We start from the raw sequence: 72,089 nt of genomic DNA on the forward strand, positions 1-72,089 counted from the left end.
CATTGTTTTATTTCTGACTCAGAGGGAGGAATGACTCACAAATACCACTTTACCACTTAGTCTTTCATTGAAGGTCTTATGGCCAAGACCAGGTCAAGTGCGAGGCAGCTTGGAGGAAAGAGAGCAGATGAGCTCATGGCCCACAACAGAATGACTGCAGATGCTCAGGAAAGAAAGACTTTGACAGCTGGGGTGTTCGTGACTTGAAAGCAAAACAAAACTTCTGGCTAATTGGGAACCAGGATAATGCCTAAAAAGAAAGCAATACGCCTTGGTTAACCACTGAAGCTCCCAAGCCTTGTCCCATCTGCTAGCAAGTGGTGACCAGCCATGGTAGTCAAGAACCACAAATGATTCTGATGATAAACATGTACTATCATCACTGGCCTACTCAGCTATTAGAGGCTACAAGTCCAGGAAACCGAGCAGCTGTCCCTAGCCTGCGTGAATGCGCAGATGTTGGTAGGTAGAAGTGGGACCGTGGAAAACATGAAGCTTGTACAAGCAGAAGGCTCAGGTTAAACCAGAATCTCAGCTCTTCTCTTCTAGAGAACCCTGGTTATTTTGTGGGTTAAGCATTGGGCTGCTAATCACAAGGTCAGCAGTTCAAACCCACCAAGTGCTCTGTGGGAGAATAATGAGGCTTTCTGTTCCCATAAAAATGTACAGACTTGGAAACCCAAAGGAGCAGTTCTACCATTTCCTTTATAGGGTGACTAGGAGTCCAAATGGACTCAATAGTAGTGGGTTGTCCTTGCCTGCTTCTCTTATGGCAAAACCCAATGTGGTGTAGTAGAGCTTGTGGAGCCCAACAACCTGTAGTCAAGCCCATAGCTTTCAGTGGGTATGACCTTGAACAAGGTGTTTTATTTCTTTTGGTCTCAGTCCCCACATCTGTAAAACAGGGATAACTAGACTTGTTTCCCAGGACTGTTGTAAGGACTAAATTAACATGTGTATGCAAGACACCTAGGGGAATGTACAGTGTACAGAATGTGTTCAATGCAGGCTCCTCCATCATGAAAACTGGACCATTCCTCCACTCTGGTCTTCTCAGCTATCAGTAAGCACAGACTGAATGCAATGATATGAATTAGAATTGGTCTTCCCTGCTCAGGTCATAACTTCCCCTGAAGCTCTCTCCTTTTACTTTAGGAATTTTGCCTTCCTTTCTTGAGCCACTGCCATTTCCGAGAATTCTTTCATGAAAGTTCTGCCTTGGATAGAGTGTCTCTAAATGCTGTTGCAAGCAATTGCTTCCACAAGGAGATTTGGCACAATGTTCTATTTACTTAGCTCTTGTCGTACACAGAATAATTCCAGTGCATACACTTCATGCTCTTCAAGAGCATATACCAGACTGGTATACATTCTCAATTAGAGAGATAAATGCTTGATAAGAACATAAAAGAAGGATTTGTGACAATACATTTTTTTTTTCTTTTCTAATTTGCTTAGATGGGGGGGAGTGTTCATAAGAAAATTTCTCTTGATAATTTTTTTAAATCTAGGTTGATAGAATTGTTAGCCAATGGCTACAAATAGCAAAAGCCTACATAACTCATTCAAATCCTTAAATATCTACTTGATTTTGTCATTAACCAGTTATACGTTAACTTCATTTTCTCCTAGTAAAGACTGCAACTTTCAAGAAAGGAGAGAAAGCTCTGAAGCCCACTCCAGGTGTAAAACATTGGTAGACATTGAAAGATATTCCTAGAGGAACTTGCTTTTTGAACAGGAATCCAAACCCATGCTGAAGAAAGATGTGAGGTGGAATCTGGACATCGGCCATGTGAGATTTGAGAAGAAGGAAGTGACAACACAACCTTCCCCTTACCCCTTCTTGGAGAGTAAGATCTGTTCTCCTGTTTAGCATTTGCTTCTTGACCCACACCAAACATCTCTTTTTGTGGCTTTAATGAGCAATTTAGGGAAAGAAGAATGAAGAAAGGGCCCCAGTATTACTGCGTGCTATGAGCAGCTTACTTCTATAAAAACGAGGATGGTAAAGCTAGCGAGGAGTCCACCCAGTGCCCGTTCTCCCCCTATTTAATAGAGAGAAGCATCCTTTGCCTCCAGCCACAGAGACACGCTGTGAGCCCCCTTGCACCTCGATGTGGCCTTATTATGACTTAGCTCTGCCAGTGAGATGAAGACAGAAGAGCCAGATGGCAACTCCTAGGAACCAAATGAAGAAGCAGTGCAGGGGTACCCTTTGACAGTTCTTCTCCACCCCCTTCTCCTTCCCATTGCTGAAACACAGACATCAGTGTCATGGATCCTAGGGCATGGGTCACACATGGTGGAACCACACATAGAAGCGAGTCTGGCTTCCCCACCCAATGAGCACCATGCCATCCCTGGACTATCTATCTACTTATGCTTTTACAAGAAAGCTAAATGAACTTCCATCTTGTCCAAGCCCCTATTTTAGGTTTCCTATGAGGAGCTCTGGTAGCGTAGTGGTTATGAATCGGGCTACTAACCTCAGGGTCAGCAGTTCGAAACTACCAGCTGTTCCGCGAGAGAAAATGAGGCTTTCTGCTCCTGTAAAGATTTACAGCCTCGGAAACCCTGCACAGGGTCGCTATGAGTTGGAACAGACTCCACGGCACATAACAACAATAATTACTCATGACCTAATCACTAATGCAATAGAAGAAGTTAGGTTCTCAATCAACTGACCTATCAGTTGCTCTCAAGTCCATTCTGACTCATGGAAGTCCCATACGTGTCAGAGTACAACTGTGCTTCATAGAGTTTTCAACAGCTGATGTCTCCAAAGATTGCCAGACGTTTCTTCTGAGGCACTTCTGAGTGAATCTTTAAACTGAGATTCCCAACCCAGTGGCTGAACACATTAACCATTTGTATCACCCAGGGCCTCCTAGGTTCTCAAACTAATCATCAGAAGCCTATGTATTGTCCCAAGGGCTCTCAGTGTGAGCCAGCTTAGCTAAAGAATTGACATGTTTATCACTGTTCTTTAGATAAATGCATTCAGAGTGCCAAACAATTTCCTAAAGCAAGGTTGTAAAATAAAACCTATTTCTAAGTTAAACAGATCTTGCACACAACAAACCCACAAATGCACAGACATAATGTGTGTTTTATAATATAGATACAATTTTCACTGAGACCGCGGCTATCTAGGCAGAAAGACTTCTTCCCAGCATTCCATATCTGGGTAAATTCCAAGAGTCAATTGCCGTTTTCATGTTGTCAAAGAGTAGAAAGTGACTCACTGTATCTATCAAGGGCTTAAGTGCCCCTGATTTATTTACCTATCTGCATTCAGTTAAGAAAAGTACCGTTATTTTCATTCATTTATAGATGTCATTTCGGGAATACCAGTGTTTTACTGTATGTTGTTCACTTCCTCTCGAACAGAGAGGGGTGTTTACAGAGCCCTTACCTATAATTAGCGTCACTCCATGGAACAAGGCACTGCTGTTACATACTTGACACAGAACAAATTCAGAGCAAATTGCATTGACACAGGACTTGAGTCACGGATTCTCCAGAAAGTAGCCTAGCTAGTGTGATTACAGTGGTCCTGAAGCTCCGGGAAGCCATATCAGGGGTGACATGCAGCAACAGTCCAGAGCTCCAAGAGACTTTCCTCTGTGATGTTTCCAGTTAATTAGTCCTAGATTTTTCAACAGCCTCATGTCATAAGCATGTGGCATGTGGTCAATTCTGATTAGCTGTATTCTGGCAGACTTCAAAGGACATGTTAGTCAGTGGCCATTGGCTTGGGGATTCTATCCATGGGGACACCATCAGTCGTGTTTAAGTGATGAGGGTGGGGGAGGGGAAACTAGTTTTATGGGTACATATTTCATTAGAATTCCAATAAAAGTGTCGTGTGTGTATGTGTGTGTGAGAGAGAAAGAAATATAGAGAAATATAGCATGCCCTACTGCTGAGTTTAATTTTTCTTTTAGGACACTTTATTATTACCATAAATTGCTTTAAGGAAAAAGTATGTTGTAAGTAATATTTTTCGCCAACCATAAAGCCTTATTAAAATTTCAAGGTACTTTAAAAAAAAAGAGAAAGAAAAAACTTGTCACCATCCTCCCTAATATTGCTTTTGGTCCCTCAGATCTACACATAGGCCAAATGGACTTTGTTCCCAACCTCAAACCAAAGGTCCACAGGAGAAATTGAGCCATAAGTAAAGGAATTCACCAGACCTTCTTTGTGCTGTCTGCAGCAAATATTCCACATCATGTTTATTCCCTGTACCAGACAGGAAGTATCCCTGGTCAGTGCTGTGGTTAATTGCTCCCTGCTGACAGAAAGGTTGGTGGTTAGAACCCACCAGCCACTCTGCAAGAGGAAGAGGTGGCAGTCTGCTTCCATAAAGATGAAAAAACCCACTGCCATCATAGTGGCCCTGTAGGACAGCGTGGAAATGCCCATAGAGTTGCCAAGGTTGTACATTTTACCCAGAACAGCTGGTAACTTTAAAACTGTCAACCTTTTGTCTAGCAGCCGGTACTTAAACACTGTATCAACACCGATTTCTTCATAAAGGTGACAGCCTTGGGAACTCTATGAGGTCCTTCCACCCTGCCCTGTAGAGTCACGATAAATCACAATGGACATGATAGCAGCAGGTTGGTTTTTATTGTTTTTACCAGAGGGAGAGGAAGCATCACAAAGCCCTGTCTTCCAATTTACTAGTTCAATATTCTTTCCATAGAAACTTCTACCACTCGTCTATTAGTTTGCTGTACTGTGGTGGCTTGTGTGTTGCTGTGATGCTGAAATCTATGCTACCTGTATTTTAAATGACAGCAGGACCACTCATGGTGGGCAGGTTTCAGAGAAGCTTACAGACTAAGACAGACTAGAAAGAAGGAGAGGTGGACTACTTCTGAATTTTTAGCCATGGAAAACCTTATGGATAGCAGTGGAACATTGTCAGCTATATCTATAGTGCCAAAAGGTGAAAACACATATAGCAACAAAATAATGTCAGATACTGTGCTAGATGAGGATCCTCTTAGGTTGGAAGGCACTCAAAATTTGACTGGGGAAGAGCTGTCTCCTCAAAGTAGAGTTAATCATAATGACAAGAAGGGGTAAAGCTCTCAGAACCTTCATTCGCTGATGGGACACAACTCAAAATGAGGAGAAACAACTGCATATATCCATGAATAATCAAAACATGAATTATATGAAATATGAATCTAGGGAAATTAGAAGTTATCCAAAATGACATGGAATGCATAAACATCAATATCCTAGGCATTAGTGAGCTAAAATGAACTGATATTTGCCATTCTGAATTTGACAGTCATATGCTTGTTATGCCGGGAACAATAAATTCAAGAGAAATGGTATTACATTCATCATCAAAAAGAACATTTAAAGATTTATCTTACAGTACAATACAATCTGTGATAGGATAATATTCATATGCCTACTGTGGCACTGTAAGATCAACACTGGACTTCGAGCCACAAGGCCAGAAGTTCAAACACACCAGCTGCTGCTCGGAAGCCCTATACAGGGTCCCTATGAGTCAGAACTGACTTGACAGCACTTAACAACACCACAAGGAAGATCAGTCAATACCACTATTATTCAAATTTACAAATCAACCACTAGAATCAGAGGTTAGAAGACAGAATTCTACCAACTTCTTCAGTTTGAAATTGATCAAGCATGCAATCAAGAAGTATTGATAATTACTGGTGATCAGAATGCAAAACTTGGAGACAAAAAGGAAGGACCCATATTTGGGAAATATGACCTTCATGATAGAAATGCTGCTGGAGACTACATGATAGAATTTTGCAAGACCATATGACTTCTTCATTGCAAATACCTTTTTCAGACAACATAAAAGGCAACAATACACATGGACCTGACCAGATGGAACACACAGAAATCAAATTGACTACCTCTGTGGAAAGACACGGTGGAAACGCTCCTTATCATCAGCCAAAACAAGGCCAGGGGAAGACTGGAAGAGACCATCAACTGCTCACATGCAAGTTCAGGCTGAAGCTGAAGAAAGTTAAAACAAACTCAGGCACAAGAATCAAAATATAACCTTAATTATATCTCATCTGGATTTAGAGACCATATCAAGAACAGATTTGATACATTATATTCTAAAGACGAAAGATCAGCAGAGTTGTGGGATGACATCAAGCATATCACACATGAAAAAAGCTAAAGGACATTATAAAACAGAAGAGAAACACAAAATGGATATCAGAAGAGACTCTGAAATGTTGTCTTGAGAATAAAGAAGCTAAAGCTAATGGAAGAAGTGAGGAAGTAAAAGAGCTGAATAGAAAATGTCAAAAAGCAGACAAAGTCAAGCATTATAATGAAATGTGCAAAGACCTGGAGTTAGAAAGCCTAAAGGGAAGAACACATCAAGCATCTCCCAAGGTGAAAAAACTGAAGAAAAAATTCAAATTTCAACTTGCAAGTCCTGGTGTGATGTGGTGCTATAGGATAAGCACTGGACTACTAATCATAAGGTTGGTGGTTCAAATTCATCAGCCACTCCTTGGAAATCCTATACAGAGTCTCTATAAGTCAGAACAGACTTGACAGCACTTAAAAGCAATAACCATGGGCAAAATGTTGAATGATGCAGAAAGCATCAAAAGGAGATGGAAGGAAAAAAAAAAAAAAGAAGAAGATGGAAGGTATACAGAATTACTGTACACAAAATAAGGAACAGTACATGTTCAACCATTTTAAGAGGTAGCATATGACCAAGAACCAATAACACTGAAGGAAGAAGCCCCAGCCGCACTGAAGATATTGATTAAAGAAAAAAAAAATCTCCAGGAACTGGCCAAATACACATTGAATTCTTTCAACAAACTGGTGCAGCACTGTAAGCACTTACTCATCTATGCCATGAAATGTGCAACATAGCTGTCTGGTCAACTGATTGTAAGAGGTCCATATTTGTACCCATTCTAAAGAAAGGTGGCCAAACGGAATGTAAGATTCATCAGACAATATAATTAAAATCATGTGCAAGTAAAATTTTGCTCAAGATAATCCAAGAATGGTTGCAACAGTACATCAACAAGGAACTGCCAGAAATTCAAGCTGGATTCAGAAGAGAACATGGAATTTGGGATACCAATGGTGATATCAGATGGATCTTGGCTGGAAGCAGAGAATACCAGAAAGATATTTACTTGTGCTTTATACAAAGGTTTTCAACTGTGTAGATCGTGATAAACTATGTATAGGTATTCTAAACACTCAAGTACGCGCATGAGAAACCTATACACAGAATAAGAGGCAGTTGTTAGAACAGAACAAGGGGATACTGAATGGTTTAAAATCAAGGAGGGTGTGTGCAGAGTTGTATTCTTCCACCACATGTATGCTGAGCAAATAATCAGAGAAGCTGGATTATATTAAGAACATTGTATCAGGATTGGAGGAAGACACATCGACAACTTGCGATACGAAGATCATACCACCATGCTTGCTGAAAATGAGGAGGACTTAAATACTTATTAATGAAGAGCAAAGACCACAGCCTTTGGTATGGATTGCACCTCAATGTAAAGAAAACAAAAGTCCTCACCACTGGATCAATAAACAATATCCATATAAATTGAGAAAAGATTGAAGTTCTCAAAGACTTCATTTTGCTCAGATCAGTCATCAACACTCATAGAGCAGCAGTCAAGAAATCAAAGGACATTAGGCAAATCAGCTGCACAAGACCTCTGTAAAGTGTTCAAGAGCAAAGATGTCAGTTTGAGGACTAAGGTGCACCTGATCCAAGCCATGGATGATGGTATTTTTCAATCACCTCATATAAGTGTGAAAGTTGGACTGTAGAATAATTGATGCATTTGAATTATAGTGTTGGAAAAGAATATTGAAAGTACAATGGTCTGCCAGAAGAACAAACAAATTGGTCTTAGAAGAGTTACAGCCAGAATTCTCCTTAGAAGCAAGGATGGTGAGAGTTTTACTTTCCATACTTTGGACATATCACCAGGAGAGATTAGTCCCTGGAAATCTTACCATTTTTGCTATCCTGTTGAGTATAACATGAGCTAACTCAGAAGCAGGAAGGAGGATCTCACTGCCATGAATAAAGAAGAGCCAGGAAGGAGTGTGTCCTTTGGACACTGAGATCCACATTGAAACTTCTAGATTCAGGAGACAAAGCTGTGATGCCAGAGAAGCTGCAGAGGAGCAGCAACAGCAGAACCAAGAGCCAGAGCACAAGACAAAGTGGTGGGTTTCCAGCCCACAGAGCAAGGAAAGCAGAGGTTCACTTGTGGAGTGGCATGCCTCCAGGCACTTGATTGAGGGGCTAGGTTTGCTAACCCACAGAATTAGAGCCAAGCACCTTTAAGGTGATTCTGATAGGGGAGTGGAGTGCCTTTGCGGTATGTATCAGCAGCCCTAAAAGATCTTTGCAATAATGCCCAAGTAGGGCAGAGGTCAAGGGGTCCATGTCTGAAACACCAAGGAACAAGAGAGGTCTGCTTGTGGACATACCTGGAAGAGAGCCATCTTGATTAAAGAGCTATATCACAAACATTTTGTATCCTGTTAACATCCCTAATACACCCCATAACTGTGAGTATTGTATGTGAGTTCTGTGTGGCCATTGTAATGAATTGTAGAACGCTGCTGAAAGTGTTATGGGATCGACAGTTGGTGTCAGAATTGGTAAAGAAAGAGGGTGGAGGCATGTACTACTCAGACTCATAGGAATTGCCCTTGGGTTGATGCTGATGAGCTTGATTCTCCTCCCGCACCTTGTCAAGTTAGAGGCAATCAGAAGCCATCTCCACACCATTTTTACAGCTTACCAACCCTGGAGTGGCCCAACTTTCAGACTTCTAATTGTAACAAGCTAAATTCATTTCTGTACCATTCAAGTCATTTTTAGCTGTGGTGGGGGGGTGGGTTCTAAAACTTGTAACTGAAAAGAGGTCTACCTCTGAAGATTGTAAGAATTCAAAGAATTAATGCAGATAAAATGCTCAGTGTAGGACCAAGTTCAGAGAAAGTCCTTAGTCAATGCTTTCAAACATCGTTGTCAACCTAGGAGTTGACTCTTCCAGGTCAGTGAAGAAAGACTGTCCCCAATGTGGCACCAATTGGTTCAGATAATGGTGAAATACACATTTCTTGAAGGAACTTAGTTTGGGAGAAACTCAATAATTTCCATCATTACCCAACACATTGCCAAATACTCACTCTATGAAGCCGATGAACTTATGAATACAATATACAGCAAGCTGAGCAATTCTATGCCTGACAAATGATACCACAATTTTAAACCTCAAATCATGTCTATTTGTTTAAAATAAATTTTTTAAGTAAACTAAAATCAGACACTTCAAAATTGGCAATTTATAACTAGTTGCATGTGGTTGCCATGAATAGCCCAGTTTCCTAAACTGCTTGATTTATTTGGAGGATGTTAATTTACATTTGTCCCTTTCACTCATCACAATCCCTTTATTACCAAACTTTATTACTGAGAACTATAAATTCCTCCAAAGCATATGGACCACATAACTTTCTTGGATACCTAATTAACAAGAATTTTTTTTCCTTAACTGTAATTATAACAAAATATGGTACATTTAGCTTAATTTTCAATTTAATGCTTGAAGGTGCATAGGAAATTTAGCTTCATGGACCAGAGTTGAGGAAAGCTCCATGTATACACTCAGTGTTAAAAAGTGGGTCTGGGAAACAGATGTTCGCCAAAGCAAAAGAGAGACGAGGATAACAAAAAAGTGTATATGAAATGATATCAATGATTAAAGTCCAGGATGTAGTTCATGTTCATTAATAGAAGGGGAGAAAGAAATAGGGAAGGGAAATATCCAAGTTATCAAAGAACATAAAAGACACCCCGTTCCTGGCACAGGCAACCTGCCTTCCCCCTCCCTGCATATAAGCATCCTTGTTCCTCCATTAAGCAGCCCAGAGTGTGGACTTACAACCATGGGCTTGAGGTGATGGAGATGGGGCAACTAGTTCCTATGCATGGAAAGTAGCATGGATCGCTATAGAAAACCTAGTGTGATCCTAGGATTGATTTTATAGGAGATATTGATTTTATAGAAGATATTCATAAGGGTGATAGCTGTTCCAGAAAATCATATAATACCAAAAGATCAAAAATGCCTTTTTGATAGGTAGATGTTCAGCTCCTGCTTCTCCTTTTCATCTCAGTCAGTTACCACAGCTAGCTCTGAATTTGTCTGAGCAGAGATATGTAGAATCCACCTTCTATCGTTACATAAAGATTCCTGATGGAAATGCATGAAACTCATTGTATAAATGATACTTAGAAAGAGATCAAAATCCATGGTACCTGGTGTACTCAATGTACTAACTGACATGAAGTCCAAGTCAAGTTGGTTCAAGCAAAAAGAGGAAATGCCTTAGTTCACAATTGTGGTGGGTGGGATTTTGCCTTCCTTGCAGGGGTTTAGGGTTCAGTTACTGACCATGCACCACTTGTGCAGTACCACCCATTTGTCAGTGGAGGTGTCTGTAGAGCCTCCTAACATCAGGAGGAAAGACCTGGCCAATGTACTTCCAAAAACCAGCTAGTAAAAACCCCATGGATCACAACAGTCTGATCCACAGCTGACCATGGTGATAATGCAGGATTTGGCAGCATTTTGTCCATCTGTGCTGGGTCACCATGAGTGGAGGGTTAACTCAACAGCTTCTTAAAACATTGACATTAATTCACATAATTAGAAAGTCCAGAGATAAAAAAAAAAAAAAAAAAAAAAAAAAACGAGCTTCAGTTAGGGCTGGATCCAGTGCACACAGGATCTAGCAGCTCAAAATGATCTGGCTTCTCTCCATTTCAACAATCTTCCTTCTGCCATGTTGGTTTTATCCTGAAGCTCCTCCCAGGACGCCCTCTTCCCCCTGCCTCACTCCTGAAGCTCCTCCCAGGACGCCTTCTTCCCCCTGCCTCACTCCTGAAGCTCAAGACTCTCCCTAGCCAATATGACCACATATTGAATGTCTGGGCTCCATATTTACAGCTTCATGCTATGCAATCTACTAGATTCCATGAGAAGACAAAGGATGCTGCTTTTTTCAAAGGATTTATCCCAGCTCAATGACTATTACTGGATTAAGTTCCTCTCCCTGAACTAATTACCATAACCCGAGGAAAGACATAGTAATTGGCTTAAATCAATTAGTACTCTCCCATGAAGTTTTAAGGAGGATAAAATTCCACTCACACCACCTGAGAAGAATGAAGAAGGGCGGCTTTCCCAGAGATCATTTGAACTTGTTTATTGTTGTGAAGTGCTGCCAAGTCGGTTCCGACTCATAGAGGCCACGTGTAGGGTTTCCGAGGAGCAGCTGGTAGGTTTGAACTGCCAACCTTGTGGTTAGCAGTCTAGTGTTTACATACTATCAATTACCAAGGAGGAGAAGCAATCTGTGCTGGGCAGCAAGCAATAACAACAGCTCTTCTCTGCAGTTCAGGAGTCCTGGTGCAGTGCTATAGGATAGGCTAACAGAAAGTTAGCAGTTCAAAGCCACCAGCAACCCTATACAGGGCTACTATGAGCCAGCACCAATTTGATGGTACTTAACAACAATAACTCAGAAACTCAAGGAACCCTGCTAGTGCCGTGGGTTAAACATTGGGCTGCTAATAATAAGATCAGTAGTTTGAATTCACTAGCTTCTCCTCAGGAGAAACATGAGGCGTTCTGCTCCCATAAAGGTTTATAGCCTTAGAAATCCTACACAGGGCCGCTATGAGTCAGAACTGACTTGATGACACACGGCAACAACACTCAGTAGCTCACCCTCAACAGGTGACTGATTACTTTCCAAATTAGAAATATCATAGCATGGGACTCTTTAGAGAACATCCGATGAGTAAATATTGATTTATTTTTAGGATACAGAAGTAGACATAGAGATGTAGAACTGATTTTCATGTCCAGTAGTTTGGTTTTTGTGTTTCAACACTGAATTAGCAAATACCAAATCAGCCTTGTTGGACCGCAACTGGGATTGTACACACTGGGCAACTCAAAATGTTTGCCACTTTCTGTATGTGCACATCCACGAATGGCCGGAAGTGCACCACAAGTATTGATTTGGAGTTTACAAATAAATTTCTGCAAGTAGGTAAATTCACAAGTACGGAATCCACAAATAATGAGATTCAGTTGTAGTTAGAGATATGAACAGGAACATAATTCCTTAGTATACACCTTAGCTCCTTTCCCCTTTTGACTCTGCAGAGAAAATTGATCATATTGACCTGCATCCCACATGCTATAATAGAATGCCTTGTTGCTGTTGTTAAGTGCCGTCGAGTCAGTTCCAACCCGTAGCGACCCTGTACAGGGTTTCCGAGGCTAAAATCTTTATGGGAGCAGAAAGCCTCATCTTTCTCCCGCGGAGCAGCTGGTAGTTTCGAACTGCCGACCGTGCGGTTTGCAGCCTGATTCGTAACCACTACGCTACCAGAGCTCCCCATAGAGAAACCTCACAGTGTTAACCTGCCTTGCCAATCACCCTCTACAGAACACCCATTGTAGGATTAAGGCCAGCTAATCCACCTGTAAATAAAATAAGAATTGATTCTTTGGGTGGGCATTAGGACACAGGGAACAAAATGCATGGCTGTCTCTCAAGTAACTAGCCCAATGCGTACTGGGAATTGTTGGAGGTGAACTTAAAAAAAATTTGAATGATCAAATGAGGAATATCAAGAAGTAACGAAATGAAAAAGGAATAATCACCTTGGTCACATCTCAAGGGACCTCTGGCATCCATTCATGCCTGATTAAACATGCGATTTGGCAGGTGGCCAGTCACACTGACGTGGGCTTTTTTTTTTTAATCTGAAATTTGTCCCACTGTGCAAGAGAGAAGGAGCCCTGGGGGCAGAATGGGTTAGGGTTTTTCAAATTCACCAGCTCCTCCAATGGGAGAAAGAAGAGGCTGTCTGTTCCCGTAAAAATTTAGTCTTGAAAACTTGATGAAGCAGTTCTACTCTGAGTCAGCATTAACTAGATGGTTGTTATTGTTAAGTGCCGTCGAGTCGGTTCCAACCCATAGCGACTAGATGGTAGTGGAGCTTTTTTGCATGAAAGTTTGAACTCAATTTATTCATTTGGTTCATGGAGCATAGGGACTGGAAGCAAGAGTAAAATTATAAAATTATTATTGGGCCTCCTCCAAGTATCAACATCAACCACTCATCATTTTCCTACACCTCAAAAGGACACTGGACTGGATAGGGGTAAGGTTGAATGAGAATTTAGAACAGCAAAGCCGTAAACACACTTACATTTTAAGTGTGGATTCCAATATGCTGCTAATTTGATTTGAAAATTAGGAAAAGCTAAGATTGAAAGACTGTGCATCTATCTAAACTGCTTCAGATGAAGGAGATGAAGAAACAAAAATTGGGACTAGTTAGGGTTGGTAGGTTGGTTGGCTATGCTTCATGGAGTCAGTTCCGACTCATAGTGACCCTGTGTAGGGTTTCCGAAGCTGTAAACCTTTACGGTAGTAGAAAGCCTCATCTTTCTCCCACAGAGTGGCTGGTAGTTTTGAACTGCTGACCTTAAAATTAGCAGCCTAACTCATAACCACTATGCTCCCAAAACATCTTTAGGCACTTTTCCTCTTTTCTCTAAGTCTTACACCTAAGGTTCTAATTGTTGTCAGAATACCCTGTTGAGAGTTCTTCTAGCCTCAAAAATCACACAAAGAATGAAACCGCCGTTCTCTGCCTAGTGGTCGCTGCTATGTGGTGGAATGTCTTCACATAAGTTAGTCACAGAGCCTGGACCTACAAACGAACAAGGCCTAGTGCAATTGCCTTGCTAAGTCTGCACCTGGCAACGTTTGTCTGTGGAATTCAGTTTCCTCCCCAGCACGTCTTCTCCCAGCACTAATACTATTATTTAAGAAACAAGAATAAGAGCTAGGCCAAAGTCAGGGTTGGTTATACCATAAATAGCCTCGTGTTTGAAGCAAGTTATGCAGCTGCCTGGTGAGGCAGGCCCAAAAGGCTGACACACACGGTCACCTTATGTATGGCCCAGTTGGAGAGCGTTCTGTGCAGGGAATGTGACTTTTGGCATAACTTGGGTTTGTACCTGGACTGGCTTGAATTGCTGTCTCATTGCCAGGAAACCTAGTAGACCTTTGGGAACCCTTTAGGAAAAAGTCCGTATATTTCATATGACTTGAGAATGGAAAGATGGATTCTGTCAGCAAGCTCTTTCTGCAGCCAGGTTGTGCTTAAGATGAGCATATTGGGAATTTGGATTACAAAAAGTCTTTTCATAGATCTCATTTAATAATAGCTAATAACAATAATTATAACTTCCCTATATTTGTTCTAGAATCTCTGGTGGCACTGTGGGTTAGGCACTGGGTTGCTAGCCACAAGGTCAGCAGTTCAAACCTATCAACCATGGGAAAAGAAAAGGCTGTATGTTCTAGGAAACAGTTTAGGTCAGAATCAATTCAATGGCAGTGACTTTGGTTTAGTTGTATGTGTTACACAATATGCTGAAGATTTCAAATATATTTTCTCTAATTCTCTCCATTACTATGCAAGGGGGTGTGTAATTGTGTGTATCCTTCTTTTAAAAATAAAGAAGCGATGTTTTAAATCAAAAAACTTAAAATTTAAAAAGTTTTTGCTGAGTCAATTCTGACTCGTGGTGATTTCAGACTAGAAGAATGCGCCATAGGGGTTTCAGTGGCTGGTTTTTCAGAAGTAAAACACCAGGTCTTTCTTTCAAGGTGCCTCTGGGTGGACTCAAACTGCCAACCCTTCAGTTAACAGCTGATTACATTTGTACCACCCAGAGACTCTAGCAGGTGCTTAGAGAAGTAAGTGTGGTGGGGTGGCGCTGTGGCTTAAGGCTCTGGACTGCAAGGTCAATTTGAACTGCAAGGTCAGAGATTCAAGCTCACCAGCTGCTCCTCAGAAACCCAATACCAGCTCACTATGAGTTGGAACTGACTCGACAGCACTTAACAGTAATGTGGTCAGAGTCCTGGTGTGGCACTGTAGGATAAGCCCTGGGCTGCTAACCTCAAGGTTGACGATTCAAACCCACCAGTCAGTCACTCCTTGGAAACACTATACAGGGTAGCTATGAGTCGAAATTGACTTGACAGAACTTAACAACAACAACAGCGTGGTGGGGAGGAGATGTAACTCCAGAGTCCAGGTTTCCCTTGCTATGTCCCTATGTCTCCTGACATGTCCTGCTCCCACACATGGGAGAATAACTGGTGCTTCTGTGTGCACCAGATATGTGGGAATATTCAAAGTAACAGGACTCTAGTTTCAGCATCTGAAAGCAGCCCATACCCAACCTACCAGCAGCATTCCTTCACTCTCACCCAGGAAGGCATTCGTACAGCTTCTGTGGTGGCCAGAACACAGATCCCAGGAGATGCATTTAGAACCAGGTGGAAGGTTTGCAACACGGCAGTCCCTCAAATTTAGCACACACACAGCTCAGGATAGAAGGTTATACTAACAAATGGTTTGAATTATAGGGAATTCAAATGCTCTCCCCTTCCTTGCAGAGAGTCAGTCCAATTATGAAATAACCCCATTTTTAAAGTGTGTTGTCCATATGGCCCTACAGACAAGTCTTCACGAACAACAGACTCTAACGGCCTGCCTCACCATTTCACACAGTCACACCCCCTCATGTGTAGTTGGGCACACAGTCTCTGAAAGGATTCCAAAGTGAAACTGAAGCGATTGAATTGAAATTTCAAGCTTTTGAGAAACCTAGACAGTCTGAAGTGGGGTGGGGATAGAAAACCTTCTTTAGAGAAGAAACAACAGCTGTTTAATGAAACTTTAAGAATTATAAAAATCCCATAATTTGCCAAGATGAGACAAATGTTGTGACACATTAAATGCTAAAATTGAAACATGCTCTAATGTAAGTTCCTGACTGCTTACTCATTTCATTTTTTAAAGGGGAAAGGGTGTTTTTTGTGGGGTGGAGGGCAGAAGAATCTTCTATTCTTGGACTGAATCTATACAAATTTCTCTCCTTTCTACTCCTCTCCCAAGTAGTATTAAATTTAAAACTACTTTGCACTGCACAGAAGGGGCAAATTTGTAAACAAACAAATACTGTTTGCACTGGCCTTAGGACACAAAATGGTTAGATTAACACACTGGAAATCTCACAATCAAAGAACATTCAGTTAGGTCTAAGGGACAAAATCACATCAACACCTTGAGAAGTACATCTTACAATGAAATTGCCTGTTTGCACATGATGAATGGATTTGATTGTTGAAACATTTGTTTAGGCACTGCAAACCCCAGGGCCATCATGCAGATTTGCTACACTGGACAGGAAGGGCCACACCATACAGATCTATGTTGTTGTTGTTGTTGTTGTTAAGTGCATTCGAGTCGTTTCCGACCCATAACGACCCTGTATAGGGTTTCCAAGGAGCAGCTGGTGAGCTTGAACCACCAACCTTGCAGTTTAAACGACTTTGCAGTCCGGTGCATTAACCCACAGTGCCACACCAGGACTCCCCATATATCTATAGGACTCCTATATCTCCCCAGATGTGTCTTCCTGGGCTTCCCACATCTGGGTTTATTGGTCCCCTAACCTCTGTAGTCCAGACTAAGACTGACTAAGAAGAAAAGCCTAGTTATTTCCTTCTGAAAATCGACCAATGAAAGCCCAGGAGACCATAGCATCCAATTCAGTTATACATGGGGTCGCTCTGAATCAGGGGCCAACCGAAGCAGCTAACAGCAGTAATCTGTAGTACACTGAGTCATCATTGCCTTCCCCCTTCCTTCGTCCCACGTCACAGTCCAGAGCAATACGATTCTGATAGAGGAAGTATGTAAGTAGTCATGACCAGATCCTTCCCATTCTTTCCTACTCCTTCCTGTGCCCTTGTCTCCCTCTACATAAAGCCATTGAGGCAATCCTAACTCATGGCAACCCAACAGGACAGAGTGAACAGAGAGGAAAGCCTAGTCTTCCTCAGGGTTGCTAAGAGGTGTAAACTACTGATTTTACAGTTAGCAGCCCAAACCAATGCTCTGCCTGCTGTGCTACCAAAGCCCTTGAAGGCCAATTCTGCTTTATGTCTTATCAATGATGGCCATGGGGCACTTGTGTCCATCAAGGGGTAGTTTCCCGTGGTGAATGCTGGGAAGTGCTCCCCTGGTCCCTTTTCAGGACAGAAGAACTTCTCGCCCAGCTGCTCAGAGTGCTGCCAGAGATATCTCTTAGCTGTGAGCCATCTTTGGAAACTGCTTCTCCCGGAGAAAGGTACCTGGTCAAAATTCCTTCTTCTTCCAGCACATTTAAAGATGGACCGATGTGGGGTAGACAGACCTGGACCTTTCCAGCCTCCAATACAGAACCATTCTGGAGTTTCTCCTACTTGCTAAGCACCACCACTGGACTGGCTAAGGTCTTCTGCCTCTGCCCAATGTTGCTTTCTGCTTCTCCTTTCCCCAGGTGTTGGTCTTAAAAGCATACTAGAATAAACCTTCTGTGTGTTGGTTTGTTTCTCAGGATTGACTTCCCAGAGAACCCAACTCATGACACTTAACGGTCCTTCCAGAGCCCCTTTCTCATAATGTGGAGTTTATATCTGAATTTTGAGCATAATCAGAGACCCCATTCTATCCCATCCCATCCCTTTAGGTTTACAAGTAGAATTACACTTCTCCTTGAACCCCCATGCCAAGGTAAAAAAACAAACCTCTGATACACAACTAAGTCCCCATTACTGCCAACCAGCCCCTGGGGGAAACTTGTCCCTGAAGCCATCACATTTGTTTGGACCGCACCACCTCCACTCACACCCTGAATGATAGCTGAGGTTCTGCAAGGACTCGTGCCTGCAGCTTGTCCGCATCTGCCATTAGAAGTCCCTACCCTTCTGTGAGATGATCCCATTATTTCCTCTTGAGCTCCAGCACTGAGAATTTGCCAGAACCAAGAAAGGATATTGCCAACTCTCTGGCCCCTAGAATTTCCATTGTGTCTGGTTCAACTGGGCTGAGTCTGCAATAAGCAGGTCTCCACCTCCCTCCCTTGGCACCTCTCTGCACCCCAGGTCAGCTCTGCCCTCACATGATTGGGACATAATTGGGACCAAAACTGGCTCCTCCTACCTTCACTAGACCCTCCATCTCAGCAAATCCTGATGCTGCAAAAATGATACTAGTAAACTCAGTGGGATCTCCACAGTGACCATTGAAACCCAGATATTGTTTTATTCTTCATATAACCAGTAGACTTCAAGACCTCCCAGACCTGGTCAGCTGTAGGATCATAGATCTAGATGGGGTAACAGTAATAGTAAAAAGATCAGATCTCTCTTTGGGTCCTTACAACTTTACAGAAGTGAGAAACTTGAGAAATCTTAAATTTCTTGACATTACCATGCTACTCTTCAACCATAGCAAACATTGCAGACGCAAGCATTTTTTAGTTTCATTCTGTTTACTGAATACTTACAAATCCTTTTCCTCTCTTACTAATTCAGTAACTCAGACATACTATTTCTCCCACTTTTTACCACTAATTATTCTGGATCAATGAGGTTTATGCCTTGCATCATCACTTTCTTAGCCATGCCCAGCTCAATGCAAAAATGGATATTTCTACACCACTTTGGTCTTCCTGAGTGACACAAACGGTTAAGTGCTCAGCTACTAACAAAAGATCACCTATGCAAATCCACCCAGAGGCTCTTGGGGTATGGGGGGGAAATACCTGGCAACTGACTCCCAGAAGATCACAGGTATTGGAAACCCCGTGGAGCAGTTTCCATGATTTGGCGTTAACTCAATGGCAAGTGCTTTGGTTTGGGTTTTGGTCTCCCTCCTCATTCCCACCTACCCATCACATTACAGGGAAGCCCGGAGACTAGAACATATGTAGGCAGACAAGAAGGGTGTGGATAAGTATATATTTCTTTACTCATTTGAGGTTTTACATTTAAGGGCATAGAGGGAGAAGGAGCAGAGGAGGATAGGCTGTTCTCTGCTTCTGATGCCACATTCCTTTTTCCAAGGTTGTCTTGGTGGTCACTGACTTAGTCTCCTAGTGCTGCCATAACAAAACACAACAGAGTGGGTTTTTTGAGAACAGAAGTGTTTTGTCTCACAGTTTTGAAGGCCAGAATTCCAAACCAGGATCTCAGCCTTGTCAGTTCTCTAGGGGCTTTGAGAAGAGGAGTTGTCCCATGACTCTCTCCTGATTTCTGGAGGCTGCCGACAACTCTTAGCATTGCTTTGCTCCTTATAGATGAATCTGCTTCCATCTCATATGGCATCCCCGGCATGAGACCCTTTCTCCTTGTCTGTTCTGTCCTTCTATAAAACACCCTGCAGAAGGGATTAGGATCAGGGCCCAGTCTACTCCAGTATGACTCAACCAATAATGTCTTCAAACAAAGACCCTATTTCCCCCAAACAAGGTCATATTCAGAGGTACATAGTCACAGGGGTGGAGTCCTGGTGTGGTGTTGTGGGTTAATGCGATGGATTGCAAAGTTGATTTGACCCACAAGGTCATGGTTCAAGCTCTCCTGTCACTCCTCAGAAACCCTACACAGGGTCATTATGAGTTGGAACTGATTAGATTGCATATAACAACAATGAACACATTCACAGGGGTTAGGACTGCAGCATATCTTTTATGGGGGGGGGGGCGGTGTACAATGCAATATATGACACTCACAATCAAAATTTCACCAGCATAAGCCTATTCTCTGAGTCTGTGAACAATTCTGTCTTCCAACCACATTTATTAATTACGAAGAGTCTCTGGTTTCCAAATGGCTTTTTCCTTCCCTTTCCTCTATTCAACTCAAACTCGTCCATCAAAGCCCACTGAAACCTACTTCTTTTGTAAAGCTGTCTCAGCCCTTTCTCCTGACTTTCAAGAAAGGGACTAAGGTGGATATAATCTAGTGAGTTTGGCATCATCCTTGTGAATTTCAGGATGGATTATGGAATAGATAATTAATGAACAAATGCAAGAGAATTTGCAGATCCCTACAAGGCTGTGTGGACCCAGTGCCTGTCCTTAAATGTTAAAAGACAATTCAATTTAAAGCAACAAATGTTTATTGGGCAACTCTTGGTTTGCACGGCAGTCATTGTACTAAGTACAACACGGAATGCAAGACAGAGCAAGGTACAAACCTACCCTAAAAGGGCCAGTCTGATGAGATAGATACAGTATGTTATTGATGTTGCTGTTAAGTGCCGTCAACTCGGTTCCAATCAACCCTGTATATGGTTTTCAAGGAGCAACTGGTGGATTTGAACCACCAACCTTGCAGTTCAAACTAACCTTGAGATCCAGCACATTATTCCACAGCACCATACCAGGTACAGTTGATGTGTTGTGTGTGTGTTATGTGCCATGGAGTCGGTTCCAACTCATAGCGACCCTGCACAGGGTTTACAAGGCTATAAATCTTTACGGGAGCAGAAAGCCTCATCTTTCTCCTGTGGAACAGCTGGTAGTTTCGAATTGCTGACCTTGCGGTTCACAGCCCTATTCATAATCACTACGCTACCAGAGCTTCTTAGGTACGGTAGATAGGAGGTGAATAATGAAAGACAAAGTGCCCAAAAAGAGATGAATATCAACCAGATGGGAGATGTCTTGACATAAGAGTCAGAGTTCCATTTCTTACCTTGTACTGGTCAACATTGTATTCCTAGTGTGGCACAATAAGATAAGCATTGTACTGCTAACCACAAGGTCGGCTCTTGAAAGCCACCAGCCACTCCTTGAAAATCCTATACATGGTTTCTGTAAGTCCAAACCAACTCTATGGCACTTAATAACAGCAACAACACAGAACAAAACAAAAAATACCTGTTTGATAGGTGTGGATAACTGGTATGATAAAGGACAAAGTTTAGTACTTGAATTATTCAAGTGATTTGAAATACTGGAATAATTTTTCCCCAATAATGAACAGAAATAAATGCAAAATCTTCAAAATCTTAACTGAAGAAAATCTAAGTAGGAAACATGTTTATGACGCAATTAGGTTTAAAATTAGAAACATGATCGTGTCTGCACTGTGATCAGAGTTACATAAAGATCTCGACATGAATTATTTTTAAATTGTTTTTATTGCTAAGTGCCATCAAATCGGTTCTGACTCATAGTGACCCTGTTTAGAGCTTCTGAGGAGAGGCTGGTGAGTTTGAACAGCCAACCTTGAAGTTCAAACCGACTTTCATGATCAAGTGCTTATCCTACAGTGCCACAGAAGAACTCCTATTATAAAATACATGTAATCAATTGGTCAAAAACAAGTTAAGAGGACTCCTACTTCATAGTTCTTCAGGTTAAAAGACTGGGGATTTTAGTTATTTCCAGAGTCAAAGGAAGAGAACAATCTGCTGTCAAAAGAAGGTAGCAACTACCTTTACAAAGTGAATGAAATTGTCAGTCACATTAAATAAGTGTAGCAATCAACTCACAAGCAGTAAGAGTCCCACTATATCAGTGAGGGCAGAATTAAAATACTACTTTTAAAGGCTATTCTATTGTTAAAGGAACATTGTTGTTGCTGTTGTTCAATCGGTTCCAACTCATAGCAACTCTGTATAGGGTTTCCAAGGAGTGGCTGGTAAGTTTGAACCGCCAACCTCGTGTTTCAAAATAACCTTGCGGTCCAGTGCTTTAACCCACAGCGCCACACCAGGACATCAGCTAGCATCTGTCAATTTGTTGTTGTTGTTAGGTACCATAGAGTTGGTACCGAGCCATAGTGACCTTATTCACAGCAGAACGAAACACTGCCTGATCCTGGGCCAACCTCACTACTGTTGTCATGCTTGAGTCCATTGATGCTGCCACTTGGCCAATCCATCTCATTTGGGGTCTTACTCTTTTTCTCTGACCCTCCACCTTACCAAACATGATATCCTTCTCCAGTGACTGGTCCCTCCTAACAATATGTCTGAAGTATGAGAGATGAAATTTGGCCATCCTGGCCTCCAAGGAGCATTCTAGCTGCACTTCTTCCAAAACAGATCTGTTTGTTCTTTTGGCTGCCCATGGCACTTTCAATATTCTCCTCCAAAACCATAACTCACACGCATCAATTCTTCTACAGTCTTCCTTATTCACTGTCCAGCTTTCACATGCATATGAGGTTATTGAAAATGCCATGGCTTGGGTCAGGCACACCTTAGTCCTCAAGCTGACATCTTTGCCTTTTGACACTTTAAAAAGGTCTTGTGCAGCAGATTTGCCTAATGCAATACACCGTTTGATTTCTTGATTGTTGCTTCCATGAGTGTTGATAGTTGATCCAAGAAAAATGAAGTCCTTGAAAACCTCAATCTTTTCTTCATTGATAAGAATGTTGTTTATGGGTCCAGTGGTGAGGATTTTTGTTTTCTTTACATTGAGATGTAATCCATACCGAAGGCTGTGCTCTTTGATCTTCATCAGTAAATGTTTTAAGTCCTCTTCACTTTCTGTCAATAAGAGATTGGTAAAATGAATTACAGTAATCTGGTAGCATAGTGGTTATGAGTCAGGCTGCCAACATCAAGGTCAACAGTTCGAAACTACCAGCTGTTCTGCGGGAGAAAGGTGAGGCTTTCTGCTCCCGTAAAGAGTTATAGCCTCGGAAACCCTTTGCAGGGTCACTATGAGTCGGAACCGACTCCACGGTACTTAACAACACCACCACCACAGTGGAGTGCCTGGTAGCCATTAGAACAATGATGTGTAGCTGCATTTATTGACATGGAAAGGTATCCATGAAATGTTACCTAAAAACAAAAAAAGGTTAAAGAACATAATAGCATAAGCCACTCTCTTAACATTTAATTTTTTTTCTTTTTTTTTTTTTTTACTGTAGCAAGATATATACAACAAAACATTTGCCATTTCAACCATTTTTACATGGAAAATCCAGTCCCACGAAACACACTCCCCATGGTACACAATCATCACCACTATCCATTTCCAAATTGTCTTTTTCATTCTCTTGTTCTTTCTTTTTCCTTCCTTTTCATTTTTTTTTCTTTGCAGAAAAGTCCCCAATATTTTGTCCTAATGAGAAAATGAATATATGTTGTTTTCATTCCAGTAAATAAATAAAAAGAAACAAAGAAAGACATCTCATTTTCTTTTTTTGTTCCCCTCCTTTTCTTTTTAACTTCCTTCCATATTGCTCAATTAGCAAGTGTCTACTCAGTGACTAATTCTCCCTTCTTTCCCAACCCTGGTAACCATCATAGAATGTTTATTATAAAATGAAGATTAAAATAGAAGAGATAAGGACTGTTAAGCACAAACAAGAAAGAGTGTTGAGGAGTAAGAGGACTCCTGGTGTGGCGCTGTAGGATCAGCACTGGACTTTAAATCACAAGGTCAGCAGTTCAAACCCACCAGCTGCTCCTTGGAAACCTTACACAGGGTCTCTGTGAGTTGGAACCAACCTGACGGCACTTAACAACAATGACCAAATGAGGAGAAAGGAAGGTATGCATAGCCACAGTCCTCAGATATTTCAAAGTCCACTAAGTAAACAGGACAATACGTTTAGAGCCACTCGTACTCACTGCTTTGATTGTGCAAAAATAAATGGGTACCAACTGTACATAAGTCACTGGGCTGGTCATTAGGAGTAGATGGATAAGACATTGTGCCTTTAGAACTGAGCAGAGGAGAGAGACAACATGTTAGTTTCTTGAGGTTTCTGTAACAAATAACAAATTTGGTGACTCAATCAACAGAAATGTATTCTCTTACAGTTCTGGAGGCAGAGGTCCAAAATGAAAATGTGAACCGGGCTCCATTCCCTATAGAAGTTGGTTCTAGAGAAGAATCTCTGCAGGTTTCTGGTAGCTTCACACCCATATTCATTACAGCATTATTCACAACAGTTGAAAGATAGAAACAACCTAAGTGCCCATTCACAGAAGAATGGATGAGCTAGGGTACATACATACAATGGAATTCTTCACAACATTAAAGAATAGACAATGAATCTTCAAAATACTTCATAACATGGATGAACCTGGAGAACATGATGCTGAGTGAAATTAGTAAATCACAAAAAGGATAAATGTTATATTAGACCATTATTATAAAAAGCCAAGAAAAAGTCTTACTTAGAAAGAAACATTCTTTAATGATTGTCAGGGGTGGAAGGAAAAGGGAAGGTGGATCACTGAATAGAAGGTAGGCATATATCAACTTGGGTGAAGAGAAGGCAATATATACTAAGGAGGGAGTCAGTTCGAAATGATCAAGGCAAAAGAAATCACTGGGAGGACCATAAGAATCAAAAGCAAAAAAGGAAAGCACTATGACATGCACAATCCTGCAGTAATCCAGTAATAACAATAATGTCTGATAGATACAAAGCAGCTCTAGTAGCGTAGTGGTTACGAATTGGGCTGCTAGCCTCAAGGTCAGCAGTTCAAAACTACCAGCCGTTCCATGGGAGAAAGATGAGGGTTTCTACTCCCATAAAGATTTACAGTCTTGGAAACCCTGTGCAGAGTCACTATGAGTGGGAACTGACTCCATGGTACTTATCAACAACAACATGATAGATACATAAGGAGCTCTGGCAGTGTAGTGATTATGAATCGGGCTGCTGATGTCAAGGTCAACAGTTTGAAACTACCAGCGGTTCCATGGGAGAAAGATGAGGCTTTCCCGTAAAGATTTACAGCCTCGGAAACCCTATACAGTGTTGGAACTGACTCCACAGCACATAACCACCGCCACCATGATAGATACATAGATAGACATGCATGCTGAACAGGTATGGGAAGGTGAACGGAACTATACCCATGAATATAGATAGATTTGACAGAGGATATTTCTACAAGTATTTATATATGCTGAAATAAATCCATGAATATAGTGATGCATACAAGGAACAACGTTTTTAAAACATCTTAACCATAAACAAAACACCTTAAGAGAATGCATTGCTGGGCCTGGGAGCTCAGGACCAGTCTTGGGGCACCAATGCCAACTGGCATAACATAGTTCTCAAAGGCAGCATTCCACATTCTACTTAGTGACTGGGGTTTTAAAAGCTTGTGAGTGACCATCTAAGGTGCAACTATTGGTCTCTTCCTATCCAGAGCAAAAAAAAAAAAAAAGTGAGCAAAACAAAAGACGCGTGGAAATAATTAGTCCAAAGTATTTGATAAACCACACAAATTGCAGCCTCCACAACCCTGAGACCAAAAGAACTAGATAGTGTCCACCTACCATTACCAACTGCTCTTGAGAGGGATTACATTGTAAGATCCTGGAAAGAGTGAGAGAAATACATGAAACAAAACTCAAAATCATAAAACAGACCAGGTTCTCTGATTGGATAGAGACAGGTGGAACCCCCAAGACTATGGATCTTAGTCACCCTTCAAGGCTAGAACTGAATTCACCCAGTGACTCAACATTAAGTCAAACAATAGAAAGACCTATAGAGTGAACAATCACACCAGAGAGGTCTGAATTCCTTAGGATTAAGTTCAATTAAGTTCAAAAGGGCAGCATTTGTCCAGGGCAAAGTTCAGAGAGCAGAAAGGCAAAGGAAAGCAGGGCAAATGGAAATGGGAAACACTAGGAAGAGATGTCAGGAGTGAAGCTGCAGCGTGGGGATTGCAGCCCATGGCATGAAGCAGATTGTGTATGGATTCCAGAATGGAAAACTGATATGTTTCTGCAAACCCTCACCCAAATCGCAACAAAAAGATTTTATTTTTAACTTCTTCTAGTAGCTGTAGGCAATGCTTAGTGTTGCTGAGGTTTGTAGCTGAGTCACTCTCATCTCTACCTCCATCTTCGTATCACCTGCTCCTCTGTGTCTGTCTTAAACCGCTCTCTTTCACTTGTAAGAATACTTGTCATTGGATTTAGGGCCCACCCAAACAATCCAGGATGATTTCATCACAAAATCCTTAACATCTGCAAAGACCCTTCTTCGAAATTAGCTCACATTTGCATATTGCAGATGGACATACCTTTTGGGGGCCACCACTCAACCCATTGGAGTCCTGGTGTGGCACTGTGGGTTAATGCACTGGACTGCAAAGTCAGTTTGAATTGCAAGGTAGGCAATTCAAGCTCACCAGCCTCTCCTTGGAAACTCTATACAGGGTCACTTTGGGTCAGAACCGACTCAACGGCACTTCACAACAATATTCAACCCATTACAGACAGTTGAGAAAATCACTGAAATATGATGTGAAACAGTCTTTCAAGAAGTCTGTACATAATGTGGAAGGAGAAGACATCAGAGGTGGAGAAGAGAGGATTCTGGTCGATCTCTCAGGCTTTCCTATTTGCTCATGTGTCTATAGTCCCAGTTAGACCATGTATTCTCAGCAGAGGTACTACCTTCCCTGAGGAGGCAGAAATTGGTTCTTGAGGAACAAAAAATCTTATTCTTTCCGTGTAAAAACCACAGATAGATCTATAGTACATAAATAAACAATATCGGTTACATCAACATTTTTATAGGAGGAGGGTTAATTAGGAAAAAAATGTTTTAAAAGCCTCCTTCAGAGGACCTCTGAACTAGACCATGAGCTCCAGGAACCCAAAAACTATAGTCTAACCTTCACTGTCTCAGGCAAAGCACTCAATAACTATTAATTCAATAATAGAATGAATGGATAAAGCCCAAGGAGACAATTTTAATAAATGATGGTGCTTGTGGTTGTGCCATGTTAAGTGGGTCCCAACTCATAGTGATTCTGTATAGGCTTACTGAGACTATAGGCCTTTATGAGAGCAGAAAAATCTCCCCTTTCTCCTATGGAGAGGCTGGCAGATTTGAACTGCTAACCTTATGGCTAGCAACCCAACACATAACCCGCTATGCTACCAGGGCTCCTTATTCTAGTAAGTACAGCTGCCTCAGAAAACTAGCTCCACCTGCTAGGTCATAAGCACCCTATCTTTGGAAATATTCAAGCAGAGACTAAATGATAGTTTTCAATAGATAAATGTCAGGGCTACTATTAAAATATCCGTCACGCTTCATCAGTACAGGCATATCTCATTTATAACGCTTCACTCTACTGCATTTCCCAGATACTGAGTTCTTACAAATTGAAGGTTTGTGTCAAACCTGAGTCCAGCAAGTTCTTCATCACCATTTTTCCAATATTATCTGCTCACTTCTTGCTTCTGTGTCATATTTTGGTAATTCTCACAATATTTCAAACTTTTTCATAATGTTACTGCACACTTAGCAGACGACAGCATAGTTTAAACATAACCTTTATATGCACTGGGAAACCAAAAAATATATATGCGACTCGCTTTATTACAGTAGTGACTTTATTGCGGGGGTCTGGAACGAAACCCGCAGTATCTCCAAGGAATGCCTGTACGTGACACTCAAAAATCACAGTGGCATGAACCCCAGATATTTGTTCAGCTGTTTTCGAGTTTAGAAAAACCAAATCCAATGATTGCAAGTTTAAATGTCTGCTCTCTGTGACTATACATATGCTCAAACATCACTTTAGAGTTTCTACCAAGACAAATAATACAACAGTCTAATGAAAATTAGCACTGCTGCTCTCAATATGCCCTTGAGATGGGGAGAGATGGCTCCTAGTCTGTGGTGGTTTCTGTTTCTTTCCCTACTGCATATTCCCCAATCTAGTTTATAATGACCCCAAAGACACTACATGTGAATTAGCAAAGAGTGAGAACCTTAGTTAAATCCCACTATACTTTTCATTCTGTCATTGACAATAATTCCAGGCATAGGTGCAATGCACTCTGGGATTTAATATGATGAGAAAGAACCCCTCTGTTAAAGCAAATTAAATATGGAAAACAAGGACATGTCCTTATCTATAGTACTTGCTCAAAAATGGGATTTTTTTTTTTTTTTAATAACCTCTGGTAGCATAGTCATTACGAATCGGGTTGCGAACCGCAACATCAGCAGTTCGAAACTACCAGCTGCTCCGCGGGAGAAAGATGAGGCTTTCTGCTCCCGTAAAGATTTACAGCCTCAGAAACCCTGTTCAGGGTCACTATGGGTCGGAACCGACTCGATGGCACTTAACAACAACAACAACTACATATTTACATAAAGGGATAGTTTAACCTCCTCTCAGTTGTCCAGAAATAGGGTAACATGACGAAAGAATTGATCAAAAGGTCTGTAAACTTAAGCCTTTTAGAGCATATGGCGATTCACAGTCAATGTGTGAGACACCAAGGAAACCTTCAAAACAGGAAATATCAGACTCAACTTGAGAGAGTCGAGCTCTGGTGAATTTGTACTTTTCTGGTTTGCTCAATGATTTGCAGATGTCCTCTGAAACCCGCGGCCAAGTGAGGGCAGGCTGCGCCACGCTTGCCCTTCGGTGGACCTAACCTTGCTGGCACCAAGCAGAGAGGAGGCCTCCTTGGTGCTGCTTCTTTGCCTCCAGAGTGGATGACCGGGTCGCAAAGGTGTTTCGAATTATCCGTCCTTAAGAGAAAACAGCTCCACAAAAGCCATCCGTTCAGAGAGTATTTAAGCATCTGCTCTTATTGAATATGTTTGGTTTGATTTTACTTCTCCAACCAGAGCCACGTGGGATGGCACAGGCAGAGTTGTGAGGTCTACTCTTAACCTCAGGAGAATTTATGCCTCTCAGTCCTATTAACACCGTACGTGCCAAGGGCATCAGTTATTGCATTGTGTGAGGAGAATCGCAGTTTTCTTATGTACAAAGAGCTACACCCTTTCATGGCTAAAACCTGACACAAAAAATGTCTCATTCTGGGGAACTTTTCCAAGACAAGGGAAAACACTTACACTGAAATCTCACAAACCATATTCCAGCAATTTGATTAAAAAAAAAAAAAAAAAGATGAAGAAAGAAAAAAGGTTAAACAAGTTGGCAGCAGGTCAAAAATATCACCATTCTGATTTTTACGAATGCTTAAAATTTGAATCTGGGTTTGTTTTCTGAGTGCAGGAGCCTTGGGCACAGAGCCCAGCCTAAGAAGCAACAACCCCAATTCTGACTCCTCTCTCCCCAGTGTCTCTCCATACTGTAGCTCAAAGGCTAATGTGAGGGTGAACTCCCCAGACCAAGGTTCTGGAAATGATCACAAACACAGCTTCACCTCTACCTCAGCCTGTAGCACAACTATGACCCCATCCTCAGTGAAGAACCACAAATAATTCAGGAGAGGAAACCTAAGGGATTTCAGCTAATAGATTTGACAATTGTCTTAATCTCATGATATGAACATGGTTGCTCCCTTTCTTTAAGAAATCCGCCCCCTCCAATAGGAGACTCCATGTTATCTTACAGTCGTTATTAGTTTTTACTGAGTTGGCCCTGGCTCATAGTGACACCAAACACAAAGGGATCTGACCATTGTAATCCATAGGGGTTTGTTTCATTGATGGATATTTCAGTAGATTGTGAGTTTCTAGTCTGTTGTTGTCTGGAAGCTACATTGAAACCTGTTCAGCATCCCAGCAACACACAAGCCTTTGCTGATAGACAGGGTGACTGTACTGGAGGAATCGAAGTCAGGTCTCCCACATGGAAAGCAAGAATTCTACCACGGAAACCCACTGCCCCATGTTAATTTGTTCTTGTTGTTGTTAGATGCCATGGAGTCAGTTCCAACTCATAGTGACTCATGTACAACAGAAGTGTACCATCCTCACAATCATTGTTATGCTTGAGCCCATTGTTGCAACCAGTGTGTCAATCCAGCTCCTTGAGGATCTTAACTCTTTTTTGCTGGTATCTCTACTTCACTTTGCATAATGCTCTACACCAGGAACTGGTCCCTCCTGATAACATGTCAAAAATACTTAAGACAAAGGCTTGCCATCCTTCCAAGGAACCTTCTGCCTGTACTTGTTCCAAGACAGATTTGTTCATTCTTCTGGCAAGCCCTAGTACATTCAATATTCTTTGTCAAGACCATAAATTAAAGGTATCATTTTTCTCCAGTCTTTCTTATTCATAGTCTAGGGTTCATATGCATATGCAGAGATTAAAAACACCATGTTTGGGTCAAGTGCGCCTTAGTCCTCAAAGTGACATCTTTGCTGTTTAACACTTTAAAGAGGTCTTTTGCAGAAGACTTGCCCAGTGTAACAGATTGTGTAACTTCTTGACTGCTGCTTACGTGGGCATTCTTTGTGAATCCAAACAGAATGACATTCTGACAACTTCAGTTCTTTGTGTTTATCATAATATCACTTATTGGTCCAATTGTGAGGAATTTTGTTTTCTTTATGATGAGGTGTAATGCATACTGATCTTCATCAGTAAGTGCTTAAAAGTCCTCTTAACTTTTAGTAAGATTGCATTATCTACATATGCTGAGTAGTTAACGAGTCTTCCTCCGACTCTAATGCCACTTCCTTTATAGTTTGGCTTCTCAGATTCTTTGCTCAGCATATAAATTGAAAGTCTACAATCCTGATGCTCACCTTTGCTGATTTCAAACCACATGGTGTCACCTTTTTCTGTTCAAATAGCTCTCTTTTGGTCTATGCACAAGTTCTCCACGAGCCACACTAGAAATGTCATTCTTCACAATGCTGTTCATAATTTTTTATAATCTACTTGATTGAGTTATTTTATTAAAGGGTGACTGGTGTGGTGCTGCAGGAAAATACGCTGGACCACAAGGTTAGTTTGAACTGCGAGGTCGGCAGTTCAAATCCACCAGCTGCTCTTGGAAATCCTATACAGGGTTGCTATGGGTCGAAAGTGACTCGATGGCACTTAACAACAACAACAATTCACATAAAAAATGAATTCTTAGCTTGACAAAATGACTTACTAACACATTTTTCTTAATGGAAAACTTTCCTATTTACATTCTAGTTCTGTTATTTGGTGTAAATAATGGATGTGCTCAATTGCTAACCCCCTTTGGGGATTTTTTTTAACCTTTTTTGGGGATTGAGATCAGTCCATCCAGAGGCACCTTGGAAGAAAGGCCTGGTGATCCACTTCCAAAAAATCAGCCATTGGGAACCACACAGAGCACAGTCGTACTCTGTCACCATGAGTTGGAATCAATAGTAACTGGTTTGTACTAATTGACAAAACAGAAGACTAAATCAGAAATGCCTCTCAGAAAGGATAGTGTAATCCATGCAAACATTGGGCTTCCATGATTAAGAATTCCATCATTAAGCACTGGACTGGAAGTCAGTTTGAACTGCAAGATCAGTGGTTCAAACTCACCAGCTGCTCCTTGGAAATCCTACATGGAGTCACCATGTCCTGACGCGACAACACTTAACAACAATAAGTCATTAAGAATACATTTATGTATCACTTTCCAGGAATATTATCTATCATATAAAGAAGTATAGGGTGGCAACCAAGAGTCCTCTCAATACCCTAAACAATACTTTTCAAAATATGATTCACTGTGGCTGAATTATGAACCGACTCCACATCACACTACCACCATCACCAAGGTTGAATTATACCAGGAGTACTTTTTGGAAAATTCCTGAGCCCCATCCTAAACATACATAAAGAAGCTCTGGTGGTGAAGCCTAGATCCACGTCTTAAACACTCTCCACCTGGTGATTAATTCTGATAAGGTTTCAGAATCAGCTCCCAGGAGCTGGTAGCAAACAACTATAAATTAGGATAAACTCCACCTAAACTTAAAGTTCTGGTAGCGTAGTGGTTATGAATCCTGCTGCAAACCTCAAAGTCAGCAGTTCGAAACTACCAGCTGTTCTGCAAGAGAAAGATAAGGCTCTCTGCTCCTGTAAAGATTTCCAGCCTTGGAAACCCTGTACAGGGTCCCTATGAGTTGGAACCAACTCCAGGGCACATCACTACCACCAAACTTTAAAGTCCATGCATCTAGTAAGCACTCAGCAAATATTATCCTTATTGTTATTATTATTATTTGGAATGAGCATCTATAAGACTTTTGACAATTAGGACGTGCTAAGGGAGCTCTGGTAGCGTAGTGGTTACGAATCGGGCTGCGAACCGTAAGGTCAGCGGTTCGAAACTATCAGCTGCTCCGCGGGAGAAAGATGAGGCTTTCTACTCCCGTAAAGATTTACACCCTCGGAAACCCTGTACAGGGTCGCTATGGGTCGGAACCGACTCGACGGCACTTAACAACACAACAACAACAAGGGAAAAGAAAAGGAGGCAGGTTTCCACCTGGCCTTATCTTAAAAAATGCACATAATTTTGGTGTTCACATGCCTTGTCTGACAGCTTTTCTCCTGCCAGGGATATGTGAAACAATTTGAAAGGGAGGGCTGTACCTCATGGGAAACGACAACTGAGACGCAGTGATAACCCATTTGTGTATGGGTCTGTCTCACTTGCTCTGCATTTCTCCATTCCTTTCCTGTGGCCAACCATAAGCATAATATACCATGACAATAAAGTCTATAAATTGAATTTTACTAAAAAGAAAGGAGGCTAAAACCAATTGAGACCTTCAGGCATAGATTGAATACAGTTATGGAAAGTTGCCATCCAAAAAGGGTGGCTTGTTCTCATCCATTATTCAGAGTTCACTTGATATGGTAGACAGCTCTAAGGCTAGCAGGAAATCCTAGAAGCAAATAGGAGAAATGACCACACGTTTGAAGAGCGCTGCACTTACTTAAGCTATGTACTTCGAAACCGGAATGCTTATTTTTATTTTTGATCCCTTTGCGAAGCAGTGATGAAGTATGAGAATAGAAGCTAAATGTAAGAAGGGGTCTGAACAAAATCAGACTTGTTTTTTGAAAAAGGAAATGGAATATAAAGCAACTCATTTATTCTCGAGTTGCGTCTCTTCGGAGCCATCTTATCTACCAGAAATTAGGCCTCATAAACCATTTCCAATATCTTTCTTAGCATTTTCTCACTTTCAAGCAGAGATGTAAAAGTTACTCCAGTGGAATTCTGAGAACTTATATTCAGAAATGTTAAAACATGAAAAGAATGTTGTTGCCTGGGACTATACAGCAGGACATGTGGCCACAGTTCACAGGAAGTTAAAAGAAAAATTAAGTGCTCTCAAGGGGTCAGAGAACTGCAAAGGCAGCAGAAATGCCAGACTGTGAGAGAAGGGGTACAGCCAAGACAACGAAGAAATGCTGCTAATAAATGTCTTCACCACCATGCACTACCATAGAACATAAGCTCTGTGACTATTGTTAGAGGTATTGCTAGTTACCATTGAGTTGATTCCAACTCATATCAACCCCATATGTGTAGAGTAGAACCGCTCCAAAGGGTTTACAAAATGTGATCTTTTAGAAGCAGATCACCAGGCTTTACTTCCAAGGTGTCTCTGGGTAGATTTGAACTGCCAACCTTTCAGTGCTTCACCATCTGAACTTCTCAGGGACTCCTGTATATGTATTGTTGCTGTTTTGTTAGGTGTCGTGGAGTCAGTTTTGACTCCTAGCAACCCTATATAGGGTTTCCGAGGCTTTAAATCTTTTTGTGAGAGCAGAAAGTCTCATCGTTCCGTCACAGAGCTGCTGGTGGTTTCAAACCATGGAACTTGTGTTTTGCAGTCCAGTGCTTATCATATGACGTCACTGCGTTCCCCTGTATATGCAAGTTATTGATGTTATTAAGTGCTGTTGAATCGGTTCTAACTCATAACAACCCTGTACACTGTCCAAGGTTTCTGAAGAGCAGCTGGTGAGTTTGAACCACTGACCTTGCAGTTTAAACCAACCTCACGGTCCAGTGCTTATCGTATAGTGCCACACCAGGACCCAAATAACCAGTTCTTGTCAAGTACCTACTATATCCAAGGGACACTGCTGACAAGGCAGCATTTATCCAAAGATGAATTTTTAAGACTTCACTTTCTTTAAAGCAGTTCATTATGTTTTACTACAAATTTACGAATTAGGCCATTAAATCCCTCTGAGATACATGACAAAATGCAGGTTCCCATATTTAAAGCATTACTTGGAGTCAAACTTTATAACTATTAGGTATAGTTAATGCTTAACATGCCAGAAAGAAATAAGCAATGATACTCAGTTATGCCTACCTTTGTGTTTCAGAATCAGAGTCAGATAAAGCCTACCAAATAAGATGTATACATTTACCCACCTATATCTACCTACAGCATTCTTAAGCTCAGGACTGCAATGGAAACAGCAAAAGGAAATGTTAAGAATGACTAAGCCTTAATTCTATAAGAAATATACGGAATGTATCACACCGATTATGTACTACAAATTTTAAAGTTTACTAAAATTAGTGTCAACTTTCTAAGAAGTGGAAAATTTTTAGTCAATTTACCAAAGATAGTGCCAGAAGAACAAACAAATCTGTGTTGGAAGAAGTACAGACAGAATGCTCTTTGGAAGTCAAGATGGCCAGACTTCATCTCTCATACATTGAACACGCTATCAAAAGGAATCAGTCCATGGAGAAGGACATTGTGCTTGGTAAAATAGAGGGTCAGAGAAAAAGAGGAAAACCAAAGAGATGGATTGGCCCAGTGGCAGTAGCAATGGGCTCAAGTGTGATTGTGAGGTATGTGTAGGACCAGGCAGTGTTTCATTCTGTTGTGCAAAGGGTCACTATGAGTCAGAACCGACTCGATGGCGCCTGACAACAACAGCATAGATTGTGCATCTCTAGCAGAGACATGTCAGCAAGGGTAACGACCATGAGGACAGAGATTTCCTCTGGGTAACTGGTGTATACCTACCATTTAGCCTGTGCCTGATGTAGACTAAGTACTCAGAAAATATTTGATGGATGAATAAGTAAATGAATAAACACCTGTAGGAAGCTATAAAGGGTTAGTTTCAAACAGCACTAGGTTTGAGTGACGGCTGCTCAGCCAGCCTGGGTTTGTGTAGATCAGCAGCGAGGAGGCCTAGTCTGTGTGTCAGGACGTTGGTTACGTACAGAAGGACTGAGCAAATCAGCTAAGAATAGTAGGAGCCAGGCTTACTAGTCAGATCAAGACTGGTGGAACCCCTGAAACTATGGCTGACCCTCAATCACTCATGGCTCAGTTTGTAGCCAAATAATAGACAGGTCTATGTTGTTGCTAAGTGGCATCAAGTCTGTTCCAACTCATAGCAACCCTGTATAGGGTTTCCAAGGAGCCGCTGGTGGATTTGAACTACTGACCTTGAAGTTAGCAGTCCAGTGCTTATCCTACAGTACCACACCAAGACTCTATACAGGTCTGTAAGGGAACAATACCACTTGTGAGGTTCACACACCTTAAAATAATCAAGCATGTGAGATTAAAAAAAGGCAGTATTTACTTAAGGAAATATGGCCTTGGTGATAGAAACGATGCTAGAGAACGCATGATAGAATTCTGCAAAGCCAATGATTTGTTCATTTCAAATACTTTCTTTAGAGAGCATAACAGATGACTATACACATGGACCTCACCAGATGCAATACATAGAAATCAAATTGACTACATCTGTGGAAAGAGAAGATGGAAAAGCTCCATATCATCAGTGAAAACAAAGCCAGGGGCAGACTGTGGAACAGACCATCAATTACTCATATGCAAATTCAAACTGAAGCTGAAGAAAATGAAAACAAGTCCATGAGAGCCAAAATATGACCTTGAATATATCCCACCTGAATTTAGAGATCATCTGAAGAACAGATTTGATACAGTAAACACTAAAGACCGAAGACCAGAAGAGTTGTGGGATGACATCAAGAACATCATAAGACATGAAGAGAGCAAAAAGTCATTAAGAAGACAAGAAAGAAGGAAAAGGTCAAAATGGATGTCAGAAGAGACTCTGAAACTTGCTCTCCAGCACAGAGATGCTAAAGCAAATGGAAGAAATGAGGAGGTCCAAGAGCTGAACAGAAAATTTCAAAGATCAACTCGAGAAGATAAAGCCAAATATTATAATAAAATGTGCAAAGATCTGGGATCAAAAAACCAAAAAGGAAGAACACGTTCAGCATTTCTCAAGCTGGGGGAACTGAAGAAAAAATTCAAGCCTCAGCTTTCGTTATTGAAAGATTCTCTGGGCAAATTATTGAATGATGCAGAAAGCATCAAGAGAAGATAGAAGTAATACACAGAGTTACTGTACCAAAAGGAAATGGTTAATGTTCAACCATTTCAAGAGGTAGCTTATTATCAAAAGACAATGATACTCAGGGAGGAATTCCAAGGTGCATTGAAGGAATTGTCAAAGAACAAGGCACCAGGAATTGATGGAATCAAAATTGAAATCTTTCAAGAAGGTGAGGCGGCACAGGAGGCACTCACTCATTTCTGCCAAGAAATTTGGAAGACAACTATCTGGCCAAATGATTGGAAGAAATCCATATTTGTGCCCATTCCAAAGAAAGGTGACCCAATGGAATGCGGAAATCATCGGACAATCTATTTGATATCTCAAGCAAGTAAAGTTTTGCTAAAGGTAATACAGAAACTGCTACAATCATACATTGACAGAGAACTTCCAGAGGTCCAAGCCGGATTCAGAAAAGGCTGTGGAATGAGAGATATCATTGCTGATGTCCGATGGATCTTGGCTGAAAGCAGAGAATATCTGAAAGATGTTTACCTTATTGAAAAGGCTTTCAATTGTGTGGATCATGACAAGCAATGGACAACATTGCGAAGTATGAGAATTCCTGAACACTTAATTGTACTCATGAGGAATCTGTACCTGGACCAAGAAGCAGTTGTTAGAACAGAACATGGGAACACTGAATGTTTTAAAATTAAGAAAGGTGTGTGACAACATTGTATTCATTCACCATACTTATTCAACCTGTATGCTGAGCAAATAATACGAGAAGCTGGGTTCTATGAAGAAAAATGTGGCATCAGGATTGGAGGAAGATTCATTAACAATCTGCGATATGCAGATGATACCACCTTGCTTGCTGAAAGTAAAGAGGACTTAAAACATTTACTGATGAAGATCAAAGAGCACAACCTTCTATATGGATTACATCTCAATGTAAAGAAAACAAAAATCCTCACCACTGGATCAATAAACAACATTCTTATCAACGGAGAAAAGATTGAGGTTGTCAAGGACTTTATTCTTCTTGGATCAACTATCAACACTCACAGAAACAGCAGTCAAGAGATCAGACAATGTATTGCATTAGGCAAATCTGCTGCACAAGACCTTTTTAAAGTGTTGAAGAGCAAAAATGTTAGCTTGAGGACTAAGGTGTGCCTGACCCAAGCCATGGTATTTTCAATAACCTCATATGCATGCAAAAGCTGGACAGTGAATAAGGAAGACTGTAGAAGAATTGATGACTTTGAGTTATGGTGTTGGAGGAGAATACTAAAAGTGCCATAGGCTGCCAAAAGAACCAATAGATCTGTGTTGGAACAAGCGCAGCCAGAGTGCTCCTTAGGGGTCAAGTTGACCAAACTTCATATCTCATACTTTGGACATATTGTCAGGAGGGAACAGTCGCTGGAGAAGGATATCAAATTAGGTAAGATGGAGGGTCAGAGAAAAAGAGGAAGACAAAAGAGATGGATTGGCCCAGTGGCAGTAGCATTGGGCTCAAGTGTGGCAACAGTAGTGAGGTTGGCCCAGGATAGGACATTGTTTCATTCTGCTGTGCATAAGGTCGCTAAGAGTCAGTGCCGACTCAATGGCACCTAACAACAACAACTTAAGGATAAATCTCAGAAGGGCGAGGAAAGATGGAGGTAGCACAGGGAGGAAGTGGGGTGAGTGATGGTACATTGAGGGAATTTCAATCAATGACATGAAACAAAATGTGTATGAATTGTTGAATGAAAAATTGATGTGCTCTGTAAACCTCCATCCAATTCACAGTGTTGTAAAAAAAAAAAAAGAAAGAAAGAAAGAAAGAGATACAAATACGGAAAGAGGGCTGATAAGAATACAGCTTGTAGTGATGGGTTAGAATTGGAAGTTATCAGTGTGAAGTCATGATTTTCAAGATAGATGGATAGATATATGTGCATATATTTGTATATATATATATATATATATATATATATATGGAATCCTGGTGTGGCGCTGTAGGTTAATGCGTCAGACTGCAAAGCCGTTTCAACTGCAAGGTCGGAGGATCAAGCTCACCAGCCACTCCTCAGAAACCCTATACAGGGTCACTATGGGTTGGGATCGACTCAACGGCACTTAACAACAACAAATATATATATACACATATGAAATAGACATGAATGTATGTGTGTAGGGGTAGGTGGGCACCTATCTACTTCTGTCTGCTGGGAAGCTCTAAAAGCAATGACACTCCATTAACAATGAGCACCTCCAGTAGTTCTACCTTGGTTACTAAGTACTATGATTCTCCACTAAAAAGAACCAGGGTTCCTTGGAGAAATGGTGAAGCCCAGAGAACATGTGAAATAATCCACAAACATCTCCTTGTGCCAGAATGTAGGACAGTGCGTTTTTACACGGCATGTAAAAAGGAAGCAGGAGTCAGGGATGTCAAAATGGACTTCCAGTGGCCAAGTCTGGGATATTTTTGAGCATCAAAATGAGGGACACAAGTAATTGATTATATCCCACTGAATACTATAGAATTCATGCATCCATAGTGATATAAGTCACAAGGGTGACCTTTCAACCAAAAGGTAAATGAGAAGAAGCAACCAGAAACCAGAGCATTCCAATCAGTAGGAATGGCTGGTGTGAGAGTCCCTCAATTAAGGTGGCCTTATTGCGCTTGATGAACAGCAAGAGGGCCAGAAGTCTGCATAGTATAGATGAAATGGATGAAAAAAAGGACAAGCCTAAATCAGACAGAGCTTTTAACCAGAACAAAAAGGTTGCGCTTTATTCCCAGTGTCATGGGAAGTCTTAGGAATGGTTTGAGTGTGCTCTGATTTACACTTTTTAAGCATCTCTCTGGCTGCCCTGTAGAGAAAAGATGGTAGAGGTGCCAGACTGGAAGCAGGGTGATTAACCAGGAAGTGATTGCAATTTGTTGACACTAGAGAGGATGAGGAGTCCTGGTGTGGCACTGTAGGAGGTCGACGGTACAAACTCACCAGCTGCTCCTCAGAAACCCTATACAGGGTCGCTATGAATTGCAATTGACTTGACGTCACTCAACAACAAGAGAGAGTGAGAATGTGTGTGGAGTGGTATCTTGGGCACAAACGTGAGGAACATCAGCATTGGGTGTGCACCTCCACCAAGTCACCAAGCAGGATCCCAGGCACTTGTGCTGTGTCCAAGAGAGAGAGTGACATTAGACAGGAAATAAAAAACACTGTGATTAGAAGAGAGAGAGAAAGGAAAAAGCTTTTCTCCTGATTTTAAATAATTTACACTAAGCACCACAAACCAAGGAGTACTAGTATGATACTGTGGGTTAATGCGCCAGAATGAAAAGCCTTTTGAACTGCAAGGTCAGTGGTTCAAGCTCACCAGCTGCTCCTTGGAAACCTATACAGGGTTGCTATGGGTCGGAACCAACTCAATGGCACTTAACAACAAGAAGTGTAGCGCAGGATAAGCCCTGGACTGTAAGGTCAGTTTGAACCCACCAGATACTCCTTGAAAACACTGTACAGGATCGCTGTGAGTCAGAAGCAACTGAAAGGCACTTAACAACAACAACAACAACAACCACAAATGATGTAGCCATTCCCGGTTGTTTGGTATGTGTAATAATAATGGTCATATCAAGAAGGAGGAGGAGGAGAAAGGACAGGAGGAGGAGGGAAAGATCGAAAAGTTCTTGCTTTTATAACACTTCCTAAGTGCACACAGTGTTCCAAAGACTTCACATGCCCCTCAACAGTCCTTTGAGAAAAGCACTATTATTGTCCCATTTGACTGATGAGGACAGAGTGGGGCTCAGAGAGGTTGTCACTGCCCACTCTTGCAGTGAGCACAGTGGCAGGGCCAGAGTCCCCACTCACCCCCACTTTCCACTCCATTCCACCTCTCTATATCATATGTATCAGTTAAATAGCCATGGACCTGAATCTTTACTAATCTTAAAAGAGGCCATTTTTATACAGAATTTGCAGAATATGAATTCACTTTGCTTATGTTTGCCCTCCCACTTCTAAAACTTTTGTGTGTGTGTGTGCTTAATTTAAGGATTATCTGCTTTGCTAATCCACAACTAATGGAAGTGTCAAAGAAGCTTGGCTCTGTAGTGTGAAGTAAGAGTTTTTATATTTAAAAGGTTGTCTTTGCTTAAATAGACTACAAGTGGAGACAAGCATACTATACTCAGTTGCCAATGAGTATGTCGATTGAGGACAACCTGCAATGCATCTTCTAAATTCTGGGAACCAGTTTTGTCAGGATCTTTATACAAGATGGATTCACTGGGTCATGCAAACAATTAACATGTGGGGCTGCTAACCAGAAGGTTGGAGGTTTGAGTCGACCGAAACGTATCTTAGAAGAAAGACCTGGTCATCTACTTCTGAAAACTTAGCCACTAAAAACCTTATGGAGCACAGTTCTCTCTGACACATGTGGGGTTGTCATGACTTGAAATTGATTTGATGGTAACTGGTCTGGGTTATACAAAACAGGTCATGGGGGCTCTGGCAGGAAAGGAAGTAGATGGGAAGAGAAACCTGACAAGGTAGATCATGAAACTAGACGCCTACATGACCAGTGTTCTTGGATAAGCTTCTTCCAGACCACTAGCTTTTATTCTGTAGCCACCAGCACCCTAGACTTCATCCTCTGGTACGTAAGAACCCTTGGGTACTTTATTACCATTTTCTCCTCTTTGAGAAGGGAAGCATTCCTCGTCAGGCATCTATACCTTTTATAATTTATGCTGTGTGTGTAGGGTTAGTATTACATCAAGATTACATAAAAGACAAAAGGCAATTTGTAGTAAAAAGATTTCAAAGGGAGAATTATTTCCATCAGAATAAATATATAGACATTTACCACATTCCAAGACACCTGCCATACACCAGCTTGTATCAGTGCACATGGTGTCCAGAAACTTGGAATGATACTAAAAATGGACGATGTAAGTAACAAAGGAGGATGTCAACACCATGGGTGTTCCTGATGCTAAGCCAGGACTCAGTGGGGAAATTATAGGGCATCTAACAATTGTAGAGTAAATTGAGCAGAGGTTGGAGGGCAGAGGGTAAAGGGCTTGACCACCTCTACCTTGTTCTCTTCCAAAAGGAATCTCAAGAAGCCATATGCAGACTGAAGAAGAGAAGTGGCATTTTCTTGGAGGCCTGAATGATAGGCCTTCTCATTTTTGTTCAGAGTGTAAAAAAGGAAATGAAATCTTAGGAATCACAGGGTAACATACCTTTAGCTTTGCTTTACCCAAACTTCCCAGCAAGTTTGTTCATTTTGAGTGCTAAAAATACTCCAACTTATGACTACACCAGCTTTTGGCTAAAAGTATACTACAGAAATGCATGAAACAAATGAAAAATAAAAAGGCATACAGAGATTGATCCTTCTTGGCCTCTCTGGTGGGTTGTTCAGTTACCATGTAACCTATAGACTTTTTATATGGGCTAAGTAACACAACGGACCTAATTGCTCTTGCTGTTGTGATTGCCTATCAAGCCAGTCCCCAACTCATGACAACCTTGCGCAAAATGACGTAAAATGCTATCCAGTTCTATGTTACCCCAGGACTAGTTTCAGATCAGATCACTGTGATTCACGGGGTTTTCACTGACTGATTTTCAGCAGTAGATCACCAGGCCTTTCTTCCTAGTCTCCCTCAGTCTGGAAGCTCTGATGACACCTGTGCCATGCCATGGGAGCATGGGAAGCCTCCACTGATAGTTGATGGCTGCACATGAGCACTGGCCGGGAATCAAACCCAGGTCTCTTGTATAGAAGGCAAGAATTCTGCCACTGAACCACAGCACATCTAATAAACCAAACCAAATCCATTGCCATCTAGTCATTTGAGAATCCTAGCAACCCTACAGGACAGGGTAGAACTACTTCACAGGGTTTCCAACACTGTAAATCTTTACAGAAGTCAACTGCCTTATCTTTCTCCTGAAGAGCAGTGGGGCACTTAACTACTGTGCCAACAGGACCCCTGTGGCAGACCTAACAGGGGATACTTTCTCCTTCCTTTTCCCCTGCCCCTCAGCGACCAGGTCTTAAAGTATGCTCTAAGTCATAACCTCAAAGAAACTAGAAAAGAAGATTGGAATGACTTAGAGTCATTCCACCAATTGAATATGCACATTTAACATAAAGATGAGTTGTTTTCCTTTAGGCAAAATTGATTGAAATGTCACAGATAAGAATGACAGTGCAGAATATGAATCTATTGAGTAGATGATGTCTGGGGAAACTTGTCTGGTACTATTCATTTTTCTTCCCCCCATAATCATTCCAATGTGTTCTACTGTCAATCTGTAAAAGTCACAGCAATTAGACCTTGGTGAACCTTGAAATTTCTCCCTCTCCTATATAACAGCTTAGAATTTAGCATCTTGTCATGCAGCTCTCCTGAAAGCCCACCATTTTACTCTGTATGACTAGTTACAGGACGTTTTTGGCACTAATCCTGGGTAGGAACTGGCTCTGCGTCTCAGTCTCTCCCAGCCTGAACCTGATGCAGAGGTCAAACCCCTGGGTCCAGGACTTCTCAGGCAAGTCTGAGAGTGAGGCATTGTGATGGAGAGGTGAGGCCCTACCCACAGTAAATGAAGATTAAAATATTTGTATTGTTAACCAAGTGTCTTTAAAAAACAAACAATGCCTTCATTTTAAAATTCAGTAGCAATACCTCACCACCTCTGTCAGCCAGCACGTCACACTTTGTTGGTTTGTGTGTTGCTGTGATGCTGGAAACTATGCTGCCATTATTTTAAATACCAGCAGGGTCACCCATGGTGGACAGGTTTCAATGGAGGGTCCAGACTAAGAGAGATTAGGAAGAAAGATCTGGCAATCTATGTCCAAAAATTAGTCAATGAAAATCTTATGGATCACAACAGAAAATTATCTAACTCACTTGTTTTGGAGATGGCATCATGAGCAATCAGTCTCTGGTGAAGTAGAGGGCCATCAGAATGTGAAATACTCTTAGATTCATTAGCGCAATAGTTACAACTATGGACTTGAACATCGTTGGTGATCATGAGGATAAACCAGGGCATGGCACATAAGGTCACCATGAATTAGAGTCAACTTGGTGGCAGCTATCTATTTAATGCTTTGAGGCATGCAGTCAACATATGTTGAAACTTAGAAAAGAATGCCAAGTACTCCTACCGATAACACCTACTCATTTCTGAAATATACTTTGGACTGGAAGGAATATTTCTAGCACATCTGCATCTTATTTGCTGAGGCATCATTATTGCCGCCTGTTCTTTGGAACCAATATATTGCAGATTGGCTACATTAATAATACAGCATTCATGTATCAAATTGAACATCCCTCTGTGGCAATAGGAACTGAAGGAACGATCTTAATATCAGAGGACTTAGAGAAAAGAAATATAGACTGTGATAGATTGGAATGTCAAAACCATTCCAAACTTTAAAAAAAAAAAGAAGATTTTGTAAAGGTTTTAAAACTGCATAACTTCATTTTTCTGAAAAAAAATTGCCAAGAAAGATAAAAATTTATCGATAAATTTGAACCACAGTTTTGCACTGTTATGGAGTCTCTGGGTGGCTCAATGGTTAAGCGCTGAACTACTAAGTGAAGGTTGGCAGTTCAAACCCACTCAGAGGCATCTGATGATCTGTTTCTGAAAGGACACATCCTTGAAAACCTATGGAGTAGTTCTCCTCTGCATACACGGGGTCACCAGGAGTCCTACTTGACTTGACAGCAACTAAGAAGAACAGTAGCAGTCTGCACTATTCTGGTATTACTAGCAAACTCCAGAAATCTATTTACAACACTCTTTTTTAAATAGCTAAAGAGTTTTCATTGTTGCTTTGGTAGTAGAACTCTTGCCTTCTATGCAGGAGACGGAGTCCTAGTGAGGTGCTGTGGGTTCATGCACTGCATTGCAAGTTCAGTTTGAACCAGAAGGCCAGCAGTTCAAGCTCACCAGCCGCTCCTCAAAAACCCTATACAGGGTTGCTATGATTCAGAACTGACTTGAAGGCACTTAACAACAACAATGTAGGAGACACCTCATTAACAGGCATCAGCCATTAGGCAGTGGGGACTTGTGTGTTGCTGTGATGGTGAATGGGTTTCAGCAGAGCTTCCAAACTCAGACAAACTAGGAATTATGAGCTACAAACGATCCAATGAGCTACTTCTGAAAACCTGCCAAGAAAAGCCCTATAGGTCACAATGGCCCAATCCAATCATGGAAATGACACAAGAAGGAACAGCTTTAGTTGTTTTCTGCACTATGAGCCAGGTTCAACTGATGGCAGCTAACAATAACAGAGGCCTAAGTAGAATCTGGAGTCCTGATCTGGCACTGTAGGATAAGCACTTGACTGCTAACAGCAAGGTTGGTGGTTCAAACCCGCCAACTGCTCCTTAGAAACCTAGACAGTGTCGCTATGAGTCAGAACCAACTCGATGCAAATAACAACAGTACAGTCTAGGCACAATCTTCCCCTGCTGGTGGCTCACTGTACCTTGTCATGAGAGACCAATGTTTCAAATATTAAGTGGCCATGTACTGTGAGGGTTCAGTCAGCACTAAGGTGACCTCATGAGAGGCTCAAGAAAGATCAGAAACAGCCCCTCCCCTTAGGTACTTAGAACAGGAGTGACAAGATTAACCTGGCATGTATGGACCAATAACATAAAACACACACTGTGTATTGTTAGTAACAAACATTTATTGAAAGCTTACTAATCACCAAAGCACTATGCTAAATACTTTGCATGCATTTCCTAATATAATCTCCTAACAACACAATAAAGGAGGAGGCCGAGAAAACTGGAAGGTGGAAAAATAAACAATATAAACATAACTGTGAATTATGACGCAGAGATTCAAACTGTGAATGAACACGTTAAAAGCCAATGCTTTTAACTACTGTGCTTTTCTGCATTCTAATGAATATAGCCATATTGCCACAGAGTGGATTCAACTCATGACGAATCCGTGTGTTACTGAGTAGAACGCAGATCACCAGGCCTTTCTTCCACTTGTCACTGGATGGGTTTGAAACACTGACCTTTAGGTTACTAGTCAAGCACAAACAGTTTATGCCACCTAAGGGCCTGCAGCGTAACATCAGCTATTTCCGCTTTAGGAATTCAGAGATAAGGGAAATCAACGGTGATACCAGGAACAACACAAGTGAATTTTGAAGTTTGCAATTTTGTTGTTTTGAATGTTGACGTTCATGGGATGCCCCAGGTGGAGTAAGAGAGAAACCAGCTGGTGCTCTTTGACTTATGGGAAACAACAGCCAAAAGTTCATCTTTCATTCAAAGGCTGTCAGTCACCTGCTGTGCCCACTCTGGTTTCCTATAGATGGGGATTTCTCCTCATCACACTATCATAGGGTGATCTGATCCCTGTGGGCTGTGCCTTTCAACCTTTTTCCAGATGAGATACCAATTTAGCACTCTGCAACGGGAAAAAATAAAGCAGAGTTATAAGTAACAGAAAGCAAGCTATCATCAGACAAATACTGTCCGTAGAGGAGACGGGCTGAGTTTCATAAAGCACAGGGTCTCCTTTTGTATTACTACCAACTACCCATAAGGATGTTGACTCCATAGGATAGTAGCCAGAGAATGTGACTCCTAAATCCCATCTTATCTTCAGAATAAAAAGGCAGCACTTTGGAGAACAGGACGTCATATTTGCTGTTAGGCCTACTGCGTGCCAGCTCTTTTCAACAACCTTACAAGACAAGAATTATTATCCTCATTTTTAAATTAAGGAATTGAGGCTTGGAGAAGCCCCAGGCACCCAGCGGCCTTCTACTATATGCATTCAACAGTATAAATCAACAAGTAAATTTTACAGGTATTTTTCAATGTAACCACAGTAACAGGTATTAAACTGTACTGTCAAAGCAACCGAAATAGCTGCTTAAAATAGTCATTTTGCTCACTAAGTCGTAAGAAAGATAGTATACTCTAGTTTAGCAAATCTCTGAAAACACATCCTGGGGACTTCCCAGGCCTGGTCCCTAAGCTAAAGCCAGCCTGGTGACAGGAGTGACTGGAGACAGCTAGTGGGCGGCAGACGTTACCGGAATCAACCAGTATATTGGGTGCTATAGTGCAGGTATCTCCTGTCACTCCTGGTGTGGTACTGTAGGATATAAACTGGACTACTAGTCGCAAGGTTGGCAGCTCAAACCCAGCAGCCCCTCCTTGGAGGGTCACTATGAGTCAGAACTGACTCAATGGCACTAACAAAAACAACAGCTCCTAACAAAAGCAGTATTTCAATCCCAAACTGATTGATTTTTCCATGGTTTTTTCCCCCTATCCTCTTCAATCGAAATTTAAATTATAAACGATTTATTGATGACATATCTTTTTTCCACTGCCCAGCAGGCTCCATGTGGTTGTTGGTTTTCAACTCAGGCTTTCCCAGGCATTGTCAGGCATCTCCCTGGCTCCCTCCTATGACTCTCCTATGTTTGTCTGCAATCGCTCCAGGCAGATGTCTGAAAATCACCCACTGACAGATTTATGTTCATCAGCCTCCAAAACACCCTCCACCCCCACCCTAAGCCATCTCATACTTGTGGGTGAAAGCACTTGGAGGCCAAGTTCACTGAGTACTCTCAAGCACATGCAAAGCAGAGACACGAATGGCAATGGCCTCCTGCCTGCGTTTTCTGACAAACTCCGGGCTCCTCAGCAACACATGTTTCCCCAGCCTGTTTTCTTCCCCAGATCTGGAACAACTTGGGGCTCCAGGTTTTTGAAACAAGATTAAAAGGTCTCTTTCATAGCACTTGCAGAAAAACTCCTCAGAGGAGACATGGTTGGCAGGTAGAAAACCCGGGACCTATCTCCCTTAAAACCACAGCTGTGTTATCTTTTTCCTGCACTGATCACTTCCAGATTATGGCGTGGGGCAGCCGGCCAATTAGCCAGTCTTGGGAGTCACAGAGCCCGTCTCTGGCAATGGCTCGTTTCTCCACAGAAGGGAACATGTTTGAAGATGTGCAGTCAGGCGATCCGCACAATCCAGGCAGGGAAAACTTGTAGATGAGTGTGTCCTGGCTGCAGCAAGTCAGCACACGAAGGCAAATTAATAGCCAGTGTAGGCAGGAAGTTTCCCGGCCTGTCAAGCCTAGGCCAACCACAAAAGATTCCTTTCTGAGAGGAAAGAGGATTGAAACTGCAGGGGAAAACAAAATGAAAACACACCCTATGTGAACCTAGCCTTAATGGAATCTATTGTTGGACAACAGAACCTTTTCTTCAGGATCTCCTGCCACTAGAGCCATGGGGGTGTGGGGGGTGTGGATTATACTCATTGACACTGTAAGGGGAGGGGTGACACAAAAATGACTGGCTATAAAAATTTGGTGCAACGTTTCAGCAGAAATTTATTATTTTGTTATAATAAACTATCTCTGGAGTTAGTTATATAACAAAAACATGGTTTGTAAGCCTTGCTTCTATGTATCACTATATCTAAAAGGCTAAAATTCGTTTGTTAGTTTACTTTTTGAACCTTCTAAAGTGCTGCAGTCATAGCTGCCGTTATTACACAATTACAAAAACCAAACAACCACCGCCATCGAGTCTATCCTGACTCATAGTGACCCTACATAGCATTTCTGAGACTCTAAATATTTATGGGAGTAGACAGTCTCATCTTTCTCCTGTGACACAGCTGGTGGGTTTGAACCAACGACCTTGCAGTTAACAGCCCAATGTCTAACCCACAGCCCCACCAGGGCTCCTTTACCCAAGTACAAGGCCACTTCAAATTACCTGGTTTCATCTGCCTAGGCTACAAGCAACTTGTTTTAGTTGCTGCCAGTGGTTTTATAGTCACTGATTTTGTCCAATGTTTTGGATTTTTAGCTACAATATTGTGGTAATTAATATTTGTGAAGCTGTATCAATAATGTTTTTGAGAATGAAGGAAAGGAGGGAAAAAAATGAAAGGTTTCCACTTAGCTAACTAAGAATGTAATTCAATGTAGAAACATTTTATAAAATCGTTTTGCTAGTTTTCATATAATCTAAGAAATAATCACTTAGTCAATTTACAACTATATGAAGACGTTTCAAAAAGTTCATGAAAAAATTCTGTTATCTCTTTATTCCATTTTTTCCATGAACTTTTTGAAGCCCATTCATATGTGTCACATAATATTTTAGGACATTTTTAATATGGTAGACATTTTTAAAGATACTGTGCAGTCTAGTATGGAAGGAGGTCTGTGGGGTGGGGGCAGAGATGACACAGTTCATCACTGTGTGTGGGGTCACCATGAGTGGGGACCAACTCAACAGCAGATACCAACAGCTACAACCACCTCGAGTTATTACTGACATTCTCATTTGAATAGGCCACTGCTCTGTCTCTCACTCAACTTGCCTCGAACTGTGCCCACTCCCAAACCTGACTCTTCAGGTCCTGTCACAATCATATTTCACCTCACAGTTGGGGAAGACTTGCTTGTGATAGACTCATAAGAATGAGAGAAGGTGGGGACCGGGGTCAACATTTACGTTCAGGAAATGAGTCTCTGGCTTTCTTTGCTTTGGGATAAATGTGTCCACAGCTTATCTGTCCCTTACCCCAAAGCCTACAGAGGCCTTTGTGGGTCACCAGATGCTGTGTTGAGTGTTTCATATATATCATCATATCATAACTCACAGCAACTTACTTGAGGGGATAGTACCCTTCGGTTTCTGTGGATAATGAAAATGGAGCTCCACTATTCAGCCATAAAGAGAAACCAGAATTAGAAAGGGGAAAGAAAAAGAGAGAAATGAAGTCTAAAAACATTATGCTGAGTGAAATAAGTCAAACACAGAAGGACAGATACTGTGTGCTTGTAATGATTGTTGTAAGTTGCTGTTAGGTGCCCACAAGACAATCCCAACTCATAGCGCAAAACAACGAAACACTGCCTGGTCCTTCACCATCCTCACAATCGTTGTTACGCTTAAACCCACTGCTGCTACCACTGTGCCAGTCCACCTCGCTGACCCCCACTTAACCTAACATGATGTCCTTCTCCAGGGACTGGTACCTCCTGATCATAGGTCCGAAGCATGAAAGACGAAGTCTCACCATCGTGGCTTCTAAGGAGCATCCCAGCTGTACTTCTTCTTCCAACACAGATTTGTTTGTTCTTCTGGAAGGCCATGGTACTTTTAATATTCTTCTCCAACACCATAACTCAAATACATCAATTCTTGTCTTTCTTGTTCATTGTCCCCCTTGTAAGTGTTGTTCTTATTATTAGGTACCCTCAAGTTGATTCTGACTCATAGAGTCCGAATGAAACAGCAGACCAAACACTTTCCGGCCCTGCCCCATCCTCACAATCCTTGTTAAGCCTGAGCCCATTGCTGCTGTCACTGAGCCAATCCATCTCATTGGGGGTCTTCCTCTTTTTTGCTGACCCTCCACTTTACCAAACATGATGTCCTTCTCCAGGGACTGAGTGTACTTACATGAAATATTTAGAATAGGCAAATGCATAGAGACCAAAGTTTATTAGTGGTTACCAAGACAAATGAGAAGAGGGAAAAGGGAGTTTGTGCTTAGATTTTTGTTAATAGTGATGAAAAATTAGGTCGCAGAGATGGTGACGCCATAACAAGGTGAATGTAATTAATGTCATTGAATTGTATACATTAACAAAAGATTGTTTTGTTATATACAGTTTACCCTCATAGGAAAAGAAGCAGCAGCTCAGAGATGTTACAGAGTCAGGCGGGCAGCATTTTAAAACTCTATACAGAGGCCTGGAGGAAGGTAGAATCTCCACTGAGTCTAGGCAGGGCTGATGAAAGGAAATGCGGATAGGTCTCTTGTGATACAATAGTGAATAATTGTTATCAGGTCTGATTGTGAGGGTTGGAAATGTAAAGGTAGACATTTTGTAGCAAGGAGGGGAGTGATTAACTTTTCAGTCTAGGAGCAGAGGTACCAGGGACCATCAAGGGAGAAGAGCAGAGACCGGGACCCTACCCAGAGAAGCAGCGATGCCTGAGATGGAGGCAGAGAAGATGACGTGGAGAGATGGAGTAGCTGGGGACTTTAGACAGAGAGAGGGAGAGGGTTCATGTGCTGATGGCCCGGGGGCAGGTTGATGATGAATGGAGGGGATTGTAACCATGGCAATGAAACGATATATGATAGGATGAATGTAAAACTAATGTTCTCCCATGTAAACTATCACATAATTCACAATAAAACATTTTTAAAACTCTATACAGAGAGATGAGGATTCAAGCTCCATAACAGATAGCAAGACATTAGTTATCTTAACTCTAACCAAGTGGTCAAATTGGATAATGAGGGCAGTATGGCACTGCAGAATAATGCACTGGACAGCAAGATCAGTTTGAACTTCAAGGTCGGCAGTTCAAACCCACCAGCCCCTCCTCAGAAACCCTATACAGTGTGGCTATGAATCAGAACCTACTCGAAGGCACTTAACAACAACAATCATCTCCAAAGGGACAATGTCAAGTTGCCTGATGTTGTTGTTGTTAAGTGACACCGAGTCAGTTCCAACTCATAGTGACCGTGCCTAGGGTTTCCAAGGAGCTGCTGTTGAGTTTGAACCATCAGCCTGTGGTTGAGGCCAACCTCCTGGTCCAGTACTTTATCCCACCCCACCACACTCCTACTTAGAATGAGTGCAGCTCAGTTGAACCTTGAAGTGTTTTTGTAATGCAGGCCCCATTTCATATGGATGTTGGACCTCTAATGCTGAATTAGGCTTTTCTACCAAATAGGCACAAAACAAAAAAACAGCATCTTCTCTAAGACAACAAATACTTGCTTTTCTTTGGAAACATACATATGTTTTCTTAAAAATGAAGCCTTAGCTGAAGAACTCAAAATCGGCCCCTAAAAACTATTTGAATCTTTTCTGAAACACTGTACAAACTTTTATGGGGATTGCTTTGGTACGGCCGGTATTTTTTTCAGTGGAGTCTTTTTGTGCTTACTTATTTCTATTAAAATTACATATTTTTGCAGTTCCCAATAAAACTCATTGTACGGCATGCTAGAATAAATATCAAAATCTCCCTGAGGTGCTAGAAAATTTCAGATATATGTGTATTCGATTTTTATCTCTTCAGCAAGTGGTGTGTGTGCCAAAACATGCATTTCGTTGCTAGAATGGTCATGAGTCCACAAAGCTGTGGTAAAATCATGGAAGATTGAGTGTGTCCATCATTTTCAGCAATGCTAAACCCCATATCCACAGAAGGTTGGAGTGACCAATCCAACCCTCACAGGAATTGCTGGAATGGGTGTTTCTGTATCATCTCCCACCCCCCACACATACTAGGCACTTGGTCTCATTTGATTAATCAGACTTGTTATCCCAAGAATAAAAGTGTTTTTTGTTTTTTGTCTTTTTCCTTAAAATGGCTTTAGATTTTTGACCATGTTTTTAAAGTGCCGATACAATCAGGCTTTGTTTTACCCTTAGAATAGTGCATCGCAGACTGAAAGTAACAAAAATATTATTTTTGTTAGAGCCAGGATTAATCATTTTTAACTCTACTGTCAAAGTAGTAAGACTAAAAGTTGCTGGGTAAAGGGGGAAGAGAAGATAGATTTCAGTCTTATGAGAAGGAACTTTCCAGCAGATTAAATCTGTTAGTAATTCAGGCTATAAACAAATAGGTGTGGGGAGGAAGAGAGAGGGGAGGATTAGCAGCTTTATGAGATAGAAGGTTTTCCATCCCTGGAGGTATGCAAGCAGATTCTAGATCAGTTCTCAGAACATGGTCCCCAGATCAGTAGCATCACCATCACTTGAGAATTTATTAGGAATGAACATACTTGGGATCCACCCCAGACCTGCTGACTTAGATTCAGCAGTTTGTGTTTTAGCAAGCCCTGCAGATGATTCTGATGCTTACTGAAGTTTAAGAACTATTGGCCTAAACTATCACTTGGCAAGACTATTGCAAAGAGGACTCAACCAGCAGATGAGTGACTAGACTGAAAGGCCACCCAATCCTGCATTTTTACCAGTTTAATAAGGTGGGTTAATGTCCTAGACTGCAAAGTCAGTTTGAACTGCAAGGTCAGTGGTTCAAACTCACCAGCTGCTCCTTGGAAAGCCTATACAGTGTGGCTATGAATCAGAATCGATTCAAGAGCACTTAACAACAAGAAGGTTCTTGGCATCCTGATGTGGCACTGTAGGATCAGCACTGGACTGGTAACCACAGATTGTCAGTTCAAACCCACCAGCCGCTCATTGGAAACCCTATACAGGGTCCCTATGAGTCAGAACAAATTCGATGGCACTTAATAACAACAATAAGTTTCTTGGGTCTGCATTATTTCCCTTGAGGAAATGAGGAACTTACGCCTTATCAACATTCAAGCCCTTGGCAAGAGTATGAATTATGTAGAGAACAAAAATGGATACATTAGCATTGCTGTTATGAACCTTAACATTAGAATCTCTTGAGGAGCTTTAAAACCAAAAACCAAGTCTAATATCTCTGGAGATGGGGCCTAAGCATCAGAGCTTTCACAAATACCTCAGGTGATGCTGTCTGCAGGTTGAAAACTGTTGACCTATGTTTTACCAAAGGCTTCTATGTTAATTATCTCATTTAGTCTCCACGACAGCCTTACTGGAAGAGGTACTGTTACCATCCTCAAGTTCACAGAGCCAGTAAATGTCAGAACTGGGAGTGACCCCCAGGTCTGTACAGACTCAACACCCATGTTCTCTCCCCATCTCCTTCTCATGTCAATAGTCCTCAAGCCACAGGCCGTAAGTCCAGTTTATGCCCAACATGTCTGCAGCTCTCTACCACCTGCGCCATCCTCTCTTTAAATCCGGCTAGGGAATGCTGCATTCTCTCACAAAATACCTTCAGTTGACTGCCCTCACACCCACCCTCCAATGGGACTGTAATCATTGCAATGAAATGAAATACAATAGGATGAGGGTAAAGCTGATGTTCTCCCATGTAAACTATCACTCAATTCACAATAAAATCTTAAAAGGAAATAAAACAAAACAAAAAACAAACCCAGCCTCCAAGAGCAGCTACAAAGTTGCCTTTGAGTTGTAGGCCGAAGGCAACCAGGAGAGACCCTTAAAAGTTGGCTAGCTGTAATTATACTGTTCTATCGATTTGCCAAGCACTTTTATAAGTAAAATTAAAATGACCCCAGAAAAGTAGCTCATTAGGTTGTAACAGCCAATTACACCTTAGAGTGTGAATTCACTCATTACATTGATTGTTTCCAACTTGACATAGAGTCTTTATACAACAGAGGGACAAAAGGCACAAAGTACAGGGCCCTCCCAAAGAGGACTAACTGACTTTGGAGGAGATGGAAGTGGGGTGAGGTAGAAGAAGTGATCCCAAAAGCCCAGGACATCACCAGAAATAAAGAGGACTTGTGGAAGATGTCATAGAAACAGGGAGATCATTAAACGAGGAAAAAGATAGCAGAGACAATGCCTAGCACTTCAGTATATATTTATTATTGTTGTTATGTGCCATCGAGTCAGTTCCGACCCATAGTGACCCTGAACAGGGTTTCCGAGGCTGTAAATCTTTATGGGAACAGAAAACCTCATCTTTCTCCCACAGAGCAGCTGGTAGTTTTGAATTGCTGGCCTTGTGGTTCGCAGCCCGATTCGTAACCACTATGCTACCAGAGTATGTATATATATATATATATATATATATATATACTTTTTTTTTTTGAGACGAAGGTCAGTTAACCTATGCTCTAATTGTTTGTGTCAGGGTCCTTAATTTCAAGCAACAAAAGTCCAGATAAGTGATGCAACTTGCCCAAATGTCTTTAAACATATATCTCCAATCAGTGGGTAGTGAAAACAAGTTCTCTCAGTAATACATTTGCCTAAGTCTTGTTAGGGTGACTTCAAAAATAATGGTCCAATAAAACAGTGTCTTTGCTGGGGAATCTGTTGGGCCAGTTCAATTCAAGACAGAGAGGTCAGCTGAAAAGGCAATGAAGACTGATTCCACAGGAGTAATCCTGATAGATTTTCTTAAAAGACATAGCACAATCTTATTAAGAAAGAGTCTTTGTTGTTAGGTGCTAGTTGTTGTTAAGTGTTGTCAAGTCAGTTCCAACCCATAACTACCCTATATAGGGTTTCCTCCTAGGAGTCACTGGTGAGCTTGAACCATCGACCTTGCAGTTCAAACGGCTTTGCAATCTGGCACATTAACCCACAGCGCCACACCAGGACTCCTAGGTGCTAGTGAGTTCCAACTGTATGCATAACAGAATCAAACACTACCCAGTGACTGTATGCATAACAGAATCAAACACTACCCAGTCCTGTGCCATCCTCACAACTTTCAGTACATTTGAGTCCATTTTTGCATCCACTGTGTCAACCTATCTAGTTGGGGGTCTTCCTCTTTACACTGACCCTTCATTTTATCAAGCATGACATCCTTTTCCAGGGTCTGGTCCCTCTTGAAAACTGGTCCAAAGTACATGAGATGATGTCTCCCATCATCATTTATGAGGAGCATTCTGGTTGCATTCTTCCCAAGACAGATCTGTTTGTTCTTCTGGTAGTCCATGGCGCTTTCAATATTTTTCTCCAACACCATAATTCAAATGCATTGATTCTTCTACCATCTTCCTTATTCATTTTCCCACTTTCACATGCATACCGAGCCATTGAAAATACCACAGCTTGGGTTAAGCACATTTTAGTCTTCAAACTGACATCTTTTCTCTTTAACACTTTACAGAGGTCTTTTGCAGCAGATTTGCATAATGTAAAACATCTTTCGATTTACTGACTGCTGCTTCCATGACTGTTGTTTGTAGATTCAGGCAAAATGAAGTCTTTAACAACTTCAATCTTTTTTTCCATTTATTATAATGCTATTCATTGGTCCAATTGCAAGGATTTTTATTTTCTTTACATTGAGGTGCAAGCCCTACTGAAGGTTGTAGTCTTTGATCTTCATCAAAAAGTATTAAGTCCTCTTCACTTCCAACATGGAATGTTGTCGCATGTGCATAATGCAGGTTGTTAATGACTCCTCCTATCGTTAAGCCCCTCTCTTCTTCATGTAATCCAGTTTCTCAATTATTTGCTCAGCATACAAATTGAGTAAATATTGTGAAAGGATACAGCCCTAGCACACACCTTTCCTGATTTTAAACCATTCACTATCCCCTCATTCTGTTTGAATTGTCTGTGTACATGTTCCCAATGAACGTCATTAAGTGTTCTGGAATATTCATTCTTGGCATTGTCATCCATAGTTTGTTATAATTCATAGAGCTGAATGCCTTTATGGTATTCTCTGCTTTCAGTAAACATCTTTCTAGTATTCTCTGCTTTCAGTCAAGATCCATCTGATGTCAGCAATAATATCCCTCATTTTATAGCCTCTTCTGAATCCAGCTTGAAATTCTGGAAGCTCTCTGTTGATGTACTACTGTAAGCATTTTTGAAAGATCTTCAACAAAATTTTACTTACATGTGATATTAATAATATTGTTCAATACTTTCCACATTCTGTTGGGTCACCTTTCATTGGAGTGGGCACAGATATGGATCTCTTCCTGTCAATTAACCAGCTGTGTTCCAAATTTCTTGACATAGATGATTGAGTGTCTCCAGCAATGCATTAGTTTATTGAAACATTTCAATTTGTATTCTGTCAATTCCTGGAGCCTTGTTTTTCACCAACGCCTTCAGTGCAACTTGAAATTCTTCCTTCAGTATCATCAGTTCTTGATCAAATGCTATCTTTTGAAATGATTGAATTGACCAATTATTTTGGGTACAGTGGCTCTAGATATTCCTTCCTTTTTCTTTTTCTTTTTTTTTTTGGTAATGTTTTCTGCATCATTCAATATTTTGCCCATGTTGTTGTTGTTAAGTGCCATCACATTGGTTCTGATTCATAACAAACCTTGTATAGGGTTTCTGAGGAGTGGCTGGGGAGATTGAATTGTTGATCTAGTAGTACAAACTAACCTTGTAGTCCAGCGCATTAACCCACAGTGCCACACTAGGACTCCATTAAAATCCTTCAATATTTCAAGTAGAGTTTTGACATTTTTCCTCAGTTGTTGTTTTTTTTTTTCCAGCTTAAGAAATGCTGAACGTATTCTTCCCTCTTGGTTTTCTTACTCCAGGTCTTTGCACATTTCATTATAACACTTTGTCTTCTTCAACTGCCCTTTGGAATTTCCGTTCAGCTGTTTTATCTCCTCATTTCATTTTTTTTTTTTTTTCATTTTAGGTTCTCTACCTTCTACAGTAAGCTTCAGAGTCTCTTCTGACACCAGTATTGTGTTTCCTTTCTTTTATTTTTAATGACCTTTTGCTTTCTTCATGTATGATATTCTGGGTGTTATTCCACAACTCTTCTGGTCTTTGGCCATTAGTGTTTAATGCATCAAATCTATTCTTGAGATGGTCTTTGAATTCAGATTGTTGTTGTTGTTAGGTGCCATTGAGTCAGTACTGACTCATAGTGATTTTATGCACAATAGAACGAAATACTGCCCGGTCCTGCGCCAACCTCACAATTATTGCTACACTTCAGTCTATTGCTGTAGTCATTAAGCCAATCCATCTCTTTGGGGATCTTGCTCTTCTTCACTGACCCTCCACTTTGCCAAGCATGATATCCTTCTCCAGGGAATGGTCCCTCCTGATAACACGTCTGAAACATGAGAGATGAAGTCTCACCATCCTGGCTTCCAAGGAGCACTCTGGCTGTACTACTTCCAACACAGATTTGTTTGCTCTTTTGGCACTGTGTGGCATTGTTACTATTCTCCTCCAATACCATAGCCCAAATACATCAACTTTTCTGTGGTCTTTATTCACTGTCCAACTTTCATATGCATATGAGCTTATTGAAAATACCAGAGTTTGGGTCCTCAAATGGACACCTTTGCTCTTGAACACTTTAAAGAGGTCTTGTGCAGCATATGTGCCTAATGCAATACGTTGTTTGATTTCTTGACTGCTGCTTCCATGAGTGCTGATGGTTGATTCAAGCAAAATGAAGTCTTCGACAACTTCAATTTTTCTTCATTTATATGGATGTTGTTTATTGGTCCAGTGGTGAGGACCCATACTAAAAGCTGGGGTCTTGATCTTCATCAGTAAGTAATTTAAGTTCTCTTCACTTTCCATTAGCAAGATTGTATCATCTACATATCTCAGGTTGTTAAAGAGTCTTTCTCCAACCCTGATGCCACGTTTTTCTTTATATAATCCAGCTTCTGAATTATTTGCTTAGCATACAGATTGAATAAATATGGTGAAAGAATACAACCCTGGCACACACCTTTCCTAATTTTAAACCATTCAGTGTTCAAACAATTGCCTCTTGGTATATGTACAGGTTCCTCGTGAGCACAATTAAGTGTTCTTGAATATTCATTGTCCGCAATGTTGTCCATAGATTGTCATGATGCACACATGTCAAAAGCCCTTACTTAGTCAACAAAGCACAGGTAAACATCTTTCTGGTATTCTTGGTTGATCTTGCTGGTATTCGAATAATGGTGGCATAGCTTCCAGCATTACAGCCACATGCAAGCCACCACAGTATGTTTGGTGCCTTCAAGTCATTGCCAACTCATAACCACCCTGTGCAGAACAAAATTAAACACTACCTGATGCTGAGCCATCCTCACAATTGTTGTTACAGTTAAGCCCATTATTGCAACCTCTGTGTCAATCCATCTGGTTGACAGTCATCCTCTTTTTTGCTGACCCTCCACTTGACCAAGCGTGATGCCCTTTTCCAGGGACTAGTCCCTCCTGACATGTCCAAAGATGAGAGATTAAGTCTCACCATCCTTGCTGCGCATATTTTTTATAAGATTTATAACTGGGAAGGGTTAGAGAGATGGAAACACCTCCTTCAGGAGTGCAGACATCTAGATGGAGGATATAGTGAGTAACAAGCGCTTCATAATTTGACATTTGTGTTTAATAAAGGCTTCTAGGATTTTTTAGCAATATTTTTTGGCTTGTCCTCATATGAAGATTCATGAAGATAGCAAATAGCACAGGACAGGCCGATGCTTTGCTCTGCTATACATAAGGCTACTGTTGTGAGTTGGTACCAATTCAGGGCACCTAACAACAACAGGATACAGAGCAAAACCAAAGTGGCTAAAACAGAAAAAAGAAAAAAAAAGAGTTAAGGCAGCTTCAACGGTCTGGTGCAGAGGAATGAACGAGGACAAAGAAGATATGTTATCAAAGCACTGAGCAGGGTTTTCATTACTTTTAAAGATATGGCCATAGCTAAAACTCTGTATACTTTTGGAAAACATGAGATTATAGACCATTTCAAAAAGTCTATGGAAATTTTTCATTATCTTTTCATTCAATTTTTCCACAAACTTTTTTTGAAGCACTGCGCATGCCCAAAGAACCCAAGAAGCCATAACAACTCAATGTTTCATAGTTGAGATGCCAACCAAGGGGTTTGGTGACAGAGAAATGCTACTCCACTCTCTGAAAGCTGCTTCAGCCCACCTTCACCTTCTTAAATTGTCTTGCTTACCTATTGCTACTATACCAGAAATACCACAAGCTTTAACTAACAGAAATGTACTATGCTCTCACAGTTTGTTGTTGTTAAATGCTGTTGAGTTGGTTCCAACTCATAGAGACCTATATAGCATTTCCAAGGAGTAGCTGGTGCATTTAAACTGCCAACCTTATGGTTAGCAGTCTAGTGCTTGTCTTACAGTGTCACACAAGGATGCTAGAAATCTACATTCAGCGAGTCCTTGTCTCTTTGGCCCCTAGTCCTGGCTTCATTAGAGACCTCCATATATCTTAGCATCTATCTTTCCCCATCTCTCCTCTAATAGTTTGTTTAATCTATTTTATATCTCAAAATAGATGAATTCAAGAGATTATCTTCCAACCATACCCTCACCACACCCCCAATGGTCTCACTTCTGTTGTTTTGCCCATTTCCAGAAAAAACACCAGTAATCCTGACTCATTAACACAGCAAAGACAATTCATTTCCAAATGGAATTATGACCACATGCATAGAGGTTGGGATTTACAAGTGCAACACGTGGGGAAGGGGGCACAATTCAATCTATTACTAACTGCATTTAACATATCTGACCTTTAAAAGAGCTTGAAAAGACATGGTAACCAAATGTCATGTGGGTATTTAGTATAGATCCTGATTCAAACAAGACAACTGTAAGCTGTAAATAGACATTTTTGAAACAATGGGGAAATTTTGATTATGGTCTGAATATTAAATGGTAAGTTACTTTTGTAAAATATAATAATGGCTTTGTAATTCTTCTTAAAATGCCACAATACTTTGGAATACAGAAGTATGCAGAGATGAGATAATATGACATCAGTATTTTTAAATCATTGACCCAGAAAGTGAGAGAGAGAAAAGGAATAAATGCAGCAAATGTAGCAAGATCTTATCAATCGGGTAAACATACTTTCGTGTGCCTGAAACTTTATCATTAAAAAGTCTTTAATTATAAATCTGCTCTTGTACTTACTCTTGAGAGCAAAATTTATGTCAAAGTCTGAAAGTTTCATGGCTGAAAAGAATGTTAGACCTTATCCAACCCACGCCACCCACTCCTGCTATCCAGATGAGGGATATGAAATCCTCAAAGCTCGTCCAAGTGTTTAGGGTACAGTCAGGACCACAGGGTTCTCCAGACTTTCTGGCCAGAGCTGCTGCCCCAAACAGCCATCAAAAAAGTATAAAAATGAGACTTTCTAACCCTTGTATTATAAATTCTCACACCAGGTACCTCACTGTGATTATTTTGTGGAAGTGACTCTGGTCAAGGGATCAAAAACTACCTCCTTTGCTAATTCTAAGTAAATTTTTGTATCAAATGATTTCTCCCAACCTTTCCAGCCATAACCCACTGCCCTCCCTTCTGTTCCTTCTCCCACCCCCAGGAAACCCTGGCCTCTTCTGGCCTCACTAGTCACTCTTGAACTCATGTTGCACTTTGAGATGACTGTCCTCCCTCCCAGCTCTAGTGTCTCCTGTTGAAACATTGCTTAGTCTCAAAGCTCAGCTCATACAACCACCTCCCTGAAGTCTTTTTCCTTCCTCCAGTTGACATTTCTATAGACTCCTTGAGCCCTTGATTTAGTATAGTAGTTATGAATCAGGCTGCAAACCTCAAAGTCAGCAGTTCGAAACTACCAGCTGTCCCACAGGAAAAAGATGAGGCTTTCTGCTCCCATAAAGATTTACAGCCTCAGAAACCCTGTACAGGTTCTCTATGAGTCAGAACCGACTCCACGGCACACAACAACAGTCTCTATTACCTTCCCACTTCCTAGTTAGGCACATGGATTCTTGTCCTTTCAATGGTCTCTCACCAGGCATATTGAGAAGGCAGTGGCAGATATCAAAGGGAGAAAAGAGGACATCAGGACCACAGAGTTAGGAGCAATCAGCCAGGGAAATGGCTGGTCCTAGAAGTGGATCCCTGGGTGATGCAAACAGTTTGCACTTGACTAGCCTAAACCCACACTATGGCACTGCAGCAGGAAAGACCTGGCAATCAGCATCTTTAAAAATCACAGCCAACAAGGGAGAACAGCGGAGTGTGGGACCCTATCCAGAGAAGAAGTGACACCAGAGATGGAGGCAGAGACAATGATGTGGAGAGATGGAGTGGCTGGGGACTCAGGACTGAGAGTAGAAAAGGGACTGTGTGCTGACAGCCGGGGGGCAGGCTTGCAGGGTGCACCCTTTGGTTGTTTGATGATGCATGGAGGGGACTGTAACCATTACAATGAAATAAAATATGGTAGGATGAGTATAACACTGATGTTCTCCCATGTAAACTATTACTCAATTCACAATAAAAACTTTAAAAAAAGAAAAACTACAGCCAACAAAGTATAAGGTCAACATACAAACATCAGTTGGATTCCTTTATACTAATAAAGAGAGCTCTGAAAATGAAATCAAGGAAACGATAGCTGTTACAATAGCCACCGAAAAGATGAATCTTTAGGAATAAATCTAACCAGAGAAACAAAAGATGTTACAAAGAAAACTATTAAACACTACTACAAGAAACTCAAAGTGACTCACAAAAATGGAAGAATATCCCATATTCATGGATAGGAAGATTTAACATTGTAAAAATGTCAACATACTCAACGCAATCTATTGCTATAACGTAATCCCAATCCACATCCCAACATCATTCTTTAAAGAGATGAAAAAACTTGTGTCTAACTTTATGTTGTGTCTAACTTTATAGGGAAATGAAAAAGACCCCAGATAAGCAAAACATTACTAAACAACAATGAACAGAGTAGGAGGCCTCTCATTTCCCAATCTCAACACCTAATACACAGCCACAGTAGTCAAAACAGCCTGATACTGGTACAATGACAGACACACAGATCAATGGAACAGTATTGAGAACCCAGAAGTCAATTCACCCACCTATCTCAGTTAAAGGAGCTCTGGTAGTGTAGTGGTTACGAATCGGGCTGCTAACCTCAGGGTCTGCAGTTTGAAACCACCAACTGTTCCGTGGGAGAAAGATGAGGCTTTCTGCTCCCATAAAGATTTACAGCCTCAGAAACCCTGTACAGGGTCACTATGAGTCAGAACCAACTCCACAGTACTTAACAACAACATGTCAGTTAGCAGTCCTGGTGTGGCGCTGTGGGCTAATGAATCAAAATGCAAAGTCGTTTGTACGTAAGGTTGGTGGTTCAAGCTCAGCAGCTGCTCCTTGGAAACCCTATACAGGGTCACTGTGGGTTGGAATCAACTCGAAGGCACTTAACAACAACAACAAACAACATGGTCAGTTAGTCTTCAACAAAGGAGAACACTGTTGTAAAACGTTGAGCAAAGTTTTCTTACTAAAAGAAATATATGATGGTTACCAGAGATAGCAGGAAAAGGGAAAATTGTTCACTGGCTAGAGATTAAACACATGTTAACTTGGGTGTCAGAGAAGGCAATATACAATAAGAGGAAAGATGAAGGTAGCAGAAGACACAGGAAGGAATGCAGAGTTAAAATGAAGAGAGTTAGATAAATGTTAGTTAACTGATGGTACGTGGAGGGTATTACAGCCATTGTAGTGAAATGAAGTCCATGATTTGTTGAATGTAAAACTGATGCTCCGCTCTGCAAATCTTCACTCAATTCACAATAAAAATAAAGATTACACAGCCAAGAAAACCTTACAGAGCCATTGAAAACTCTATGGAACACAGTTCTTTTCTGACACACAGTTGCCATGAGGCAGAATCCTACGACATCCAGTTTTGCTTTGTTTTTTAATTGGAAGGTTTCCCATTGCCTTAGGAATTAGACTCAAATTTGCCTTAGGAAACAGACTCAAAAGGCCTTCCTGATATGTCTCAGAATTCCTTGACACCAATTCACCTCCTCCCAACTCCCCAGACTCCAGGCCTACCAGATTCCAGACAGAAAGTGAGTTGTTCTCAGGGTCTCCTGGCTTGCAGCAGCCAACTTTCAGCCATGTCCTATGCACCTAACCAACTTCTCTTCTTCTTTCAGGATTCACTTTAAGGAAAAGTCACCTCCATGTGTATCTGTAGTCCTTGTTCTTCTTTCTGTAATAGTCAATGCATTTGGAATTAAACGTTCAATGACCCTGTCTTCGTCTTTACTCTGTAAATTCAGAAAGATCAGGGACCAAATTTGTCTCATTCACAGCTGAATCCTTGGGACCAACACAGTGCCAGGCACAGAGTGCTCGACAAATATGTGTTAAAGGAATTTAATAAATCAAAAGATGGCTGCTAACCAAAAGGTTGATGGTTAAACCCACCAGCTGCTACATAGGGCAAAGATCTACTTCCATAAAGACCACATCTTTGGAAGTGTACGGGGCAATTCTATTCTGTCCTACAGAGTTACTATGAGTGGGCTTCAACTTAATGGCAATGGGTGTCCAAAGATAGCAGATAGATTTCAGCTCATAACCAAGTACAACAGATTTGTAATAACCATCTAAAAAGCAGCGTTCAAAAGGGTTCTGAAGCTATATCATGTTGTGTTTGAATGTGAAAGTGTCATAATTGTGAGCAACTTCTGTCATGGCTGAGAGGTATTGCGAGAGGACCAAGAGCATCTGTCCTCTGCCTCTTTATCTACTAAGAACTAGTATCCCATGTAACACTACTTCAGGTTTAGCTGCAAGCAATAAAGTTTAAAGAAAATGAAAGAAGATGGCTCTATTTGAATAGGTAAAAGTTACTTTGTTGTTCTTGTTGTTGTTGAGTGCCATCGAGTCGGTTCCGACCCATAGTGACCCTGTACAGGGTTTCCAAGGAGCAGCTGGTGAGCTTGAACCACTGACCTTGCAGTTCAAATGGCTTTGCAGTCTGGTGCATTAACCCACAGTGCCACACCAGGACTTACGTTACATTTACATGGAAAAGCAAGAAGATTTTTTACATCAATTAGATTGCTATTTCAATTCTGTCACATTTGGTTACATATTTGAGGGCATCTTTCAATGACTATAAAATTGTATCTGCATGTATTGGTTTCAATTTTTTTTTAAGTCTCCCTCTTAGAATCTTGTGCCATTGTGAGAAATTAAGACTTTTGATTTGGGCATTTACTCTGAAAGACACCAACCCACTTAAGTATGGGCTGTTACTTCAAAAGGAATGGTCAAAAGGGTGGTCAAGTGAAAAAAATGATGTGATGACACACAAGTTTCTATTCCCTCCCAGTCTTACTCTCCTCTGTAAAATGGAAACTGTAACACAGCAGGACTGACTAAAGGCACAAAGGGCAACTATTATTGCTGACCCTGTGGCTTGCTATACCTAGAGCACAGGAGGGAGATTGGCTTTCTCAAACAGACAGCCCAAAGATCCTCAAACAGAGATGCTCACTACAGCATTGGTTGTCATGATGAGAGACAGGAATGGGAGTAAATTGCTACATAATAGCTGTGGGTCAGCTAAATAAAAGTTGTAGAAAAGAATTATCCCATTTTTGAAAAACACAACAATAATCTGTGTGTATGTGCCATATACACTCACACATGTACACATTCTTTTAGATATATAAATATCTGGATTGATTCAAACTTACCAGTGATTGTTAATTCTTGGATAAATTTATTTACTTCTGTATTATTTGAATTAACTGACAATGATCATTATTGCTACACTCAATCAATAACTAAGTGAATGAATAATTGAAAATAGTCCATTGAAGTCTAAGAGTAGATAAAGCAGACAGATGATGTTGACCATGAAGGGTAACACTCAGTAACCCAGAAGAGGACAGGACAGTGCTGCTGCCGCCTCCGGGAGATATGAATGGATGAGTCATCACCAATTCAGTGAAGTCATTTCAAGAGGCAGCCAAGTATCAGCAAGTTCCTTCCTGTAGTTACACTCCTTACTGTGTCAGCTCAGGAATGCCCCGCCAGAAGACAACAGCTTCCGATGATGTACCCACTCCTCAAAACTGCTGTGGCCATTCTACTGAGCTCGGGAAGTAAAATTCCCAGAGGAAGGCCGGGCTACTCTGATATCAACACTGATGGAGAAGGAGGGAAAAGGTTGCCTTCCAGGCCTTGTTCAGTCATGGGCAGGAGGTTTTCTGGTTACAATGTCTGAGGAGACTCTGAGAGAAAGAACAAAAGACTGGAAACGAGAAGCCAGAAGAGACAGGAGATGAGAGAGCCAAAGTGTGGATTCAGAATTGTGTTCCAACAGCAAGGTTGCTGCATGGGAGACTGTTTCCCTTCCCAAAAGGAGACGATGGGAATGAGAGTTGTATAAGAAGAGGACTGGAAGCACTTCACTGAGTGAGGGGTGCTAAATATTCCTAGGGTATATTGTAGGACATGATTATGATTTAGGATTGTTGTTGTTGTTAAATACCTTGGAGTCGGTTCCAACTCATAGTGAACCTGCACAGGGTTTCCAAGGCTGTAAATCTTTACAGGAGCAGAAAGCCTCATCTTTCTCCCGCGGAACCACTGGTACTTTCAAACTGCCGACCTTGAGGTTAGCAGCCTAATTCGTAACCACTACGCCACCAGAGCTCCATTAGAAAGTTTGACAAGCATATTGTTGCAAGCTTAGGAAATAATAAAATCACATATTTTTTAAAAAACAGAAAACAGCAAATGCTAGTGTAGTTGTGGGAAGATTGGAACCTTTCTACACTGCTAATGGCTTGCAAAATGATACAACCCCAATAGAAAACAGTACTGTACTTCCTCAAAAAGCTAGAAATAGAAATACTTTATGATCCAGCAATCTCAAACGGTCAGCATTTATCCAAAAACAAAAATGAGATGTCAAGGAGAGGTTGGGAAGCTAGATCAACAAAAACAGAACAAACAGAACGTAAATAACGAGACTGTTGACATATTGAGAAAATTGGAATCAGTGTCATGCATGGAACAATTTGTATAAAAATTGATCAATGGGAACCTAATTACCTGTGAAAACTTTCAACTAAAACACAGTAAAATATATTTTTAAGAAAAAGTAAGCCATACATAAAGCTATTGGAAATACAGCGTTGCAATGAAACCTTTCTTAAGTCAAAATGGCATAAAGAAGCAATTACATTAATTTATGGTTAAATTTTATATGGGAAAAATTGATGAGCACTTCTAGATCCAAATTATAACCTGCCAAATCATACTAAATACTATATAAAACCTAAAATAGCACTAACATATAGTGTTCACAGACAGTTCAAAATTATGGCGGATGGAGACCGAGATGCTGAGTGTAGTTCCCACAGAGGCTTGGAGACAGCACTCTCATAGCTGGGGCATGCGCTGCCTCTTTAACGTCATGCTGCTAAAAAATAATAAAAAAGAAACACATCACTGCGCTTGTTTCCCTCTCCCCACTTTTTTAAATAAAAGGAAAAATCCTCTTAATATAGCAAAAACAGGTACTAAGGTGCTGGTAGCGTAGTGGTTACGAATCGGGCTGCGAACCTTAAGGTCAGCGGTTCGAAACTACCAGCTGCTCCACGGGAGAAAGATGAGGCATTCTACTCCCGTAAAGATTTACACCCTCGGAAACCCTGTACAGGGTCGCTATGGGTCGGAACCGACTCGACAGCACATAACAACAACAACAACAAGGTGCCCTGGTGTGGTGCTGTAGGATAAGCACCAGACAGCTAACAACTAGATTGGCGTTTCAAACCCACCAGCTGCTGATGGAAAACCCTACACAAGATAGATAAAAATCTAACTGACTTAACTGCACTTAACAACAACAAGGATCCCTAGTCAGTAGTGGGTTAAGAATTGGGCTGCTAACCTAAAGGTCAGCAGTTTGAATCTACCAATGCCTCTGCAGGAGAAAGATGAAGCTTAAAGCCTCGGAAACCCTATAGAGGCTAGGGTAATGTTTAGATCCGACTCCACGGGACTTAACCACCATCACCACCAATGAGCCCTGGTGCAGCGCTGTAGGATCAGTACTGACTCCTAACTGCATGCATGGATTCACCAGCCTCTTTTGGAAACTGTATACAAGGTTGCTATGAGTCTGAACGAACCAGATGGCACTTAACAATAATGTAGGTCTTTCGTAAAAGTTGTGTAAAGCAAATTTTCGAAAAGTGGGGGATGCTTGTATTAGATATTTGTTCCTTTTTATATATAACTTATAAATAAATTAATATTTATGCATATCTCCCACTGTTTTCTTAAAAGAGATTTCCTCCGTAAAAGGGATATGAAAAAGTTTGAGATTTTTTTATATCCATTGCCCAACAGCGTTCTAGAGAAAAAAGACATTCCACGAACAGGGTGTTGTTGTTGTTATGTGCCATGGAGTCCGTTAGGGAATGTTTTTCTCCCACACTTCCACCCTCATAAAAATTATGTATTAGTATTTTCTGGAGGAGAGGGTTGGGGGCAAAGAAGACTTATTTAGTGGAGAACAAAAACAGTATCTTGTTCAAATGGTCATTTATCTGCTTACTTGTTAAACTGAACCTTTTGACATACTGACATTTACCATCTAGTGCCACTAACCAAAAGGTTGACAGTTGAAATTCACCCAAAGGTGCCTCAGAAAAAAGATCACAACCCTTGAAAAGCCCTATGGAGTATAATTCTGAAACACATGGGCCACCATGAGTGGAAATCAAGTGGACAATAACTGTGAATCTATATTGTGGTTTACTGTGAATCTATATTGTGGAAAGAGTTAAATATATCCATCTTGATTTACTAAGTAATACTTTGCTGAGAAAAGTATTAACTTCTGAGTTCTGGCTATACACAAAACTTACCAAAACCCTCACTTAAATTTTTTCCTAAGATTGAACTCACATCTTTCATAGAGGCCTTTTAGATAAAGAATACAGTATAAAACCTTTATGTTTATTCTGGCTCTCATTAAAATCTGCAATCTAAACACTTGGATTTGGGGATTACATTTGAGCTGTTCTATAGAATTTTGAATGCCAGTATTGAAATCATAAAAAAGTGTTTGTTCTTTTGAGTTAAGTGTTCTTTTAGTAACAAAATTGTTTGCATTTTATCCTGAAACTATATTTATTCCATTGCATTTTCATTGCCAATGTAAATTAAATGGGAGTTTTTGCATATATTTAAATTTTATTTTTAAATACTTGTCCATAAAAATATTATAAAATCCAATTAATCAGCTCCACATTTCTCAGGTTCTTATTTGCAATAGCATTAGGTTAAATATATATACTTGTGAACAAGGACATCAGAAAGCATTGTTACTAGGGTTGCAGTTTATTTATGAGTATGCACAGGCTTATTCCAAACAAAACATGTTAAACATGTCTCTGTCATTAGTAGGTAACTGTAGACAGTTTCTCTCAGTAGTACATTTGTCTTCGTCTCCTTGGGTTGCCTTCAAAAAAAGGCCAATCCAAGCAGTGACTTGCAGGGGATTTGTTGGGTCATCCTAGAGAGGTCAGCTCAGAAGACTATGACAACTGCTTTTGGGGATTCCTAAGAGGTAGTCTTGATAGATTTTCTTGAAAGACAGTCAAAGGGTCTAATTATGAAGGAGGAAATTGAAAACTACTGGTGAGAAAAGGGCCAGGAAAGTTGTATCAAGGACTTTTTTTCACCATGACAATGCACCTGTTCATTCTTTGAGGGTAGCGAGGGCTGTTCTAGAAGAACTTCAACAATGAAGAGGGACTTGATTTCAGTCCCTCAAGGATGCCAAAACAACTGTTTTGATGTGTTGTAAATCAAAGAGTACAGAATTCTTCAGGGAAAGGTTGTTGTTGTTAGGTGCCATCAAGTCGGTACCAACTCATAACGACCCTATGCACAATAGAACACTGCCAGGTTCCAGGCCAACTTCACAATTGTTGCCATGCTTGAGCCCATTGATGCTGCCATTTTGCCATTCCATCTCACTGGGGGGTCTTCCTCTTTTTCTCTGACCCCCACCTTACTAAACATGATATCCCTCTCCAGTGACTGGTCCCTCCTGACAATATGTCCTTAAAGAGATGGAAATGCTGCCTTCAGAAATATATCAACCTAGCTGGAGGATGTTGTTGTTGTTGTTGTTATGTGCCGTGGAGTTGGTTCTGACTCATAGTGACCCTGTACAGGGTTTCCGAGGCTGTAAATCTTAACGGGAGCAGAAAGCCTCATCTTTCTCCCGCGGAGCAGCTGGTAGTTTCAAACTGCTGACCTTGCGGTTTGCAGCCCGATTCGTAACCACTACGCTACCAGAGCTGGAGGATATGTTGAGAAATAATAGCTTCACATTTTGATGTTTTTGTTTAATAAAAGTTTCTTAATTTGTAGCAATACTTTTTGACTTATCTTCAACAACCCTGCAAATATTTGTGTTAAAGTAAAGCAGGGAGCCTAGGGGGGCTCTTGGAAAGAGTTACTAGGAAAGTAATGACTGTCTCAGGCACAGGAGGTCTCTTTGATTCTCTACTCTACCAGGACATGGCTCAGTGCCTGGGACATATACAGTAGATGCTCAGTAAATTTTCATTGAGTAGATTCTCAGTGATGGATGATTTCTAGGAACTGTAGTCCATAGTCCCACACCCACACCCACACCTACACTCACCCTGGGAGAAGTGTTCTGAGCAGCTATGATGGTCCGGCTGAGACCCTCATGTGGCCCAACCCCCAACATCTGCTATTTGACCTCTCAAATCTCCCTGAGACAGGGAGCCTTTGGGGCCTTTTGTTGGATGAAAGCATTAATCCCAAGACCGCGCCCATTTTACAGTCTGTTTACTGTAAACAGACCATCACAAAAGTTCTGCATTTTACCTTCTTGTACTATCTGACTGGTTCTACCCACCTTGAAAGATGGCCTTTCCTTTGGGAGCAGAGGAAACTCCAGCCTCTGGGATGGGCTGGAACTGGAGTGCTGAAGAACCACACATGTGCAATACCCCATAATGAGTTTTATCTGCTCCTACCAGAAGCCTTTGGTTGCTGAGTCGGTACCGACTCGATGGCACCTAACAACAACAACAAACCAGAGGCCTTTGCAGTGGAATCCATCTTGAAGAATTATGGTGCACTCACACAATTAGCATGGCTCCTCCAAGGTGGGCCATTTCCTGGAAAATCCTGCCTATCCATATGAATAAACATGAGTTCTCTTCCCTACTCAAAACCTTTTAAATTCCAGCAAAGCCTTTATTGGGGGAGTCGGGGTTAAGCATTGCATTAAGCCCTCCCCATCTCTGCCAGCAAGTCTCAGTCCTAGAATAAACCTCTGCTTGTATGGATACTCTGCCTCACCTAACTGTTCTTAATCAGTAGAAGGCAAGAGCCCTCTCTTATAGAGTAGAAGAGTGGTCTGCACTCCCAGTAACAAAACAGGCCCACCAGAAGGCACATATATATTTATTAGGTGTATATATATTTTTCTACATATGGCTAGAAAACCAAAGAGAAAAGTCTTTCTACAGACAAATGCTTGAGCACAAACTAGATAAAGGCTGAAACATTCCTGTTCCTTGATTTATTATTATAGTCTTTTACAAGAATATTTTGTTGGTTTCTTCCTTGTATTAAGATAAAACGATAATCGTATAATGCTTTGGGCATTGATCGGGTTTTAGTTTACTGTGCCAACATGTAAATGAGGGCCCAAATTTTCAACTGGCCTCAAAAATTATGTCTATGACTTTGGGCCAGCCAATCATTATACTCATATTTCCAAGAGCTAATAGCTTTTATGGAGTCCTGGTGTGGCACCGTGGGTTAATACACCAGACTGCAAAGCTGTTTGAACTGCAGTGTCGATGGTTCAAGCTTACCAGCTGCTCCTTGGAAAGCCTATATAGGGTCACTATGGGTTGGAACCGACTCGACGGCACTTCACAACAACAGTAGCTTTTATGCAGGTCAGCTTACTAAACATATACTGTACAGATGCTTAATAATAAGCAAGCTACAAATAATTTTAAGATTATTGGTCTTAAGTGCCATCCAATCAGTTCCAACTCATAGAAACTCTGTACAGGATTTCTGATGCTGTGAATCTTTGTGGGAGTAGAAAGCTTCATCTTTCTTCCAAAGATGGGTTAGTGGACTTGAACCACCAATCTTGTGGTTGGAAATCCAGTGCTTATACTGTAGCCTAGAAAATTGGGCCTGTGTTCTGAATGTTTAAAAGAAATTAGAGAAGACAGGTGGGGCAAGAAGACAGAGTAAGCAGACACACTGAGCCAACCTCTGCAACAAAGGTGGGGCAGACTGAGTGAAAAAGATATAGATGGTAATCCTGGAACCCTGAGCTTCAGTGATAGGACCAAGAGGTGGACTGAGCACCTACTGGAAGAAGAAACTGAACAGGAGCAGTGAGAGGGAAGAGCAACAGGTGGACTATGGGCTGGGGTGATGTGGCGTGGCCATCTTGAGATTTTGCCAGCAGTGTGGATACAGCAGCCTGTGGGCACAGGAGAAAGCTGTAGGTTGATGACAAGAGAGTATAATTCTCCTTTGTTCCCATGTTCCTGGGAGCCGAGGTCATGGCCAGTCCCCACTCTCACCCACAGTGGCCAATGACTCCCTTCCTGTGCAGACTCTGTTCTGCCTGGAATCAGGCACCTGATATAGTCCCCCTACTTCTGGAGACATGTGATTCAGCCCTGAGCTATACAATACAACCAGTTAACAGAAAACTAACTGTGTTCACACTTCTGGTCTCTGCCACACCCACCATGAGATAAGTGGTCAATGCCTGAGAATGTACCAATATACAATCATCAACTAAATAAAAATGGGACACTACAGTGTCTCAGAGAAAACAGACAATTTCAGCATACATAAAGAAACAGGACAGAGTGCCTCAAACAAGTGACCAAATTACAGAGTCAGAAACTCCCTGATAAGGTATTCTTAGAAATGCTAATTAAGCAACTTCAATGAATTGAGAGAATGGTTGAGAAAAACACAGATGAAATCAAGAAAAATATAGATAAAACTATGGAAAATTTCAGGAAACAAGCTAACAAAGTAATTGAAAAAATGGGAATCACACAAAAACAGCAATTGTTGTTGTAAAGTGCCTTCAAGTCAGTGCCAACCCATGATGTTGTTGTTAAGTGCTGTCGAGTCTGTTCCGACCCATAGTGACCCTGAACAGGGTTTCCGAGGCTGTAAATCTTTACGGGAACAGAACACCTCATCTTTCTCCTGTGGAGTAGCTGGTAGTTTCGAACTGTTGACCTTGTGGTTTGCAGCCCGATTCGAAACCACTAAGCTACCAGAGCTCCGACCCTGTATAGGGTTTCTTAGCAGTGACTGGTGAGCTTGAACCGCCTACCCTGCAGTTCAAACGGCGTTGCAGTCTGGCGCATTAACCCACAGTGCCACAGCCCAATATTAACACTAAGACTTCAGAAATAGTACTGAATCAATGGAAAGTCAATTATTGAGCTAGAAGA

This window comes from Chrysochloris asiatica, unplaced genomic scaffold (assembly GCF_000296735.1).
Source record: "Chrysochloris asiatica unplaced genomic scaffold, ChrAsi1.0 scaffold00006, whole genome shotgun sequence".
NCBI classification, from domain to species: Eukaryota; Metazoa; Chordata; class Mammalia; order Afrosoricida; family Chrysochloridae; genus Chrysochloris; species Chrysochloris asiatica.